This window comes from Trachypithecus francoisi, unplaced genomic scaffold, assembly GCF_009764315.1.
Source record: "Trachypithecus francoisi isolate TF-2019V2 unplaced genomic scaffold, Tfra_2.0 Lachesis_group2, whole genome shotgun sequence".
In the NCBI taxonomy this organism is placed as follows: domain Eukaryota; kingdom Metazoa; phylum Chordata; class Mammalia; order Primates; family Cercopithecidae; genus Trachypithecus; species Trachypithecus francoisi.
This window is the reverse complement of record NW_022681465.1, coordinates 38,813,369-38,885,457: the sequence shown is the minus strand read 5'-3', so window position 1 is coordinate 38,885,457 and position 72,089 is coordinate 38,813,369. Positions and strand designations below refer to the sequence as shown.

At 39.8% G+C, this 72,089-nt stretch overlaps 1 protein-coding gene, 1 long non-coding RNA gene and 1 other non-coding gene across 3 annotated transcripts; 1 reads left to right on the top strand and 2 right to left on the bottom strand.

Moving 5' to 3' along the window:
* Positions 1-15,443: 15,443 nt before the first annotated feature.
* RIOK2 (RIO kinase 2) lies at positions 15,444-37,593 on the bottom strand. Its single transcript, XM_033179043.1, has 10 exons — positions 37,423-37,593; positions 33,107-33,245; positions 31,499-31,615; positions 30,881-31,056; positions 26,331-26,419; positions 24,331-24,522; positions 21,870-21,962; positions 19,943-20,467; positions 17,531-17,627; positions 15,444-15,734 (listed from the first exon to the last, which is right to left on the bottom strand). Exons 1-10 carry the CDS (start codon positions 37,486-37,488, stop codon positions 15,570-15,572), a joined length of 1,659 nt encoding a protein of 552 aa, XP_033034934.1. The 5' UTR covers positions 37,489-37,593; the 3' UTR covers positions 15,444-15,569.
* Positions 29,412-29,573, bottom strand: LOC117066303. The gene has a single exon (XR_004430274.1). It is a non-coding gene; the product is annotated as a U1 spliceosomal RNA (small nuclear RNA).
* Positions 37,594-37,837: 244 nt separating the features above from the next.
* Positions 37,838-59,063, top strand: LOC117064876. The gene is made up of 3 exons (XR_004429721.1): positions 37,838-37,965; positions 57,359-57,422; positions 58,734-59,063. It is a non-coding gene; the product is annotated as an uncharacterized LOC117064876 (long non-coding RNA).
* Positions 59,064-72,089: the final 13,026 nt, after the last annotated feature.

The following is a 72,089-nucleotide window of genomic DNA, read 5'->3' as shown; positions in this document are numbered from 1 at the left end:
GGAACCTCCAAACTATTCTCCAATAGTGGTTGTATTAGTTTACATTCCCACCAACATCGTATGAGGGTTCCCTTTTCTCCATATCCTCGCCAGCAAAATTTTTTTTTTAATTTGAGACAGGGTCTCACTCTATCACTCTATCACCCAGGCTGGAGAGGCTGGAATGCAGCGACATGATCACAGCTCACTGCAGCCTTGAACTCTCAGGTTCAGGTGATCTTCCCACCTCAGTCTTCCCAGTAGCTAGGACCACAGGCACACATCACCATGCCTGGCTAATTTTTTTTTGGTAGACAGGGTTTTGCCATGTTGCCTAGGCTGGTCTTGAATGCCTGGGCTTAAGAAATCTTCCTGCTTCAGCTTCTCAAAGTGCTGAGATTATAGGCATGAGCCACTGTGCCCAGCCCAGCATTTGTTCTTGCCTGTCTTTTGGATAATGGCCATTTTAACTGGAGTGAGAAGATATCTCATTGTAGTTTTGATTTACATTTCTCTGATAATCCATGATGTTGAGCACTTTTCATACAACTGTTTGCCATTTTTATGTCTTCTTTTGAGTAATGTCTAATGTCTATTCAGATCTTTTGCCAGTTTTTAAATCAGATTGCTAAATTTCTTTTCCTATCGGGTTATTGGAGCACCTTATTTATTCTGGTTGTTAATCCCTAGTCAGATGGATAGTTTTCAAATATTTTCTACAATTCTGTGAGTTGTCTCTTCCTTTTGTTGATTGTTTCCTTCACTCTGCAGAGGCTTTTAAATTTGATGTGATCTCATCTGTCTATTTTTATTTTGGTTGCCTGTGCTTCTGGGGTATTACTCAAGAAATCTTTGCTTAGTTCAATGACTTAAGAGTTTTCCTGGGTGGGGCGCGGTGGCTCAAGCCTGTAATCCCAGCACTTTGGGAGGCCAAGACGGGCGGATCACGAGGTCAGGAGATGGAGACCATCCTGGCTAACCCGGTGAAACCCCATCTCTACTAAAAAAAAAAAAAAAAAAAAATACAAAAACACTAGCCGGGCGAGGTGGTGGCGCCTGTAGTCCCAGCTACTCGGGAGGCTGAGGCAGGAGAATGGCGGGAGCCCAGGAGGCGGAGCTTGCAGTGAGCCGAGATCCGGCCACTGCACTCCAGCCGCCGCGACAGAGCAAGACTCCGTCTCAAAAAAAAAAAAAGAGTTTTCCCAATGTTTTCTTGTAGTAATTTCAGTTTGAGGTCTTGGATTTAAGTCTTTAATCCATTTTGATTTGATTTTTGTACATGGTGAGAGGTAGGGGTCTAGTTTTTTTCTTCTGCATATGGAGATCCAGTTTTCTCAGCATTATTGAAGACACTGTTCTTTCTCCAATGTATACTCTTTGCACCTTTGTTGAAAATGAGTTCACTGTAGTTGCATAGATTTTTTCTGGGTTCTCTAGTCTGTTCCATTGGTGTATATGTCTGTTTTTATGCCAGTACCATGCTGTTTTGGTTACCATAGCTCTACTAGTTGTGAGTCTGTCATATACGGTTTTTATTATGTTGAGGTATGTTCCTTCTGTATCCAGTTTTTTGAGAGTTTTTTTTTGTAATCATGAAGGGATATTGAATTTCATCCACTTTATTTTTTTCAGCAATATGAAGTCAGATAATGTGACTCTAGTTTTGTTCTTTTTGCTCAGGACAGCTTTGGCTATTCTGGGCATTTTGTGTTTCCATATAAATTTTAGAATTGTTTTTTCTATTTCTGTGAAAAATGTCATTGGCATTTTGATAAAGGATTACATTGAATTCCTAGCTTGCTTGGGTACTATGGACATTTTAACAATATTGATTTTTCCAACCCATGAACATGGGCTCTCTTTCCATTTGTTTGGTGTCCAATTTCTTTCATTAATGTTTTATAGTTTTCAATTTCTTTCATTAATGTTTCATAGTTTTATTGTCATTAATGTTTTATAGTTTTCATTATAGAGTTCTTTCACTTCTTTGGCTAAGTTAATTCCTAGGTATTTTAATTTATTTATAGATATTGTAAATGAGATTACTTCCTTGATTTATTTTTCAGATTGTTTGATGTTGGCATATAGAAATGCTACTAAATTTTGTATGTTGACTTTGTATCCTGTGACTACTGAATTTTTAAAATCAGTTCTAAGAGTTTGTTTTTTGGTGGAGTCTTTAGATTTTTCCAAATAAAAGATTTTATTGTCTGAAAACAAGGATAATTTGACTTCTTCCTTTGGAATTTGGATGCCATTTATTTCCTTCTTTTTTCTGATTGTTCGAGCTAGGACTTCCAGAACCATGTTGAATAACAGTAGTGAAAGTGGACATCTTTGTTGTCTTCTAAATCTTAGGGGAAAGTCTTTAAGATTTTCCTCATTCAGGATGATACTAGTTGTGGGTCTGTCATATATAGCTTTTATTATGTTGAGATATGTTCCTTCTGTATACAGTTTTTTTGAGAGTTTTTTTTTTTTTTTTTTTTTACCATGAAGAGATACTGAATTTCATCCACTTTATTTTTTCAGCATCAATTGAAATGATCACATGGTTTTTGTCCTTCATTCTGTTGATAGGATATATCACACTGATTGGTTTGTGAATGTTTAAACATCATTGCATCCGTGGGGTAAATTCCACTTGGTCATGATAAATAATCTTTTTAATGTGTTGTTGAATTTGATTTGCTAGTATTTTCTTGAGGATTTTTGTGTCAATGTTCATCAGGGCTATTAGCCTGTAGTTTTCTTTTGATGTGTTTTTTTCTAGTTTTGGTATCAGGGTAATACTGGCCTTGCAGAATGAGTTTGGAAGTATTTCCCGCTACCTTTTTCAGAATAATTTGTGTAGGATTTGTGTTAGTACTTCTTTAAATGTTTCATAAAATTCAGCAGTGAAGTCATGGTTCCTGAGCTTTTCTTTGCTGGGAGACTTTATATTATGGCTTCAATCATGTTACTTGTTATTGGTTAATTCAGGATTTGGATTTCTTCATAATTCAATCCTGGGAGGTTGTATGTGTCTAGAAATGCGTCCATTTCTTCTAGATTTTCCAATTTATTGGCATACTATTGTTCATAGTGGTCTCTAATGATCCTTTGACTTTCTGTTGTGTCAATTGTAATGTCTCCCTTTTCATTTCTGATTTTACTTACTTTGGTCTTCTCTCTCTTTTCTTAAAATTTGGACTAAAGCTGTATCACTTTTGTTTATCTTTTCAAAAAATCAACTTTTTGTTTCATTGATCTTTTGTGTTGTTTTCTTCAATTTCATTTATTTCTGCTCTGATCTTTATTATTTCTTCTACTAATTTGGGTTTGCATTGCTTTTGCTTTCTAGTTCTTTAATTGTTAGGTTGTTTAAAGTTTTTTCTACTTTTTCATATAGTTGCCTATAGCTATAAAATTTTCTCTTAGTACCTGTTTTGCTGTATTGTATAGGTTTTGGTATGTTGTGTTTCCATTACCATTTGTTTTAAGACATTTTAATATTTCCTTCTTAATTTCTTCATTGACCCACTGGTTATTCAGGAACATATTGTTTAATTTCTATATGTTTGTATAGTTTCCAAAATTGCTTTTGTTATTGATTTCTAATTTTATTCCATTGTGATCAGAGAAGATACCTGATATAATTTCATTTTTTGAATGTTTTAAAGACTTGTGTGGTGGCCTAACACATGATTTATCCTTCAGAATGACTCATGTGCTGAGGAAAATAATGTGTATTCTGCAGCTGTTGGATGAAATGTTCTGTATCTATTAGATCCACTTGTTCTATAGTGCAGATTAAGTCTGATATTTCTTTGTTAGTTTTCTATGTGGAAAATCTGTCCAATGCTGAAAGTGGAGTGTTGAAGTCTCCAGAGTTTTGCATTGGGTTCTATCTCTCTTTAGCTCTAATAACATTTGCTTTATATATCTGGGTACTCTAGTGTTGGGTGTATATACACTTAAAATAGTTACATCCTCTTACCAAATTGACTCTCTTATCATATTGTGACCTTGTGACCACATGACCACCTTTTGTAGTTTTTATATTAAAATCTATTTTTTCTGAAGTTAAGTATAGCTACTCTTGCTCTTTTTTGGTTTCCATTTGCATGGGATATCTTTTTCCATCCCTATATTTTCAGTCTATCTGTATCTTTGTAGATGAAGTATGTTTCTGGTAGGCAACAGATCATTTGGTCTATAAAAAAAACAAAACAAAACTGCAGCTGAGGGTCCTGCAGGACCTGCAGCTGAGGACCTGTAGGACCTGCAGCTGAGGGTCCTGATTGTTAGAAGGAAAACTAACAAACAGAAAGGACATCCACACCAAAACCCCACCTGTACGTCACCATCACCAAAGACCAAAGGTAGATAAAACCACAAAGATGGGGAAAAAACAGAGCAGAAAAGCTGGAAATTCTAAAATCAGAGCACCTCTTCCCCTTCAAAGGAATGCAGCTCCTTGCCAGCAACGGAACAAAGCTGGATGGAGAATGACTTTGATGAGTTGAGAGAAGGCTTCAGATGATCAAACTTCTCCAAGCTAAAGGAGGAAGTTTGAACCCATTGCAAAGAAGCTAAAAACCTTGAAAAAAGATTAGATGAGTGGCTAACTAGAATAACCAATGTAGAGAAGTCCTTAGATGACCTGAAAGAGCTGAAAACCATGGCACGAGAACTACGTGACAAATGCAGAAGCTTCTGTAATGAATTCAATCAACTGGAATAAAGGGTATCAGTGATTAAAAATCAAATGAATGAAATGAAGTGAGAAGAGAAATTTAGAGAAAAAAGAGTAAAAATGAATGAACAAAGCCTCCAAGAAATATGGGACTACGTGAAAAGACCAAATCTACGTCTGATTGGTGTACCTGAAAGCGACAGGGAGAATGGAACCAAGTTGGAAAACACCCTGCAGGATATTATCCAGGAGAACTTCCCCAACCTAGCAAGGCAAGCCAACATTCAAATTCAGGAAACACAGAGAATGCCACAAAGATATTCCTTGAGAAGAGCAACTCCAAGACACGTAACTGTCAGATTCACTAAAGTTGAAATGAAGGAAAAAATGTTAAGGGCTGCCAGAGAGAAAGGTTGGGTTACCCACAAAGGGAAGTCCATCAGACTAACAGCGGATCTTTCAGCAGAAACTCTAGAAGCCAGAAGAGAGTAGGGGCCAATATTCAACATTCTTTTTTTTTTTTTTTTTTTGAGACGGAGTCTCCCTCTGTAGCCCAGGCTGGAGTGCAGTGGCGCGATCTCGGCTCACTGCAAGCTCCGCCTCCCGGGTTCCCGCCATTCTCCTGCCTCAGCCTCCCGAGTAGCTGGGACTACAGGCACCCGCCATCTCGCCCGGCTAGTTTTTTTTGTATTTTTTAGTAGAGACGGGGTTTCACCGCGTAGACCAGGATGGTCTCAATCTCCTGACCTCGTGATCCACCCGTCTTGGCCTCCCAAAGTGCTGGGATTACAGGCTTGAGCCACCGCGCCTGGCCTATTCAACATTCTTTTTTTTTTTTTTTTTTTTTTTGAGGTGGAGTCTTGCTCTGTCGCCCGGACTGGAGTGCAGTGGCCAGATCTCAGCTCACTGCAAGCTCCGCCTCCCGGGTTTACGCCATTCTCCTGCCTCAGCCTCCTGAGTAGCTGGGACTACAGGCGCCCGCCACCTCGCCTGGCTAGTTTTTGTATTTTTTAGTAGAGACGGGGTTTCACCATGTTAGCCAGGATGGTCTCGATCTCCTGACCTCGTGATCCGCCCGTCTCGGCCTCCCAAAGTGCTGGGATTACAGGCTTGAGCCACCGCGCCCGGCCCGTATTCAACATTCTTAAAGAAAAGTGTTTTCAACCCAGAATTTCATATCCAGTCAAACTAAGTTTCATAAGTGAAGGAGAAATAAAATCCTTTACAGACAAGGAAATGCTGAGAGATTTTGTCACCACCAGGCCTGCCCTATAAGAGCTCGTGAAGGAAGCACTAAACATGGAAAGGAAAAACTGGTACCAGCCACTGCAAAAACATGCTGAAATGTAAAGACCATCAATGCTAGGAAGAAACTGCATCAACTAACGAGCAAAATAACCAGCTAGCATCATAATGATAGGATCAAATTTACACATAATAATATTAACCTTAAATGTAAATGGGCTAAATGCTCCAATTAAAAGACACAGATTGGCAAACTGGATAAAGAGTCAAGACCTATCAGTGTGCTATATTCAGGAGACCCATCTCACGTGCAGAGACACACATAGGCTCAAAATAAAGGGATGGAGGAAGACCTACCAAGCAAACACAAAACAAAAAAAGGCAGGGGTTGCAATCCTAGTATCTGATAAAACAGACTTTAAACCAACAAAGATCAAGAGACAAAGAAGGCCATTACATAATGGTAAAGGGATCAATTCAACAAGAAGAGCTAACTATCCTAAATATATATGTACCCAATACAGGAGCACCCAGATTCATAAATCAAATCCTTAGAGACTTACAAAGAGACTTAGACTCCCACACAATAATAATGGGAGACTTTAACACCCCACTGTCAACATTAGACAGATCAATGAGACAGAAAGTTAACAAGGATATCCAGGATTGAACTCAGCTCTGCATCAAGCGGACCTAATAGACATCTACAGAACTCTCCACCCCAAATCAACAGAATATACATTCTTCTCAGCACCACATCACACTTATTCCAAAATTGACCACATAGTTGGAAGTAAAGGACTCCTCAGCAAATGTAAAAGAACAGAAATTATAACAAACTGTCTCTCAGACCACAGTGCAATCAAACTAGAACTCAGGATTAAGAAACTCAATCAAAACTGCTCAACTACGTGGAAACTGAACAACCTGCTCCTGAATGACTAATGGGTACATAACAAAATGAAAGGAGAAATAGAGATGTTCTTTGATATCAATGAGAATAAAGACATAACATACCAGAATCTCTAGGACACATTTAAAGCAGTGTGTAGAGGGAAATTTATAGCACTAAATGCCCACAAAAGAAAGCAGGAAAGATCTAAAATTGGCACCCTAACATCACAATTAAAAGAACTAGAGAAGCAAGAGTAAATACATTCAAAAGCTAGCAGAAGGCAAGAAATACCTAAGATAGGAGCAGAACTGAAGGAGATAGAGACACGAAAAACCCTTGAAAAAAATCAATGAATCCAGGAGCCGGTTTTTTGAAAAGATCAGCAAAATTGACAGACCGCTAGCAAGATTAATAAAGAAGAAAAGAGAGAAGAATCAAATAGATGCAATAAAAAATGATACAGGGGATATCACCTCTGACCTCACAGAAATACAAACTACCATCAGAGAATACTATAAACACCTCTACGCAAATAAACTAGAAAACCTAGAAGAAATGGATAAATTCCTGGACACATACACTCTCCCAAGACAAAACCAGGAAGAAGTTGAATCCCTGAATAGACCAATAACAGGCTCTGAAATTGAGGCAATAATTAATAGCCTACCAACCAAAAAAAGTCCAGGTCCAGATGGATTCACAGCCGAATTCTACCAGAGGTACAAGGAGGAGCTGGTACCATTCCTGCTGAAACTATTCCAATCAATAGAAAAAGAGGGAATCCTCCCTAACTCATTTTATGAGGCCAATATCATCCTGACACCAAAGCCTGGCAGAGACACTACAAAAAAAGAGAATTTTAGACCAATATCCCTGATGAACATCAATGCAGAAATCCTCAATAAAATACTGGCAAACCAAATCTAGTGGCACATCAAAAAGCTTATCCACCATGATCAAGTGGGCTTCATCCTTGGGATGCAAGGCTGGTTCAACATATGCAAATCAATAAACGTAATCCAGCATATAAACAGAATCAAAGACAAAAACCACATGATTATCTCAATAGATGCAGAAAAGGCCTTTGACAAAATTCAACAGCCCTTCATGCTAAAAACTCTCAATAAATTCAGTACTGATGGAACGTATCTCAAAATAATAAGAGCTATTTATGACAAACCCACAGCCAATATCATAACAAATGGGCAAACACTGGAAGCATTCCCCTTGAAAACTGGCACAAGACAGGGATGCCCTCTCTTACCACTCCTATTCAATATAGTGTTGGAAGTTCTGGCCAGGGCAATCAGGCAGGACAAAGAAATAAAGGGTATTCAGTTAGGAAAAGAGGACAAGGACTTCATGTCTAAAACACCAAAAGCAATGGCAACAAAAGCCAAAACTGACAAATGGGATCTAATTAAACTAAAGAGCTTCTGCACAGCAAAATAAACTACCATCAGAGTGAACAGGCAACCTACAGAATGGGAGAAAATTTTTGCAATCTACTCATCTGACAAAGGGCTAATATGGAGAACCTATAAATAACTCAAACAAATTTACAAGAAAAAAACAACCCCATCAAGAAGTGGACTAAGGATATTAACAGACACTTCTCAAAAGAAGACATTTATGCAACCAACAGACACATGAAAAAATGCTCATCATCACTAGTCATCAGAGAAATGCAAATCAAAATTACAATGAGATACCATCTCACACCAGTTAGAATGGCAATCATTAAAAAGTCAGGAAACAACAGGTGCTGGAGAGGATGTGGAGAAATAGGAACACTTTTACACTGTTGGTGGGACTGTAAACTAGTTCAACCATTGTGGAAGACAGTGTGGCGATTCCTCAAGAATCTAGAACTAGAAATACCATTTGACCCAGCCATCCCATTACTGGGTATATACCCAAAGGATTATAAATCATGCTGCTATAAAGACACATGCATGTGTATGTTTATTGTGGCACTATTCACAATAGCAAAGACTTGGGACCAACCCAAATGTCCATCAATGATAGACTGGATTAAGAAAATGTGGCACATATACACCATGGAATACTATGCAGCCATAAAAAAAATTGAGTTCATGTCCTTTGTAGGGACATGGAGATGCAGCTGGAAACTGTCATTCTCAGCAAACTATCGCAAGAACAGAGAGCCAAACACCGCATGTTCTCACTCATAGGTGGGAATTGAACAATGAGAACACTTGGAGACAGGAAGGGGAACATCACACACCGGGACCTGTTGTGAGGTGGGGGTAGTGGGGAGGGATAGCATTAGGAGATATACCTAATGTAAATGATGAGTTAAAGGGTGCTGCACAGCAACATGGCACATGTATACATATGTAACAAACCTCCATGTTGTGCACATGTACCCTAGAACTTAAAGTATAATAAAAAATAAATAAAAATGAATGCACTCAACTATTCTTTGTCTTTTGATTGGAGAGTGAAATCCATTTACATTCAATGTTATTATTGATAAGTAAGGACTTAACCTGCCATTTTGTTATTTGTTTTCTGGTTCCTTTGTGGTCCTCTCCTCTTTCCTTCCTTTTCGTCTTCCTTTTAGTGAAGGTGGTTTTCTCTGGCAATATGTATCAATTTCTTGCTTTTTATTTTTTTGTGTATCTGTTGTACATTTTTCTATTTGATGTTACCATGAGGCTTGGAAATAATATCTTATAACCCATTATTTTAAACTAATGACAACTTAACACTAACTGCATAAACAAACAAGCAAAAAAAAACAAAACTGATAAAAACTCTATACTTTACCTTCGTACCCCTACTTTTAAACTTTTTATTCTTTCTATTTATCTTATTATACTGTGTATGTCTTGAAAACTGGTTGTAGTTATTATTTATTGGTTCAGCTCTTAGTCTTTCTCTGCAAGATATGAACAGCACAATTACTATGTTATAATATTTTGTTTGCTTGTGTACTTATTACCAGTAAGTTTGGTACCTTCAGATTTCTTATTGATCATTAACGCTCTTTTCTTTCAGATAGAAGAACTCCCGTTAGCATTTCTTTTAGGTCTGATGTTTATGAAATCCCTCAGCTTTTGTTTGTCTGGGAAAGTCTTTATTTCTCCTTCATATTTGAATGATATTTTTGCTGTATATAGTATTCTAGGATAAAAGGGTTTTTGTTTTTTTCCTTCAGCGCTAATGTCATGCCACTCTCTCCTGGCCTATAAGGTATCCACAGAGAAGTCTGCTGCCAGATGTATTAGAGCTGCATTTTAAATTATTTGTTTCTCTTGCTGCTTTTAGGATTATTTCTTTATCCTTGACCTTTGAGAGTTTATTAAATGTCTTGAGGTAATCTTATTTGGGTTAAATCTGCTTGGTGTTCTATAACTTTCTTGTACTTGAATATTGACATCTTTCATTAGGTTTGGGAAGTTCTCTGTTATTATCCCTTTGAATAAACTTCCTACCCCTGTCTCCCTCTGTATTTCCTCTTTAAGGCCAATAACTCTTAGATTTGCTCCTTTGAAGCTGTTATCTAGATCTTGTAGGCTTGTTTGATTCCTTATTTCTTTTTCTTTTTTCTTCTCTGACTGTGTATTTTCAAATAGCCTGTTTTCAAGCTAATTCTTTCTTCTGTCTGATCATTTCTGCTGTTAAAGAACTCTGATGCATTCTTTCGTATGTCAATTACATTTTTCAGCTCCAGCATTTCTGCTTGATTATTTTTAAATATTGCAATCTCTGTGTTAAATTCATCTGATAGGATTCTGAATTCCTTCTCTGTGTTTTCTTGAATTTTGCTGATTTGCCTCAAAACAGCTGTTTTGAATTCTCTGTCTGAAAGGTCACATATCTCTAGCCCTCCAGGATTGGTCCTTGGTGCCTTATTCTGTTTGGTGGATTCTTGTTTTCCTGGTTTTGAATCTTGTGGATGTTCGTTGATGTCTAGGTATGAGATTTAGGTATTTACTATAATCTTCACTGTCTGGGCTTGTTTGTACCTGTGCTTCTTGTGAAGGCTTTCCAGGTATTTGAAGGGACTTAGTTGTTATAATTTAACTTTTTGGTCACTGTAGCTGTATCTGCATTGGGGGATACGTCAAGCCCAGTAATGCTATGGCTCTTGCAGATTCATAAAGGTACCACCTTGGTGGTCTTGTATAAGATCCAGAAGAATTCTCTAGATTACCAGGCAAGACTTTCTCTCTTCCCTTATTTTCTCCCAAATAAATGGAGTCTCTTTTTTTGTGCTGAGCTGCTTAGAACTGGAGAAAGGGTGACACAAGCACTTCCGTGGCCACCGCCACCACTGGGACAGTGCTATGTCAGATCGAAGCTAACACAGCACTGGGTTTTGCCCAAGGCTTACAGTAACCACTGCCTGGCTATTGCCTATGTTCACTCAAGGCCCTAGGACCCTACAATCAGTTTCTTTCCATTCAGAGTGGCAGAATACCTTTTGGCCCCAGGCAGGCCCACAGATACCATCTGGGAACCTGGGCCTGGAGTCAGAAACCTTAGTAATCTACCTGGTGCTCTATTCTACTGTGGCTGAGCTGGCACCCAAGCCACAGACAAAGCTCTTCCCACTCTTCCCTTCCTTTTCCACAAGCAGAGGAGTCTCTCCCCATGGTCACCACCACCCCAGGCCCATGGTGCGTACCACCTGGTTACTACCAGTGTTCACTCAAGGCCCAAGTGTTCTTCAGTCAGCTTGTGTTAAGTGCTGGCAGTCCTGGGACTCTTCCTTCAGGGCAGTGGGCTCCCCTATGGCCCAGGGAAGGCCCATAAATGCTGTCCAAGAGCCAAGGCCTGGAACCAGGGACCTCAAAAGCCTACTTGGTCCTCTATTCCACTGTGGCTGAGCTGGTACCTACAGTGCAAGACAAAGTCCCCTTTACTCTTCCCTCTCTTTTTTTATTCAAGCAGGAGTCTCTGTAGGCACCACAGCTGAGAATATGCAGGGTCACACCTGAAGCCAGCATATCTCTGAGTTGCACCCAAGGTCTATGGGGAGTACTGCCTGGCTATCACTGCTCACTAAGGGCCCCAAAGCTCTTTAGTCATCAGGTAATGAATCCTGCCTGGACTGGGTCCTTCCTTTTAAGGCAGTGGGTTCCCTTCTGGCCCAGGGTGTGTCTAGAAATGTTTTCCAGGAGGTAGGGCCTGAAATGGGGGTCTTAGGACTCTGCCTGTTGCCCTATGCAGTTGGCTGAGCTGATATCCAAGCTGCAAGACAAAGTCCTCTCTACTTTCCTCTCCTCTCCTCAAAAAGAAGTAGTCTCTCCTGGAGCTGCAAGCTGTGCTGTGTGGGATTGGGTGAGAGGTGGCATAAGTAGTCCTTTGGCCAGCCTGGTTGGTGTCTCACTAAGTCGTGTGTTTTCCAAGTCCACTGATTCCAAGCCCAGCATAGCACCAGGACTTGCCCAGAAATTGCAGTCCTTGTGGTCCAGACTGCCTTTCAAGCTTATTTAGGACCCCAGAGCACATCAGCCTGTGGTGGCAAGTCTTGCCGAAATTCCAGTTCTGACCACTGGGATAGGCAAATTCCCTTCTGGCTGGGGCTGGTCTAAATGCTCCCTCCATGGGCACTGAGTTCTGCCTGGTGTTGCTTTCTGCTGTGACAGGGCAGCACTGAGTTTTAATGCAAAGTCCCACAATCACTGTACTCTTCATCCCCCAAGTGCACATTCTCTTGCCACACCATGTGGCCGCTGTCAAGGGATGGGGGAGTGGTGGCATCATCAATTCAAGACTGTTTTTCCTACCCTCTAAGTGCCTCTTTCAGTGATATTAAGTTAAAAGTAGGTACTGTGATCTCTCATCTGATTTTTGGTTTTTATGAAAGTGTGTTTTTATATGGATTGTTGTTCAATTTGGTGTTCCTGTGGGGAGGATGATTGGTGGAGGTTTCTATTTGGTCATCTTGTTCAGCCTCTACTGCAAAATGTTAATATTTTTAATGTCATTATTTACAATATTAAGGTAAAAGAATACTTACAGTCTTTAAAATGTAACAACATAGTTTTTGTGAATGACAAAGTTTTCTATAAAAGTATTGTAGCTTTGGAGTTATCTCCATACTCCTGGTTATTACACAACTGTGTAATGGCTATTCTGAACTTTAATCTCCAGCCTCCTTACACAGTTGCATAAGATGGCTCCAGTACTTCATAAACTAGACCAAGGGCAAATTAAGATATGGCCTGATGCTTTCTAGGGAGATGTTCTAAGGAGGGATAAAGAAGATTGGGCATGGCGAACTGCAGCCCACTAAGAGTGCTGAATCTGTGACAGTGAAATAAACCTACACTTCAGAAAGTGCTTTGAGAACCTAACATAACTCATCCCTCTATCCTTTGTAAGTAGCAACCTGGGAGGCAGCACCAGGCAGAGTTTTTTAATTAGGCAGCTATGTATTTTCTCAGAAAATTTACTAAGCAGTTGGCTAAAAGAATGATTATCTTGAGCTGCACTAACTCTGATTAGTATCTATTAAACATCTATGGTTTTGGAAAAGGCTCAAAGATAGCCAGCTATGTGCCAAAGAACAGACCAATGGCTACCAATACCACAAGGTTAGCACAAATATAAACCGCATAGTTTGTAGGAAAGGTTTATTTAATGGGGACACTAAGACTATGCAAGATGGTTACTAGAAAAACATCTTTCAGTCTGGATAAATACACAACAAGGGATCATAGTTGAAATACCAGTGACCTTCAGAATAGGAAAGGTGGTCAGTTTGTGGAATTTTCCTTTTGGTAACCTAAAGAAGTCATTTTAGCAGTACTAACCATACAGTATATGTCAGGCACTGTAATAAACTCTTTACAAGTGGTACTTCATTTAGTCTTCACAACTCTGAGGTAGGTACTATTAAATGTCCCTATGTTACAAACAAAAAAATTGAGGTTAGAGAGGCTATAGAAGGTACCTGAGGTTTGGGAAGTGTAGAACCAGGATTTAAATCTGGAACTCCTAGGCAAAAAAAGTGTTTTAACAGTCACAATATACAGCTTTGCCACATTAGTAAAATTTAAAATTTTTGTTCATTGTTCACTATGTATGTTTTAAAATGTGAGGGTTATAGCTTATCTGTTAGGACAATCTCTAACTTCTAATTGACGGCTGGCCAAACATATCTTCAAAAAATAACTATTATACCTTAGTTTTCAACAACCAAAACAACATATTCAGAAAAAACTAAATTCCTTAACAGATCATTTATTAGTAAATCTTCAATAGCTAGCACTAATCTTTGCCCAAATGAGGTAAGGCCTCCATTTTTGACTGAAACAATTTATTCTTTGGCCCACATGGAATGTTAGGCTATTAGAGGTAAAAATCATGTTTGTCTTGAGTTTCTGAATAGCAATGGGCTTCTTATGTAGTAGATACTCAAAAATCAACTGAGTCAACTAGGTAAAGCTGAGCAGGCTAAGGCTTTATTCCCAATTTGCTTTCATCACTCTGAATATAAGAAAATGATTCCAAAATAAACATCCTGTGGTTCTATTAAGCTGTTTTCAACTTGACATTATAAAAATGCTTAAAAGTCGAGAGATTATACAAAATGAATACCTGAATTCAAAGATATATCTAAAATGCAAAGCAGGGGTATTTAAATATTTCAATGTCTAATTTTCAAGGGAACAGGAATTGGCATTTTCTAGCTTCTATATATTTAAACCAATTTATTAGATAATGACAGGTCTTGCAAATAGCTAGTAGAGTTAATCTGGCAAAGGTGAAAGGGAATCTGCTATCTTTATCAATCTTGGAAAAGTGTATACTATATTCCCTCTGGTAGAACATAATTAGGGATTCAAGTAATCCTGTTTGGTGACTATGGGGTGATATTGCCATCTAATGGCCATTTTTCGCTGCAAGTGATCCCCTTTTCCCGCTTATGCGGCAATGAAGAGACAATAATCAGGTGCATACACTTAAGCACTCATCTTTACATCTCACTGAATTATAAAGTACTTGAGGAAGGGACCATGGCTATGTATTTTCTTTCCTGAATTAGGTATTTGTTAACACTGAGGTGAGAACATGTTCCGGACCCACTTACATAAGCATATGAGAAAGAACATTTCATTCTTCATTCTACTCCACTTTCCCCCACCCCTAACTCTTCTGATACTCAGGCCTGCTTAGAAGCTGCCAACTGGAAAAATTGTGGTGGACTATCTCAAGTAAGTTTCCATTCTCATGACCACATTACCAATGTAAGTGGCACAAAACAGATTATTAATTAATCAATTAATTAAGCAAATTATACTTTACTGGCTTATCTTTACTTCCAAAGGCTTATCTTTACTTCTAAAGAAAAATAAGGCAGTGAAATTCCTCCAGTTGCCAAATAAAATGCAACCAAGTTGTCAGCAGAATTTCAGAATCATTATGATTCTAATAGCCATGTTTTATTGAATGCTTATAATGTGCTAAACATTGTTCTAATTGCTTTATGTGCATTGTATCATATAATCCTCAACAGAAAACAACAAAAATGTTTAGATTTTTTAAACTATGCAAATATCTCTAATAAAGTTATTTATTTAACTTTAGTTACCCAAATTACTTTGAAAAAATGGACTGCTGTGGCAGATAATTATTCTTTGCAAGACACATACTGAATGACCCAAATTTATGGATGAAAGAGGGTTTATTAATATATGATAACTTTGGCTCAAAAAAGACAAATGAGGGCTCAAAAAGGAATTACAGTAACTTTAAAAAATATATTAAAACATATCCAAGATCCTAAATACATTATTCTTCCCAAAAGCTAGCTGCTTCCATACTTGATTTGATATTTTGCATGTTTTCCCTACGTTGCTTGGTAAATATATTTGCTTCTCCTTTCTGCAATCGACGTCTGACAGCTGATTTTTGCTGTTTTGTCAACTGACGTTTCACCTTCTGTTTCACCAGTTCCTGGAAAGATTTCATAAATTAGTATTACTGATAATGAACCATTTCAAATAGTACACTGCTAATACCTTTTCTATTTATATATTGACAGCATGAATTTTTAAGATTCCAAACACTACACAGTACTTTCCAAAAGTACTATATAGAAACTGTTATATAGGAAAAATTAAATTCCAAACAGAAATACAGATTATATAGAAAAAATATAGTGTATAGGCAGAGTTTTAAAAAAATTACCATAGTGCCACCTAGTGGTCCATCATGAACACTGATGGAAAAAACAAGATGAAAACTGCTTGTTCCTCTGCTTTTTAGGTTAAAAGAAGGCTTTCAGAGTAGGTTTTGTAATAGAAAATTATTTTTGAAAGCATTCAGTATTGCTCAATATATCCAAGAATGCCTTCACAGCTGTAGAAATGACCTGATGGTAGCAATCACCCAAGGAAAAGTCTTCATATATCTTTTGATCATAAACTAAAATTATTAGTTAAGATATACTGTGCACGACATATAACTTACAAAATGAATAAGAAATGTGAAATAGGGTTCACAATGACCTTTTCTTTCTCTGAAACACTACAGTCTGCCATTTAATAACTGTATATAACCTTGTATCATCCAACTTGTCTCCTAAAAAAGAAGATAGTTGCAAAACGCTGCAAAGCCAGGAACAAGGGTCTTCTTTTTTTTGAGACAGGGTCTTGCTGTGCTGCCCAGGTTGGAGTGCAGTGGCAGGAACACAGTTCATGGTGGCTGCAACCTCCTGGGCTCAAGTGATCTTTCTGCCTCAGCCTCCTGAGTGGCTGGGAACATAGGTGTACACCACTACACCTGGCTCATTTTTAAGTTTTTTGTAGATGGGGTCTTGCTATGTTGCCCAGGTTGGCCTGAAACCCTTGGGCTCCCAAAGTGCTGGGATCACAGGTCTGAGCCACAGTGCCTGACCAAATTTGTACTTATAATTTTATACCATTGGCTTGGCATGGTGGCTCACGCCTGAAATCCCAGCACTTTGGGAGGTCAAGGTGGGTGGATCACCTGAGGTCAGAAGTTTGAGACCAGCTTGGCCAATATGGTGAAACGCTGTCTCTACTAAAAATACAAAAATTAGCCAGGTGTGGTGGTAGGCACCGGTAATCCTAGCTACTCAGGAGGCTGAGGCAGGAGAATTGCTTGAACCTGGGAGGCAGAGGTTGCAGTGGGCTGAGATCACGCCACTGCATTCTAGCCTGGATGACAAGAGCGAAACTCCATCTCAAAAAAAAACAAAAACAAAAACAAACAACAAAAAAATGTTATATCATTAACATGTAAGTCCAAGTGTCTGAGGCTGTCTTATACACCTTACAATCCTCACAGTGACCAAGCTCATTAATCTTCAGTTCATATGAAGAATGATTGATTCATCCATCTCAAACCTGATCAGTTTATCAAGTGACCTACGTTAATTTTTTGAAAGTCATCGGTTTGTAGTCTAAGAAAAAATTACTTGAAATGTAGTCATAGGCTGCCCAAAATCTGAAGGACAATTGAAAAAGAAGGTATTTTGAGTTTTACCAACAAAAAGTCATTTGGCCTTCATTTTACACATAACGGTGGCAGGATACAACTCTGCCACGTCCTTTGAGAAACACTCAGTTATTAAAATCAAAGAAAGTACTGGTTTCAAGACTTAATTCAAAAAGCAATCAACAGAAATCTGGACCTGAAAAGCATACATTATTTGTTTAATGAGACAAGGCAATCAGATCACAGTAGTGATCTAATAAACATTCAGTACATGTTGAATGACTGCTTACCGGAGGAATTGTTGAACAGCTTACAACACTGCCTGAAGAAGTGATACTCAGAGTCCTTGTTCTATACTGATTCATAGCTCCCATATTTTCTTCATCTCTAAAATTAAAAAATCCACAATGTATCTAGTTAATTTGTATAATGTAATGAATCCCATTTGATTATATTATTTTTTGCATGCAGCAAAATTGAAGACATAAAATACTTCAGAAAGATTATATTTTAAAATTTCTGTGAAGATAAAACTACCTACTGTTAAGTTCTATATAAACAATTTTGATTTTCCAGCATTTTATTAGTCACCATCAAAATTTAAAAACAGTAAATTTCAATGCTTTAGCGATTGAAATTTATCACCTCCCCACAATTCATCTTGCCTTTTCTAATAATCCTCTCCTCTTCTTTCACTGAACTATATACATCTGTTTCTCCCTATCTAAATTTTTGAGACTCTTTCCACCTTCACAAACAACAGAAGATATAATGGTAACAGACGGTACTCATGATAGTCAGCTCCACTAGGGTAGGAAAATCTGCAACCTAGAGATGAATGTTTTCACATGGCTCAAAGTTTCAATATATGGAATGTATAAAAACTCAGACAATATTAACTCCTAACAGTTAATATTTTTCAGCAACATCTGCTGTTTTGCTTTTACTTTGAATGAAAGTTTTGCCCAGCATGTATCCAGAAAGTGAGAACCAAATTATTGTTCCCACTCTGAGTTTAAAAGACCATTTAATCCTTTGTAGGTTTTCTTCTATTGCTGTGATGGTTAATTTTACATGTTAACTTGACTGGGCCTCAGGGTGCCAGATATTTGGTTAAACATTAACTTGGGTGTGTCTTTGAGGGTGTTTTTGAATCCATAAACTGAGTATAGCAGATTGCCCTCCCCAGTGGGGGTGGACCTCATCCAATCCATTGAAGGCCTGATCAGAACAAAAAGGCAGAGTAAGAGAGAACTGTCTTTGAACTGGGACATAGGTCCTCTCTTTTCTTTGGATGTGGACTAGAACTTATGCTATTGGCTCTTCTGGCTCTCAGCCCTTTGGATTTGGACTAGAACTGTACCATGGGCTCTCCTGCGTCTATAGCTTGTTGACTACAGATCCTGGGACTTCTCGGCCTCCTTAACCCCATGGGCTAATTCCTTATAATAAATCTCCTATTCATTTCTGTTTCTCTGAAGAATCCAGGCTAATACAATCACTCAAAATCCTGAGCCTCTGTCACCCCTGATTCTTTTCCTTTTAAGCTTCTGATTTAATTTTCCAAGTTTATTATTTAAATGGCAGTAGCCCTGTGACACAGATACACAGCTATATGAAAAAGGAACAAAATTCTTATGTTTGGCTTCATGAATAAAACTGTAAAGATAAAGGTAGGCTTAAGATATAAGCCCAAATATGTACTGAAAAATGTTTAATAAATGTATTGCTGAAGTAATTTTAATTGTCATATTACTGTTTTGAAATAAATAAAACCAGTAGTTCATTAAACTACAGTTTGATTCTGAATAAGCTATCCCAAATCCAAAAAATTAAGTTTTAGAACTTTTCCTAAACTAAGCTGAGTCTGATTAATATTTACAAAAAAAAAAAAAATTCTTAAAAGAAAACATAGTATCATTACATAATTTTAACTACACATGAACAAAGGACAGAAGGCTCAAGGTACTAGAGAAAATTCACTGCAGATGTTTCATATAGAAAGTACATTATTGCATGTTTTAATATTTACATGCCTTTACATAACTCAAACACACATCAGATGTGTAATTAGGAAAACAGGTGAGGAATAACTCATCCATCTAAAACCTGATCAATGTATCCAGAGACCTATAATAATTTGAAAGTCATCAGTTTGTATTTTTTTTTTTTTTGAGACAGTTTTTCGCTCTTGTCACCCAGGCTGGAGTGCAGTGGCGCGATCTTCAGCTTACTGCAACCTCCGCCTCCCGGGTTCAAGGGATTCTCCTACCTCAGTCTCCGAAGTAGCTGGGATTACAGGCACAGGCTACCATGCCGGCTAATTTTTGTATTTTTAGTAGAGACAGGGTTTTGCCATGTTGTCCAGGCTAGTCGCAAACTCCTGACCTCAGGTGATGTGCCTGCCTTGGCCTCCCAAAGTGCTGAGATTATAGACATGAGCCACTGTGCCCAGTCATTGGTTTCTATTTTAAGGAAGAATTACTTGAAATTTACTCAATAAGCTGCCTAGAATCAGGTCAACTGAAAAGGAAGCTATTTTGAGTTTTTAACAACAAAAAATTATTTGGCTTTCATTTTATATATCAAGGTGGCAGAATACAATTCTGCCACATCATTTGGAAAAAACGTTCATTTACTAGAATCTAAGAAAGTATCGGTCTCAAGACTAAAGTTAAAAAGCAATTGACAGAAGTCTGTACCTGAAAGGCCTGAATTCTCTATTTAATGATGACAAGGCAATTAGATGAGGGCATTCATCTTCATACTCCTCAGAGCCAGCAGGGACTCCTCCTTGAACTCTCTGACCATCTTGCCTATTGTAATTTTCAGTTCTGTTTTTCTCCTCGGAAAATTCAGTTACAGAGTTGTTTTCAACAACCTGCCCTTTTATTTCTTCTAAAGCTTGATTGAATTCAGTCATTTCAAAACTCCGTGCATCAGCACTCTCTTCTGATAAACTGTCTTCCTTTATTTGTTCAGGGTCTCCAGATGATCTGCAATAGCAGCCCTCTGATTCTTCTAGAGAATTCTGTTCATTTTGATTTTCTGACCTATAAACCTCTGCTTTTTCTGCCACTTCTCCATCTGAAAATGAGAATTCAGATCTCTCTTCTGTTTCAATATTTTTATCATCTGGACCTAATGGATAAAGCAGTTCATCATCTGCCTGCATTTCCTTCGTGTAGCCACTGGCAGAAACCTCCACATCAAGAGTGTCTTCCCTCCTAGAAAAAAAAAGGTGTCAAGCATTGAAAGAGAGAAAAAATGTTTATCTAAGAGGAGTAAATATCTACTACTCTGATAAATTATGATTCAAGTGAGTTCAATAGCTTATATGTTAAAAATAATTTTTTCCGCCGGGCGCGGTGGCTCAAGCCTGTAATCCCAGCACTTTGGGAGGCCGAGACGGGCGGATCGCGAGGTCAGGAGATCGAGACCATCCTGGCTAACACAGTGAAACCCCGTCTCTACTAAAAATACAAAAACTAGCCGGGCGAGGTGGCGGGCGCCTGTAGTCCCAGCTACTCGGGAGGCTGAGGCAGGAGAATGGCGTGAACCCGGGAGGCGGAGCTTGCAGTGAGCTGAGATCCGGCCACTGCACTCCAGCCTGGGTGACAGAGCGAGACTCCGCCTCAAAAAAAAAAAAAAAAAAAAAAAATAATAATAATAATTTTTTCCTTTCCTAAAATGTATTTAAATGACACAGGTATACAAATATGAAAGGTATATGCTGGCTGTAATTTTAAGAATAACATAACTGAAAAACAACAATATAAATAAAAAGGTTATAAAAACCTCAGCTTATGTTTATTAGCTTTGTAAATTAACTTTCAAAGGGGGCTAAGGATTTCCTTCAGATTATGTGCGTCATCCTAGATCAGAAAATATCTTAAGTGTATAAAATAAATATGAGAAAACTGAGTTTTGAGAATGCACATAATAGTTATGTCTTGAGAATCAATCAAAGATACCTCCTGGGGCCGGGCGCGGTGGCTCAAGCCTGTAATCCCAGCACTTTGGGAGGCCGAGACGGGAGGATCACGAGGTCAGGAGATCGAGACCATCCTGGCTAACATGGTGAAACCCCATCTCTACTAAAAAATACAAAAAAAACTAGCCGGGCGAGGTGGCGGGCGCCTGTAGTCCCAGCTACTCGGGAGGCTGAGGCAGGAAAATGGCGTGAACCCGGGAGGCGGAGCTTGCAGTGAGCTGAGATCCGACCACTGCACTCCAACCTGGGAGACAGAGAGAGACTCCCTCTCAAAACAAGACAAAACAAAACAAGATACCTCCTGGTCCCGATAAAGGAAAAACATAAATTTCAATGAACGTTTGGTGTGATTCCTTATGAATGAGTTACTCACATAGCATCCAAAATAGAATAAAAGTTCTTGAGTTTATAAGAAACTAGATATGTTCCCTTTCTAAAATTCAATAGCCGTGCCTTAATGGACCAAATGCAGGTATTTTCAAGTTTTTAAGTTTCAGTTATGTACTACAGAGCAATGACATCTAACAGTGACTATAGGTCAAAATTTGAAAAGTTTTTTAGATGAAAATGTTAATTTTTAGAAATACACAGTCCAGATATTTAAACTATTATGTAAAGCAATGGGGAGTACAAACCTGATATCCCTAAAGGTTGGAAAAAGCTCACTTTCGTAGCTGAAGCGTTTCATGAAGAAATCTCTAATGCATTTAACATCTCTGTCAAAATACCTGCAAAAGCAAGAATCATTTATGATGTAGCCTTTAATGCTCCTTTTTCCTTATTAGCCAATGACAATATCCTTATTGGTTAATGGTACTGCTGCTCCTTACACACGGAGATAAAAGATGTTACACAAAGGAAAAGAAGATACAAATGAGTTACCAGAGTGTTTGAAAAACTAAAATCCAAGGAAATCTCAAGGATATAAGCTGTCAATGCCATGCAGTTCCTACGGTTAGGAAAGTCAAGGTTTTCTCATAGTTACTGGTATATAGTTAGATACACTAGGGAAAGATGAGTGTGAACCCCAGGAAATAAGATTACGGGCCTATGGTTTAGGGATAGGTTTCCACTTATTCTCCTCGTCCTGAGTCTAGCTATGCTTCCCATCAGCAACACTCACTAGAACCTCTAGCCAACTGAAAGATCTGAAGATAAAAACATATTAATATTAAATAGTTAAGTTTGGAGACTACTGAGTTATGTTTATGGCTCTTTGTTATCCATTGGCCGATTTGCAATAATACCCAAAGGGATAAATAATGCTACAGCTTATAAAAATAATCTGACGACATGTTAATCTGGACCAAAAGTAGAATAATTTCTGAGTATCAGGCTGCCTTATGGGCCACCATAAAGCAGATTAATCACCATAAAGAGATTCAATTCTCTAGAAGATTTCCAGACAAGGGAGAATTAAGGACAGGATAACATGGAATTGACTATCTCTTTGAGAAAGATGAGTTTGGAAACAGGAAGATAATGCCTCTCCTCTTTGCTCACAAGGCGCTCTGGGAAAAATATTAATATATTTTAAAAAGACTATTTTATATACGTTTACATTTCCCTATGAGACAGTAACATCTTCTAAAGCATATATAGGGCTTCTTTATATCTCAGTCTCTAGCAATTAGCACAGCTCCTTGGCCTCAGTACTGGTTCATAAAAATTGAAATTAAATCACAACGTCTCCCATAGAACGATGCAGCCTAAACCTAGAATGTCATCATCTGTCACACTCTGGGGGCTCCTAGATGTTCCTTTATTGTGTGATTATGTTACTCCTTATTAATAAAAATGGTGATTAGTCATCATCCAAAGAGTACTGATCACCCAAGTGCCAGGCAGTAATCTTTTAGTATTATTTTGTTGAAAACATTTAAAAAATTTATTTTCAAATGACATTTCTTTCTGTAGCATAAGTACAGACATTTTCTACTGGAAACCAGGATGAAGACAAGCTTCACCTAACAAAACTACTTCAAGCTCAATCTCTGCAAGAATTAATATACTCTATTATATAAGTGATACTAGTTGTTAGTTTAGGAAAAAGAAGTTTCTCATAAAGCTTGGAACAGAAAGAAAAAACAATCCTTAGTTACACTCAATTGAATCATGAACCACAAGCAAATAAAGGATAAGGTCCTATTTCAGGACTTGGTTTGGTTTAAATAAGTAATGTGAAGAATATGATTATCGCAGTATATAGTGATTCTGCTCTGTGTCAGAGATAAAGTTTTATGTGAATTTTTTTTCTAATAATAAAAGCTAAAAGTGACAAGAGATAATTATCACTGGTTTGACAACTGAGTCCAGTCCAAAACCATAACTTTTATTCAGATCATCGAGATTACTGAGTTATGCTTGGTGAATCTCTCTTGGAGGCAATCATGGAAGAGCAAGAAAAAGGGAAAGGCAAAAGTGGTTCTAGAGTTCCCCACTTCACTCCCAAATTTTATCTGTTTTAACAATTGGGCTTCCATCTAAAAGTCTGTTTGAACAAAGGGTTCCATATCTAAGAAAATTTGACTTTTGAAGTCTGTCAATTTACAACAAAGAAATTCAAATTCTTATGGGGAAAACTCTAGTGGTTATACGTTAACACTAGCCACTTCAAACCAGTGACTGACCTAAATAGTATCACAATACATTTATTGTGATACCTAATAGTATCACAAAATTGAAAAATTACGAAAAAATGATTCTATTCTAAACAAACACATCCACATCCAGAATTAATAATAGCACGTACAGGCTGGACGCGGTGACTCACGCCTGTAATCCCAGCACTTTGGGAGGCCAAGGCAGGCGGATCACCTGAGGTCGGGAGTTCGAGACCAGCCTGACCAACGTGGAGAAAGCCCGTCTCTACTTAAAAAAAAAAAAAAAAATACAAAAAGTTAGACAGGTGTGGTGGCGCCTATCTGTAATCCCAGCTCCTCAGGAGGCTGAGGCAGGAGAATCGCTTGAACCCGGGAGGCGGAAGTTGCGGTGAGCCAAGATCGTGCCATTGTACTCCAGCTTGGGCAACAAGAGCAAAACTCCGTCTCCAGAAAAAAAAGTAATAATAAAAATAAAAAAATAGCATGTACGTACCACTCAGCATTGGGATGAGAAGTTGAAACCATCTGTGGAAAATCAATCATGGTGATATGGTCATTTTCATCCAAAATGAGATTAAATTCATTAAAATCTCCATGAATCAGCCCATGATTTGCAAGTTTGACAATTAGTTCCATAGCTTCATCATATACTGATGCAGGATCTTCAACATGGTGTATCTGACATCTGAAAGTATTTTAAGCATGAATATAGGTTATTTGTATTCGTTTATGATTTTAACGAAAGTATGTATGCATGTGAACATAAATATTATTTCCATGCCCTGGCTCCCCAGCAGCTTTCTTCTCATTCCCATCAGCACACAGATATAATATTCCCCATCTATTAAAAAAAATAGCCACACTCTGCTTCAATTCTGTATCTCTTTTCTACTACCACCTTTCTTTGATCTTTACAACCAAACTTGTCTATATGTGCTTTTCCAATTTGTTTCGTCCTACTCTCTAACACCATTTCAAACAGGCTTTCATCTACTTCATTTCAATAGCCCTTGTTGAGACTACCAATGACTTCAATGTTGCTAAATCCAAAGGTCCATTCTTAGTCCTCATCATACGTGGTCTGTCAGTTGACCTCTTTGAACATTTCTTCACTTAACTTTTAACGCTTAACATTGGGATGAGAAGTTGAAACCATCTGTGGAAAATCGATCGTGATGATATGGTCATTTTCATCAAAAATGAGATTCAATTCATTAAAATCTCCATGAATCAGCCCATGATTTGCAAGTTTGACCATTAGTTCCATAGCTTCATCATATACTGATGCAGGATCTTCAACATGGTGTATCTGATTTACAAGTCTGACAATTAGTTCCATTCTCTCCAGGTTTTCTTCCTTCCTCATAGATCATACCTTCTTAGTCTTTTCTATTTGTACTTCATCTTCTTCCTTGACCTCTAAATTCTGGCGTTCCTCAAAGGTCAATCCTATGAACTTTTATTTTCTCTTATTTAGTCTCACTCTTGGTGATCTCATCTAGATTAATGGTTTAAATACCACATATACACTGATTTTAATATAGACTTCTCTAACTCCCAGGCATCTCAAACTTAACCATGTCCAAAATGGAATCTCTGATTCTGTCCCACCCTCCAACTCCAAAATGCTCTTCCTGTAGCTTTCCTGTTTCTGTACAAGGTAGCTTTCTCCCTCCAGTTAATCTGCTACTCAGGTCAAAAACCTTGGTGTCACCATTGTCTCATTCCTTCCTTCACATCCATATCCAATCCCAAATCATGTTGGTTCAACCTGCAGAACACATTCACAATCTGACTGCTTTTCATTACCTTTGCCACTATCACTGTAATCAGAATTACAACCATTTCTTGCCTAGATTATTGTAATAGCCTCCTAACTTGTCTTCAAATTATGTCTTTGTCTCCCCAGAGTCTATTAATTCAGCAGGCAGAGTGACCCTCTGAAAACACTGAGATCACTGATTGATGAGATCACATCTCTGCTCAAAATACTCCCACTCCAATAGCTGCTAATCTGAATCAAAATTTAGTAAGGTTTCACCTTATTAGTGAGACTTTTCTTGACCACCTTACATAAAACAGTAGTCTCTTGTCCCGTAGTACTTCCTATCTCCCTTAAACTCTGCTTTTTTTAATCCATAGTACTTACTAACAATTGACAGACATTTCCTTTAGTTATTTATTGCACATCTCCTTCCATTAGAATGTAAATTCCCTGAGGGCACGGATTTTGTTTTGTTCACTATTGAGACTAAAAGGGCCTGGCACCTAACAGTCTCTTAATATGGAATGACTGAATGAATCACAGAGATTACAAAGCTCATATTGTCAGAATGAAACTGGGTTTTTAATTTGTCTTTCAGTCTATTCCTTTAAATCAAATTTTAACTTCCCAGAGGTAGTATTTCATTAACTAAAAAAAATTTTATTAAAAACCCTGAAACCTAAATTCATTTATCAGGATTCATGGCTTTAAGAATAATGAATACTTACAGTGGATAACCATTTATGAGTTCCATGACAACTGCATGACGATTGTAATCAATTGGCTTTGGAACTGGAAATTTCCTCTCATACAATGCCTAAAACATTGCAAAACAGGTGTAAGCTAATGAACAGGTCATTACTCTTTAAAGGACAATTAAATATATACCTTTCCACAGAAAAACACACAACCCTTTATAAAATTATACTTAACACATGGTTATTTATGCATAGCTTATTTATTCACTGCACAGAATAAGCCATACATAAAAAGCAAATTTTAAACAAAAGTTTGAATTCACTTTTCTGCCAAAAGTGAACATTTACAAAATGTTATGCACTGTGCTGGGGTTACAAAAATGAGTGTTAAAAAGTTTCTAAACAATCTAAAATCAGTGTTAAAAAGCCCCCAAGAAGCTTACAGTCTCTTGGGGTACATCCTTTCGTATTTTGTAAGTCTCTGACATTTGTTGAAATGTGCTCAAAATATTCAAATTGGAAACAAATTGTAATTTAGGAGATAAAATGAGGCATTCTAAGAGATCAGCCATTTTGGTTTATAGGGCACCGACCTTTTTCTCCACCACAATATGCAATATAAATCTATTATGTGAAAAACATATACACTGTTGTTGTCTGATTCAAATGTTAAGGCTCTCCATACATGTCTTCCCCTGTGCTTATTGTCTTCAATCTTATTGTTTACAAAGCCCTGCTATTACTTTCTTTAAAATACCTCAGATTTATGCCCTTTGACATTTAGAATGCTAGTATTAGGAATGGCAAAAACTGCAATTACTTTTGCACCAACATATACTTGTAAGGAGGCATTTGTTATTTATACCTCATTACTCCACAGGTGTTCTAGCTTTTGCCATCATACCTAACCTATTCTATGTACCAATACCAGACTGACCTGCTGATGTTAGTACTACATTTAAAAATATATACATTGGACCGGGCACAGTGTCTCAATGTCTATAATCCCAGCACTTTGGGAGGCTGAGGCAGGTGGATCAGTTGAGGTCAGGAGTTCGACACCAGCCTGCCAGCATGGTGAAACCCCATCTCTACTAAAAATACACAAAAAAATTAGCCAGGTATGGTGGCACATGCCTGTAGTCCCAGCTACCTGGGAGGCTGAGGCAGGAGAATCGCTTGAACCCGGGAGGCGGAGGTTGCAGTGAGTTGAGATCATGCCACTGCACTCCAGTCTGGGCGACAGAGCAAGACTCCGTCTCAACAACAACAAAAAATAATTTTACATTGGCTGTAAATATTCTTTTCAATTTGAACAACTTTTCCTGGTTTTCAAAACTCTTTAATCCACCTGTACAGTCCTAGTTCTCCCAATATTCTCTCCAGTACACACCAACAAATGTAGTCAGGACAGTCACCTCAGTGTCACCTAAACACACAGGGCTCACACACATTCATGTCATTGTCCATACCACTTCTCTGCCAAAATGCACTGTTTTAGGGTCAAATAACACCCAAGTTTCATGGCTCCACTCAGCTCCACTCACTACCTGAAACCTCCTCCATCAACTATTCTATCATTTACTGAAGTTTCTCTAAACTCAGTATGTAATTAAAAAAAAAAATTGTTCTTAGGCTTGCAGTGGTGGCTCATGCTTATAACCCCAGTACTTTGGGAGGCCAAGGTGGGTGGATCTCTTGAGGCCAAGAGTTTGAGAGCAGCCCGGGCAATGCAGCAAGATCCTGTCTCTAAAAGCAGGCATGGTAGCACATGCCTGTGGTCCCAGATACTTGGGGGGCTGAGGTGGCAGGACAGCTTGAGCCTAGGAGGTCAGGGGTGCAGTGAGCTGTGATCATGCCACTGCACTCCAGCCTGGGAGACAGAGTGAGACCTTGTCTCAAAAATAGATAAATAAAAGGTTCTGTTTCATATGTGTTTGTGTTATCTTCTCAACTTTAAGACACAGATTGTACTGGTTATTTCTTTGGCATCTACTCCTTCACCCTACAGTAAATCCCAGCAATTAATTTCAAAACGTTGCCTATCACTTACCTTCTGTGAACAAAAACCAAAGAACTTTCCACTTCCCAGATATTTTTCTTTGCTTTGTTTTTACATACTTTTTTTCAATGTAGACCATTTTGAGCATACCTTGGCAAATCAATAGCATGTGATAAACTCAAAGATTGTGAATATTTGTCTAGAACTTGTGCTATCACCTAGAACTCATGCTATAGCCCAATCTTTATCTTATTGTTCCTCTCTTATGAAAAATCAACATATTTAAGGTGTACATTTATGTGCAACCAGATTCCATTCCTATACCTTCAATATAAATATCCTGAAAAACACCTACTACAGTTTTGGGAAAATGTGTAAATGATCCCTACCAAGCTGCTCATTTACTGACTGAATATTACAAGACACAAACTATTAGTATAAAACAAGAAATACATTAACAGGTATGGTATCAGTAATACTAATTTATACTGCCTTAAGAAATCTCCAATGATGGGTCGGGCGCGGTGGCTCACGCCTGTAATCCCAGCACTTTGGGAAGCCGAGACACGTGGATCACGAGGTCAGGAGATCGAGACCATCCTGGCTAACACGGTGAAACCCCATCTCTACTAAAAAAATACAAAAAAAAAAACTAGCCGGGCGAGGTGGCGGGCGCCTGTAGTCCCAGCTACTCGGGAGGCTGAGGCAGGAGAATGGTGTGAATCTGGGAGGCGGAGCTTGCAGTGAGCTGAGATCTGGCCACTGCACTCCAGCCTGGGCGACAGAGCGAGACTCCATCTCAAAAAAAAAAAAAGCAATCTCCCATGATTAGTGAAAATTTAAGTATACAACCCACTCAAAGAACAAGCTGAATCCTCAAGGAACAGTGTGTTCACATACTGTAGCAATCTTCAAATTTTTTAGAAAAATGAAGATAAACTATGACAAATCATACTGGCAGAATAATAAAAACACAATATTACCTTTTGTTTAACTTAGTTATTGCTGAATATATTTAATTTGGATATTATTATATTTAACAAACCTATGCTGAACTTAATTTTGAAGGCAAAAAGTAAAAAATAAAGGTCTTTTTTTTTTAAATGTCAGGGGAGAGTACAAATGTAGTCCACCAGTACCCCAAAATATGCAGTCAGGTTCCAATATTTGGGGTAACTGCAGGGGTCAGCACACCTGAAGTGCAATGAATAGGCCTAACCCTGAGAAAACCATCTTTGAGAGTTTGGCATTTCATCTGCCAGGTTAAGTATTTTTTTTTTTTCTTTTTTTTTTTTTTTTTAGACGGAGTCTTGCTCTGTCACCCAGGCTGGAGTGCAGTGGTCAGATCTCAGCTCACTGCAAGCTCCGCCTCCCAGGTTCACGCCATTCTCCTGCCTCAGCCTCCCGAGTAGCTGGGACTACAGGCGCCCGCCACCTCACCTGGCTAGTTTTTTTTTGTATTTTTTAGTAGAGACGGGGTTTCCCCAGGTTAGCCAGGATGGTCTCGATCTCCTGACCTTGTGATCCGCCCGTCTCGGCCTCCCAAAGTGCTGGGATTACAGGCTTGAGCCACCGCGCCCGGCAAGTATTTTTTTTTCTATTTGTATAAATGTATGAGGTACATACAACATTTTGTTAAGTATATATGAGCAGTGATCAAGTCAGGGTATTTAGTGTGTTCATCTCCTGAGTACAATACATTTTGTTTACTATGGTCACCCTACTCTGCTATCAAACATTGAATGTATTCCTTCTAATTGTATGTTTGTACCCTTTAACTCACTTCTCTTCATCCTTACCTCTTAAAAACGAAAGATTTTTACCTTTTTTGTTTTTTGAGACAGTCTTGCTCTGTCAGCCAGGCTTGAGTGCAGTGGCACGATCTTCACTCACTGCAACCTCTGCCTCCTGGGTTCAGTGATTTTCCTGCCTCAGTCTCCCAAGTAGCTGGGATTACAGGTGCCCACCACCATGCCTGGCTAATTCTTGTATTTTTAGTAGGGATGGGATTTCACCTTGTTGGCCAGGCTGGGCTCCTTACCTCAAGTAATCCGCCTACCTCGGCTTCCCAAAGTGCTGGTATTATAGGCATGAACCACTGTGCCCAGCCAATTTTTACCATTTTTAATATACATATAAATCTATAAATGATGTTTGTTCCTTTATGTGAAACAAAAAACTAGCCAACTTATCTGAGACACTGAGGTTTCTACAGATGATAATTACCTGGTGTTTTCAATTAGAAACAGACATATGTATAGCTGTATACATTGAACAGATATATATACATCCAAACATACATATTTGTGAGGTAACAGCATCATTAATTATTTTTGGCTCTTCCATCTTGTCAGCATTATAGAATGTGTTGACCTTATGCATTCGTAACTATTTAAAATACCTTAACATAGAATGGAAAAGAGCCCGAATAATCAACAGTTATTTAGGACTGAGTCTGCCTGTAGGAATTGAATCTAAGTTTAGAGAGATGTGGGGACAACAGAATCACACTTGTCATTAAGGCCTTTGAGACACATGTATTATTTGGCTAAAAAATGCATGACTATAAAATAAATACCTTCATATAGGCAAATTCCTTCATGGCAGAGAGACGAGACAAATAAAGCCAAGACACATTATGCCTATGTTTATGATAATCACGTTTGTTTTTCAGATTTCGAAACGAGGTTCTTCCTAGTCTGTGAAGCTTTAATGCAAATTGTTGTCCTTCTTCATTTGCAACAATGTAAATATCTAGAGGCAAAATTTCAAAAACAACCATTATTAAAAGTGTATTCCAATCAGTTAAAACAATTCTAACTTTCTCTGATGTTATTTGTTTCAAAAATGTCATTTTTCCTAATAAAGGTTGAATATCCCTCCTTATCCAAAACCTTCAGACCAGAAGTGTTTTGAATTTTGGATTCTGGTATATTTGCACATAAATCATGAGATACCTTGGGAGTTATTAGAATAAAATTAATTCCTGGTATAAATGAACTTTCAATGACAGACTTTCAGAGAGAAAATAGTAACCTACTAATTAAGGGCACCTTCTGATTTGTATTGCTTCCAATCAACTTTCCGATTTACTGTTTAGTTAGAGAAAAGGGAAAATTAAAAGAGGAATGCTTTCTGAAGGGAAAACATAAACTAAAGCAAAGAAAATACTTTGCACAGTACTATTAGCACTTACCTGATTCTTTGCCAACACCCATCTGGTTTCCAACAGACTCAACTACTTGCCTAGAAGAAAGTGTTTTCAAAGCTAGGTAATCATATCCTGCATTTGTCAACCGATAGCCCTGGACAGCTAGACAAAATCAAAGGAGAAAGACCATATTTCAGTTACACTGTACAACCAAGTCACATAAGTTCAAGTCATAAGAAATATTTAACAATGGAAAGTCTTGTTGGAAAAAGATAAACTACCCAGGCTCACAAGTTTCCAATTTCTTCCTATAATTTGCATTTCTTCTCCAATGTAATGATAATCAAAATGTGACCTAAAGACAGGTCTATAAGTATTTGTGATGAGATAAAAGGAGGAATTTAAGTTCAATTTTTTTCATCAATTTGATCTAGAATTTACATCTGTTTTTGTATATCCATTATCCATTTCATTTTTCTAGTAATTTTTCTTTTGTAATTTATAAAAGGAAGGATATGTGATAGGTTGGAAAAAACTAATCCCTCACCACAGATGGTTTCAGAAGTAATGATCCAGGGTATGACTGCTGATTGTATTTTCCAAAGATGGTAGCCACAATATCTCTATCCTACATGCTCTTCTGCAGTACCTACACGTTCTTCTGCAGTACCTACCTGCTCTTCTGCAGTACCTACATGCTCTTCTGCAGTACCTACATGCTCTTCTGCAGTAGTCTATACACCCCTCTGCAGTATCTACCTGCTCTTCTGCAGTACCTACGTGTTCTTCTGCAGCACCTACATGCTCTTCTGCAGTAGTCTATACACCCCTCTGCAGTATCTACCTGCTCTTCTGCAGTACCTACATGCTCTTCTGCAGTAGTCTATACACCCCTCTGCAGTATCTACCTGCTCTTCTGCAGTACCTACATGCTCTTCTGCAGTACCTACATGCTCTTCTGCAGTAGTCTATACACCCCTCTGCAGTATCTACCTGCTCTTCTGCAGTACCTACGTGTTCTTCTGCAGCACCTACATGCTCTTCTGCAGTAGTCTATACACCCCTCTGCAGTATCTACCTGCTCTTCTGCAGTACCTACATGCTCTTCTGCAGTAGTCTATACACCCCTCTGCAGTATCTACCTGCTCTTCTGCAGTACCTACGTGTTCTTCTGCAGCACCTACATGCTCTTCTGCAGTAGTCTATACACCCCTCTGCAGTATCTACCTGCTCTTCTGCAGTACCTACATGCTCTTCTGCAGTAGTCTATACACCCCTCTGCAGTATCTACCTGCTCTTCTGCAGTACCTACGTGTTCTTCTGCAGTGCTCTACATGCTCTTCTGCAGTACCTACAAGCTCTTCTGCAGTGCTCTACATGCTCTTCTGCAGTACTCTACATGCTCTTCTGCAGCACCTACATGCTTTTCTGCAGTATCCTACATGTTCTTACTACTATTCTTTCTCTACCTCCTTTGATCTGGGTGTGCCCTGTGATTGTTTTGACTAATAGGATATGGCCAAAGTATGTTTTGTCAGTTCTTTGTTTAATGCTTTACTGGTCTGGCAACTTCTACTTCTTGACTTTTGGAACACTTGCCCTAGTGGAAACCGATTACCTGAAAAATCACAAACGGTGCCTCAAAATACTTACTTTTGGTACGCTCCCAAGCTATGAGTTTATGTTTCACTAATTCTCTTAAAATTTTATTACAGCCACCATGTTTAAGGCTGGCTATAGAAGCAATCAAACTGCCGGGAACAATTTCATGGTTCTTCATGCCCATTTCAACCTGAAATTAAAGGAATCATTACATAATCATAATCAACACAAAGCCTTGTCTATCAAAACCCTGTGAAGAAATTAACTTCTCCTTGAAACTTTCCTGACTATGCAGTTCTCCAACTAATTCTGAGACATAATCACTTCTGTCTCTGAAAATATTTTTAAATTGCAATTTGTAATCTAATCACTGATATATATATATAGTCTTTCCATTTCAAGAGTAGGAACTGTGAATGCTAGACATACTGATGACATTTGGTAAATGCTAAAATACTTGATGACACTGAAACATTTGTCTTTAAAAACTACAGATGTGCCAGATATTTATTAAGCAGGTATTTAATGAGAAAGTACTAAATGTAGGTATTGTAGAGGATATATATAGATAGATAGATAGATAGATATGAATGATAGACTGGATAAAGAAAATGTGGCACATATACACCATGGAATGCTATGCAGCCATAAAAAAGGATGAGTTCATGTCCTTTGCGGGGACATGAAGCCGGAAACCATCATTCTCAGCAAACTAACACAAGAACAGAAAACCAAACACCGCATGTTCTCACTCATAAGTAGGAGCTGAACAATAAGAAGAACACATGGACACAGGAAGGGGAACATCACACACTGGGGCCTGTCAGGGGGTTGGGGACTAGGGGAGGGATAGCATTAGGAGAAATACCTAATGTAGATGATGGGTTGATGGGTGCAGCAAACCACTATGGCATGTGTATACCTATGTAACAAACCTGCATATTCTGCACATTTACCCCAGAGCTTAAAGTATTTTATATATATATATGTGCTTTTTATCTCTGAGGAATTTTTATCTCATGATGAAGATTTTTAAACATGGTATACATCTAAGTTTATTAGAAGGTAAGAAGTGATAAGTGCTTTTAAAAAGGTAGCTCAGGGCAGAATAATACTTCTAGTTGAGGGATCAGTTCCAAGGAAGATGCAAAACTAGAGACTGACTTTTAAAAGATGTGGGCATACAGAGAAAACAGACAAGGAGATATTAGTGAAAGAAAAAGATGTGAAAATGGCACATATGCAAGAAAGTACTGCCCACAGAGAATAGCTGAGTACAGTGGCAGCTCAGATGGGATAGCATATAGAGTTCATGCAAACACGGCTGGAAGATACTTCTAGGATAGAGAAGGCATAAAAATGTAGACCAAAGAATTTTATACTTTATCCTGACGAAAGCAGGAAACTCTTGAAGATGTTTAGGCATGGGAGACACATGAACAGGGTTATTTTAAGGACATTAATCTACTAGGAATATGCAAATTAGCTTACAGATGGCAAAATCTGAGGGAGTACTCTGGAGAACTAAGACAGAAGTCCAGCTCAGAGGAAAGAGCACCCAGAACAGGGTAAGTGGTAGTGGTAGTGGTACTGGAAGGAAGGAATTAAAGATCTTTAGGAAGTATTATGGGAGAGCTTGGCAATTAAATGTGGAAGGGTAAAGGGAATGGAAAGCCACAACTGGAACTGAAGAGGAAAAGCAAGTTTTGAGATTATATATATATATATATATATAATAGAGCTTGGTAAAAGAGAAAGGGGGTAGAAAAAAATTGAATTTGGTTTGAGCACTAAGAGTCAAATAAAAATGTTTAAAGGAAAATCGGAGGCCAGGTGCAGTGACTCATGCTTGTAATCTCAGCACTTTGGGAGGTCAAGGTGGGTGGATCATGAGGTCAAGAGACCGAGACCATCCTGGCCAACATGGTGAAACCCCATCTCTACTAAAAATACAAAAATTAGCTGGGCGTGGTGGTGTGTGCCTGTAGACCCAGCTTCTCGGGAGGCTGAGGCAGGACAATCGCTTGAATCTGGAAGGCGAAGGTTGCAGTGAGCTGAGATTGCGTGGTGGTGTGTGCCTGTAGACCCAGCTACTCGGGAGGCTGAGGCAGGACAATCACTTGAATCTGGAAGGCGAAGGTTGCAGTGAGCTGAGATTGCGCCAGTGCACTCCAGCCTGGTGACAGAGTGAGAAGGAAGGAAGGAAGGGAGGGAGGGAGGGAGGGAGGAAGGAAGGAAGGGAGGGAGGGAGGGAGGAAGGGAGGAAAGAAAGAAAAAAAAAGAAAGAAAATTGGAAAGGGGCCTATATTTAGGAATGAAGTTATAATTAAAGGAAAAATTGTCAATTATTTTATAGAAGTGAGAGTTGAAGATATGAAGTGGATGCAATCACTGAGCAAGAGATAGTGGAAGAAAAGGAATGTTTGGGAGCAGAACTGTGGGGCAAGTTCATATTGAAAGCTAAGGGCCGTCAGTCAAACAATGATTATTGATATAGGAGGAGTCAAAGAAGTAAAAGGGAAGAGAGGCCCAAGAAAGGGTACCAACACTGGTAAGATTCAACTGAGACTAGAATGTCATATTTAATGACTAAGTCATTTCTTGGTGAGCTTTACAAATAATTTAAATATTGCAGCGCCAACGTTTTGGAAGATAAATCTGGCATCATTTTGATGTCTCACCAAAACCTTAACTTTTAAATTAACTTATTCCATGCTTTGTCTCTGCCTCCCCATCCTCTAACACTCTTATTTTTGACCCCTACTTCTGTCAGAGGCATTAAGGAATGAGTGTGCTGAGGACGCAGGAAAGGAAGGTATCTTTCAGAAGTGATAGGTTTTCATAGAGAAAGTCCAGCTGATTAGAAGAATCTACATGAGAGACAAAGTAAATATTGTCTTCCAAATTTCACACAGATTTTGCATTTGATAGTTTAATCCTTAAGCGCTATTTAATTTTAAAAATCCAACACTTGAAGCCTTAACATAATACAAGAACCGGTGTGACTCATATCGCATATCCTGTTACATAATTACACAATATAGGTAGTCCTTATCATGGGGTTCACTCCTTACCAAAAGATAATGGCTCCTAAATAAATGTACTGCTTCACTGTACAAATGTCTCGATCTATGTATTACTTTCTGTGCCATAAGACCAAGGCCATAGGTCGGGTGCAGTGGCTGAAGCCTGTAATTCCAGCACTTCGGGAGGCCGAAACGGGAGGATCACGAGGTCAGGAGATCGAGACCATCCTGGCTAACACGGTGAAACCCCGTCTCTACTAAAAAAATACAAAAATCTAGCCGGGCGAGGTGGCGGGCGCCTGTAGTCCCAGCTACTCCGGAGGCTGAGGCAGGAGAATGGCGTAAACCCGGGAGGCGGAGCTTGCACTGAGCTGAGATCTGGCCACTGCACTCCAGCCCGGGCGACAGAGCGAGACTCCGTCTCCAAAAAAAAAAAAGACTAAGGCCATAAAATCAGATTTTGTTACTCCCCTGATCAAAAACATTCAGTGGTTTCCCCCACACTCTTTAGGCTCTGTAGTACATAATCTCTCACCTTTTCCAGCTACATCTCCAACCATTTGTGTCTGTCTCACTTTGCTCCAGCCACACTGACCTTTCCTCTCTTCAAAGACTTTTCTGTCTCAAGGCCTTTGCACTTATTACTCCTGTTTCCTCTGCCTCCAACTCTTTCCAAGAACTTCACTGGGCTGTCTCCCTCTCACACAGCTCCTATTTTCCCCCATTCATTCTTTCATTTAGCGAATATTTATTCATTATCTACCAAGGACGTGCCCTTCCTCTCCACCGGATACATATACTTTCTATGTTATTATCCTTTATCATTTTCATAGCATTTATCCGTTATCCTACTTACTCGTTTACTTGATGATCTCCACTTGTCTGTTTGAATAAGTGAACCTCCTAAAAACCCGACAAATATGTGTTGACTGAATGAATCAGAAAGACTGCTATGCGACTGAGTCTGTTAGTAAGGAAGTCAATATTATCAAATCTCAGGAGGGGGCCTTAAATCTTTCACAGCTGGTCGGAAGCTCAGGATCAGAGAAGTTTCCAGGCCACAGAGATGCGAGCGTTTCTTTTCCGCGCAAGGCGAACAGCAGCAGAAAAGAAGAAAATTATTAGAACACGGGACCTTTGCTCTATCTGGGGGAAGGTAAGGTCCCAAACAAAACCTTTTTAAAAATTCAACTCTCTGATGCTCTCTTCTCCATTCCCCCAGCTTCTGCCACGTCCTGGGTCCCAGAGCGTGCCTGCTCAGATCCCAGAAAACTTGCAGGAACAGGAAGAGGTCACACAGTGGTAAGGGGCAAGGGAGAATAGGAACGGCGGATTTCTTACCGCGGTCAAGACCCTGAAGTCATCTCGGCTCATGTAACGCAACTTGGCCACATTCACCTTCCCCATGGCGGCCCCTGTCCGAGCCCAGATGCCTCTCCCACGACAGCCGGAAAGCGCAAGGCAGTTGGTTATGCCGGCCTCTAAGCGCTTTACAGCCGCTGGATGGCTCGCGCACGCGCTGCGTCTTACTATAGGTCCTTGTTAATAGATAGAAGTGCTGTTCTCATTCGTAAAGGAAAATAAAACTACTTGTATGTTTTATGAAGCACATAGTATGTAACAAGTGAACGTTTTATTTTTGTGTAATTTTTGCCTTGTGACTGAGTTGGCGGAGCGTAGATGTTCTCTACAATATGCCATTTTTTCCCCCGTATCTGTCAGGACTTGCTGCCTCAATGACGCGTTCCGCCTCTGAGAGCAAAATGGTTACTTAATGGGAGGAGCAAATTTTTCCTGCAAACAACTACTCTAGGCAAAGTGACTTCCAACAAGAGAGGGGTAAAATAACCTGAGCTAGAGTCCAGACAACCAAATCTGTTAAAGGTAAAGTGGACTGTAACGCCCTCTGCTCCTAATTGCGCCTGCTCGGGACACCTCCGGAGGCCATGGTTAATGGAACTCCTGCGCTTGCTCAGTATTTCTCTTAAGTTGTTCCGGGAGGCTTCGGAGTGCGCCTGCGCTGGTTGGGGTAGGTGTTTAAGGTGACACGTGGAGAGCGCGGCGGTCATCCTTACCTGTCAGGGCGCGTTTACAGAGGAAGTGGGGATTTTGATAGTTTGGCCTGACCTACGCGGGTAGGACTTCGAGGGCCCAGGAGCGATTTAAGGATTTTAGAATAGTTACCCATACTGGCTCTGCAACTCCAGAGTGCAACTGTAAGCTAGTTGTACCCCAACAAAGAGGATGACTATGATCTACTCTGTCTTTCCAGCTAGGATAGTTAGTGCTCTCAACTCAGAATGGAAAAGGAAAAACAGCCCTCTATTCCCTCTATATTCAAGCCTTTGTCTGCTTTTTACTTGAATGCAGCATATCTTGGATTAACCATATTCAACCAGTGGACATCTCCATTTAAACGAAATTTTTCTTTCTGTACTTAAGAAGTCATAGAAATGATTTTTTTTTATTTTTTCATTTTTGAAACAGAGCCCTGCTCTGTCACCCAGGCTGAAGTACAGTGGCGCGATCTTGGCTCACTGCAACCTCCGTCCCCCAGGTTCAAGGGATTCTTCTCCCTCAGCCTCCAGAGCCTGGGGCGTACACCACCACGTCCTGCTAATTTTTTTTTTTTTTTTTTTTTTTTAGTAGAGATGGGGTTTCGCTCTGTTGGCCAGGCTGGTTTCAAACTCCTGGCCTCAGGTGATCTGCCTGCATCAGTCTCCCAAAGTGCTGGGATTACAGGCATGAGCCACTGTGCCTGGCCAAAAAGTTTTTAAAGAAACCAAGTGATTAACTTTATTTGTACAAATTTATAGGGTAATGAGAAATTTTGTTACAAGTATTTAGGGTGTCTGTCATCCAAATACAATATATTTTTGTTTAACTCTAGTTACCCTACTCTGCTGTCAAACATTGAATATATTCCTTTTATCTGATTCCATGTTTGTAATCTTTAACCCACTGTGTTCATCTTGCTAACTCATCCTTCTCAGTCTGTTATCTATCTTTCCTCTCTCTTCCTCCATGTGGGAGCTCTAAAATTTTTTAGCTCCCACATATAAGTGAGAACATGTGATATTTGTCTTTCTGTGCCTGGCTTATTTTCCTTAAGGTAATGACCTCCAGCTCCATCCATGTTACTGCAAATGGCAAGATTTCATTTTTTATTGCTGAATAGTACTCAACTGTGTATATATACATTTTCTTTATCCATTTATCTGTTGATGGACGCTTAGGTTGATTCCGTATCTTTGCTATTGTGAATAGTGCTACAATAAACATGCAAGTGTAGGTATCCCATTGATATACTGATGTCTTTTCCTCTGAGTAGATAGATACCCAATAGTGGGATTGCTGAATTGAATAATTCTATTTTTAATTTTTTGAGAAATCTCCATATTCTTTTCCACAGTGGCTGTACTAATTTACATTCTCATCAACAGTGTATAAGAGTTCTCTTTTCTCTGCATCCTCACCAACATCCATTTTTTTTTTTTTTTTTTTTTTTTTTTGAGACGGAGTCTTGCTCTGTCACCCAGGCTGGAGTGCAGTGGCCGGATCTCAGCTCACTGCAAGCTCCGCCTCCCGGGTTCACGCCATTCTCCCGCCTCAGCCTCCGGAGTAGCTGGGACTACAGGCGCCCGCCACCTCGCCCGGCTAGTTTTTTTTTTGTATTTTTAGTAGAGACGGGGTTTCACCGTGTTAGCCAGGATGGTCTTGATCTCCTGACCTCGTGATCCACCCGTCTTGGCCTCCCAAAGTGCTGGGATTACAGGCTTGAGCCACCGCGCCCGGCCATTTCCTTAACCTGATAAAGGGCAACTGTGAAAAAACAGACTAACATTTTACTTAATGGTGAAAGACTGATAGCTTTATCCGTAACACTAGGAATAAAAGACAATGATGTCCACTCTAATCACTGCTATTTAACATTGTACTGAAGGAGCAAGCCAGGGAAATTAAGAAAGAGATATATAAGGCATCCAGATCAGAAGGGAAGAAGTGAAACTAGATTTATAGATGACATGATCTTGTGTATAGAAAATTCTAAGGAATACATATACACACAAATTATCAGAACTAATAATTTTAGCAATGTTGTAGGATACATAATCAATATGCAAGATTCAATTATATACTTCTATTTTTTAGCAATAGATAAACCAAAAATGGATTTAAGAAGTTAATTTCATTTATGAGAGTATTGAAAAGAATAAAATAGGAATGAATTTTACAAAAAATTGTGAGAATTGCACAGTGAAAACTTAAAAGCACCATATAAAAAATACCAAGATAAGAAAGACATGGATTGGAAGACTTAGACTTGTTTAGAGGACAATACTCTTCAAATTGATCTATAGATTCAGTGCAATCCTATCAAAATCCCAGATGCCCCTTTTTGCTGGAATTGACAAGGTAATCTTAAAATTCATATGAAAATGCAAGGAACCAATAATAGCCAAAATATTCTTGAAAAAGAAAAAGTTCAGCACACGACACTTCTCAATTTCAAAACTTACTAGAAAACAACAGTAGTCAAAGCAGTGTGGTACTGGTTTAAGGACATACATTGATCAGTGGAATAGAATTGAGAATCCAGAAATAAACCTTACATTTATAATTAATTGATTTTCAACAAGGATTCCAAGAAAATTCAATTGGGAAAGAATAGTCTTTTTTTAAAAGTGGTGCTGGGACAACTGGATATCTATATGCAGGTAAATAAAGTTGAGTTGAACCCCTACCTAAATGCAAAACTTAAAATGGATCAAAGATGTAAATGTAAGAGCTCAAGCTATACAATTCTTAGAAAAAAAAAAAACAGGCATACATCTTCATGATCTTTGATTAGGCAACTGTTTCTTAGATAGGACACTAAAAGCATAAGCATGAAAGGAAAAAGTACATACATTGGATTTCATAAAGTGTTAGATTCTCCCCCCTTCAGGAGGCAGTGCTTAATTTTGCCTTCTTTAGTGTGGTCTGGGTTTAGTAATTTCTAATGAAAATAATACGGAAAGGGAAAATTAGTAACTTTATAGTCAGAAACCTGGCTGACATTATCTTAATCAAGTGATCAAGGTTACTGTTTAGTCTGTTCTCACATTGCTATAAAGAAATACATGAGACTGGGTAACTTTTTTTTCTCTTTCTTTCTTTTTGTTTTTTTTTTGAGACGGAGTCTCACTCTTTCGGCCCATTCTGGAGTGCAGTGGCATGATCTCGGCTCACTGCAACACTCTGCCTCCCGGGTTCAAGCAATTCTGTCTCAGCCTGTAGACTGGGAATTTTTAAGAAAAGAGGTTTAGTTGGCTAATGGTTCTGCAGGGTATACAGGAAGCATGGCAACATCTTCTGGGGAGGTCTCAGGGAGCTTTTACTCATGGCGAAAGGCAAAGCTGGAGCGGGCATCTTCACATGGCTGGAGCAGGAGGAAGGGAGAGAAGGGAGAGGTGCTACACATTTTTAAACAACCAGATCTCATGATAACTCACTCACTCTCACAAGAACAGGACAGAAGGGACGGTGCTAAATCATTCATGAGAAACCGCCTCCATGATCCAGTCACCTACTACCAGGCCCCAGCTCCAACATGGGGAATACAGTTAAACATGAGATTTGGATGGGACACAGATCCAAACCATATCATTTACCATCACCAGTAATAAGTCATACTGATATGTACTTCCAAGTGTGATGTGATGAGAGGGGCACTTCATCTGTATAGAATTCTTGTCAAGGATTCCTAACCCTGGTATAATCATGAGAAAACATCAAACAAGCCCAAATTGTGAAACAGTCTACAAAATATACACCACGGCAGTGCTCTTCAAAAGTTATAAAGTCATGAAAAAACAAGGAAAGGCGGAGGGACTCTTAGAGACTGGAGGAAACTAAGGCGATATCAAGTCTAAGTACAACATAGTAACCTGCTATGGATCCTGGAACAGAAAAAGGGCGTTATTGGAAAAACTGATGAAATCTGAACTTTGGTTAATAGTATACCCTTTTCAATAACTTAAGTATTGATAAATGTACCATGATTATGTAAAATATTAAGATTGGAATATAAAAGGAAGCGGTACCTTCTCTGTAACACTTCTGTAAATCTAAAATTATTTCAAAATACAAAGCTTAAAAAATTACTGTAATTTACATGCTCTGTCATTTCCTCTTCTGCTTCTTTTGGAGAATTATGATTTTCCTCCCTCATAAAGAATCCACTTAAAATCGATACTGATTGGCTCTGAAATCTGTGGGCTATTTATTTTTCTTATGTAAAAGAAGGTCTTTACAATCCTCATCAATCTAATCATCATATTTTAAAACCTGTGATAATATACTTTTGGTTCCATGATTTCAGAATACCATATTATTTGGTTGAAAAATCTGAATGTGGCCGGGCGCGGTGGCTCAAGCCTGTAATCCCAGCACTTTGGGAGGCCGAGACGGGCAGATCACAAGGTCAGGAGATCGAGACCATCCCGGCTAACACGGTGAAACCCCGTCTCTACTAAAAATACAAAAACTAGCCGGGCGAGGTGGCCGGCGCCTGTAGTCCCAGCTACTCGGGAGGCTGAGGCAGGAGAATGGCGTAAACCCGGGAGGCGGAGCTTGCAGTGAGCTGAGATCTGGCCACTGCACTCCAGTCCGGTGACAGAGCGAGACTCTGCCTCAAAAAAAAAAAAAAAAGAAAAATCTGAATGTTACAGAGTTCTTGATCCATTAAATAATTTGAATATGTAATTAAATTCAAGTCTCATATTTCAAATTATTCTAATTTACAATAGAAGGTAAGTTGTTTTGCCTTTTAATAATGATAAAAATCAGATTAAACTCATATTATGCTAGGAGGTTTAATATTTATATTTTATATTCCACAATGTTCAAAAAAGTATTGAGTTAGGTTACAATAAAAATACACACATAGCTATTTAAAAGCCTTGTTGCAGAAAAATAGTTAAGAACACGGAAAGGTAAGTGTTCTGTTTTCAAAAATTATACAAAAATTTTTACAATATTTTCATAGTTTTATAAAAGGGAATATATACTCTCTCTATATATGTATATAATCTGGAAGAATATATATCAGAGTTTTTAGCAGAATAGTCATCTTTGGGTTCTGGTCTTTAAAATTTTTCTCTGCCCTTTTCTGCATTTTCAAAAGTATGTACAAGGAATTTTCAGTACTTTTGCAATTAGAAAAGCAATAAATATTAAAAACATACATGCATGTATATAATATGATTGTTAAAATTGGAAATAGCACAGAGAAAAGAAGTCAACATATATTGTTTTCCTCAATAAATGAATCTAAAATTTATAAGATTTGTTCACTTCCTGAGATTTATAAAATGGTTCTAAATTATTCATGCTTTGTGTTTTAACTTATACACACACTTTCCAACACGGATGCAGACTTCATATATGTCTCCATTAACAGAAAAGACTTATGTCCCATACTTAGGACAATGAATTCTCAAAGAAATTGTGCTTTTACGTTTTGTAGATGACTAGCCATTATACTGCAGAATAACACTCCATTTAACCAGTATCATAGAGATAATGTGGAATTTTAATAACCTAAGCTTAAACCTGTAAGTATAAAAACTTACATTTTAATTATTTAGAATGAAAACATTTGCACAATACTTTCCCAACTTAAGTCCTATTTGATTCAGGGTTAGATTTATGAATCTCAAATATTGAATTAAGCTATGATGCATTGACACATTGTTAAGTGCATTATATTATCACTTATTAAAATCAAATACTTTCAGATCGTACAGAAGAAATATAAAGAAGACAAAATCTGGCCTACTCTCTAAATTGTCTAGCAGCTCTTACTCTCATTGGCCATTGTGTCCACATGTAATTTACCATGATACGGTTCACCTAATTGTTGGAGCCTACATGCAACTCTGCTTGTCCTATCATATAACATTCATGGATTTCACTATAGACCTTTTAGCCTTTTTATTTCTTTTTTTAAGCCAACTTCTAGTTCAAGGCTATAGATGATCAGAGGTCTTACCTGGGTTAAGTGGGGGCATTACTATATTTTTATAGTTAACTTAATAAAAAAAAAAAACCCCAGTGATTTGAGTCTATGCTTACTTGTGATCTAAAATCAAATTTCTTACACTTTTGACAAATCTCTATTGCAGAAGGCTATAGTTGAAGCATGTGTAGTGAAGCTTTTATTAGACACTGTATGTGGCTCTTTCATGGCAAGGCACTTGCCTCTCTTGTTGAGACAATAATTATACTTATGCCATAAGATTTTGAGGGGATTAAATGGAATGTATGTAAAGTGCTTAACACAGTGCCGGAGCATAACAAGAGCATAATTCTTATTTGAGAAACGAAGATAAGGCCAATGTGGATGGAGAGTAAGGCAGAGTGCTGTGCCATTAGAGGAAGGAAAGTGGGTAAAGGCCAAGTCAGGCTGTGCTAGGATTTGGGACTTCATTTGGGAGAAAAGTGGGAATTACTGAAGGGTTTTAAGCAAGGAATGGTATGATCAAATTTGAATTTTGAAAAGAATATTCAGGCTGCTCTTTGGAGATTGAATACCAGAAGAGCAGGTGTACATGTCTTTTCTCTGGTCTGTATGTTTATGAGTTGAGCATTTTTGATTTAAACCAGTGGTTTAAAATCCTTCCCATAAGTACATATGTGGAATCTTAGCTTCCGACTTTTATTCTGACATAGTAATAGCACACTTGAAACGTATGTAGCTCCTAGGTTCTAAGTATTTTTTGACCAAACTTGTGAATGCAGGGAAACCTACATAGGGAATAGGCAGAATGCCAAGGAGCAGACTAGACTTCAACGTGGCCTCCTGGATTTCCAGGTATCACTTGCCTTTTACGTGGAAGCTTTGCTCCCTCTTCAGGTTTTATTACTTTAGTCCCAGATAATATAGGACAACTCTGTGGCATAGTTGCTACTATTTGCCTATTCCCCCACTCATCCTGGATTTTTCCCACTCCTTGGAGTGTCAGAATCCTTGCTATAGCACTACATGTAGCTATCAAATTGTTAGAGTTGGCAGTAGCATTGGGACTTACTAACATTCTTGATCCAGACACTTGGCTTATCATTGTCATCTGTGTGATTTCATCTCACTCTGCCTTAGTTTCTGTATGGGTCTTAGCTATTGGATCTTTATCTGATTGCAGCTACCATAAATGCTTTGGCCTTTACCATATTTTGGTGTGCATCCCTTGGCTCACTTCTTGTAGACATGAAGGGCTTACTTTTCTTCCTGTCTGGATCTGGGATCTTCCTTTGGTCTTTCCTCTCGCCTCCTTGCTTGATCTGATTCATTTCTTTGTATCATTGCCCACTACTAAGTTGATCATACCCAGTTCATCCTGAGCATCTTTCTTCAGCAGTAAATATATAGGGGAGAAACTGAAATATTAATGAACGAAACAATATGTTGTCTGAGATTTGCTTTTAGAGACCCTAGGAAAACTAATAAAAAAGTAGTAGAAGCCTAGGTGAATGAAAAATGACCCAATGTTGATGTTTTGTAAAGCTGGGCGATGTCTACATTATTCTATTCTATTCTGTGTGTATATGAATATAATCCATAAGAAAAAAAAAGAGAAACTTGTAGAGATTAGAACATACTAACTTTCAATCAAGTAGAGGTCCTAAGGATGGAGGTATGGGAAACAACAATATGTGATAGCCAAAAAAAGGGTGCTCTGTGTTATCTGGACATATTAGGCCAATCATTTTCTATTCTCATACATTGTCCCCTTCGGAGCGATTCCTTACAGACGTCACTCCTTCATTGTCCTTGATCTTGCTATTCTGATCATAGTTGTTTGACCCAGGGAGGGATTTTTAAACAAAGGCTTCTATCTGTGTGGCAATGTCTCAGTATTGGTGCTATTGACAGTTTGGACTGGATAATTCTCGGTGCTGTTGACATTGCATCGTAGGATGTTTAGCAGCATTCCTGGCTACCCACTAGATGCTAGTAGCACTACCTCTGCCCCCAAGTTGTGATCACCAAAAATATCTCCAAACATTGCCTCATGTCCCCTGGGGTCATTTAGTAGTTCCCCAGTTGTGAACTACTAAAGTATAGAGATATGAAACTTTAGCTAGGCTCTATCCTTGTGGATGCTTGTTACTTGTGGGTATTTAGATGACATTTTTTTTTGTTTGTTATTATATATTTGTTTGCTTTTAAATTGTTTAAATTTCCATAGATTATTGGGGAACAGGTGGTGTTTGGTTACATAAGTAAGTTCTTTAGTGATGATTTGTGAGATTTTGGTGCACCCATCACCCAAGCAATGTGCATTGCACCCTATTTGTAGTGTTTTATCCCTCACACCTTCCCACCCTTTCCCCTTGAATCCCCAAAGTGCATTGTGTCATTTTTATGCCTTTGCATTCTCATAGCTTAGCTGCCACTTATAAGTGTGAACATACGATGTTTGGTTTTCCATTCCTGAATTACTTCACTTAGAATAATAGTCTCCAGTCTCATCCAGGTTGGTGCAAATGTCATTAATTCATTCATTTTTATGGCTGAGTAGTATTCCATTGTATATATACAGTTTCTCTATCCACTCTTCGATTGATGGACATTTGGGTTGGTTTCATGTTTTTGCAGTTGCAAATTGTGCTGCTATAAACAGGCATGTGCAAGTATCTTTTTCATTTAATGACTTCTTTTTCTCTGAGTAGATACCCAGTAGTGAGATTGCTGGATCAGATGGTAGTTCTACTTCTAGTTTTTTAAGAAATCTCCACACTGTTTTCCATAGTGATTATACTAGTTTACATTCCCATCAGCAGTGTAGAAGTGTTCCCTGTTCACCGCATCCATGCCAACATCTACTATTTTTTGATTTTTTTGATTATGGCTATTCTTACAGGAGTAATGTGATATTGCATTATGATTTTGATTTTGATTTCCCTGATCATTGGTGATGTTGAGCATTTTTTCATTTGTTTTGGGCATTTGTATATCTTCTTTTGAGAATTGTCTGTTCATGTCCTTAGCCCACTTTTTGATGAGTTTTTTTTTGTTGCTGATTTGTTTGAGTTCATTGTAGATTCTGGATGTTAGTCCTTTGTCAGGTGTATAGATTGTGAAGATTTTCTCCCACTCTGTGGGTTTTCTGTTTACTCTGCTGACTGTTCCTTTTGCTATGAAAAAGCTCTTTAGTTTAATTAAGTACCACCTATTTGTCTTTGTTTTTATTGTATTTGCTTTTGGGTTCTTGGTCATGAACTCTTTGCCTAAGCCAATGTCTAGAAGGGTTTTTCCAATGTTATCTTCTAGGATTTTTATGGTTTCAGGTCTTAGGTTTAAGTTCTTAATCTATCTTGAGTTGATTTCTATAAGGTGGGAAATGAGGATCCAATTTCATTCTCCTACATGCTCCAGTTTGCATTGACTATAAATCTTTCTATTTCCATTATAATGGTTCCACTAATCATTTGTCTAAGAGAGACTTGGTCTATAAATTAGTGAAGAAATGTAATTCTGTGATACTAAATTTTACATATTCATAAATCTTTGGACTATAGCCACTTCCTTGGTCTGCCTATATTATCATTTAGGCAACAATGTCAGTAATCCAACTCTAGCCTTCAGAAAATAAAGGATAGACTATAAGTTTATATTCATTCTGATATATTATCTCTAGAAAATAGATTACTAAGAATAAGGAATTCCATATAATTCCATAAAACCAGTGATGATAAGAAATAATAAAAGCATAATGAACAGTTATGTACCCACAAGAGCTGAAACAGGACTAATTACCTGCATCTCCAAAACTGCTGACAGCCATGTTTATTCTGCTGTGTGGCATTAGCCATTTTGAAGGCCAAAGGGGTGTTTTATTTTTTATTTATTTTTTTCAGACAGGGTCTCACTCTGTCATCCAGCCTGAAGTGCAATGGTGTAATGAGAGTTCACTGCAGCCTCAAAGTCCGGGACTCAGGTGATCTTCCACCTCAGCATCCCATGTAGCTGAGACCACAGACACGTGCCACTATGCCCAATAAAATTTTTTTAAATTTTTTTTGTAGAGACAGTGTCTCGCCATACTGCCCAGGCTGGTCTCAAACTCCTGAGCTCAAATGATCTCCTCTCCTTGGCCTCCCAAAGTGCTGGGATTAGAGATGTGAGCCGCAGTGCCCAGACAGAGAATTTTTTAGCTTGTGGTGATTCTAGTTTCCTGCTGTGATGACTGATTTCATCGAGATCTGGTCCAAAGAGTTACCCCACACCGAGACACTCCTCCTTCTGGTACTGTAGTAGTGTTCTACTGAGGAGGCCCATGATATGCCCTTGTAGCTGGTACTCCAAGAGGGTGATAACTTGCCTTTATCCAGTGGCAATTTCAGAGCTGTTGTAAATTTCCACAGTGGCTACCTCCACTCTGCTTTTCTTGGGTATATTTACTTACCAAGGGATCTTTTTAGGCCGTCCAGAGAAAGGAATTCCTCCATTGAGTTGACTGTTTTCCCCCTCTGTGGTTTTCAGTTCTGATACAGCTTCTTCATTGTCTTGAGAGAATTGAATGAACTCTTCTGCAGATTAAAGGAGTTGAGATTCTGTTGTTCTATAGCAACTTTATAGCCAACCCTTTCTTTTTAGGAGAGTTATATCAGGTCCTACAAGGCTATATTGCAGTGCTAATATTTGTTTTAAAAAAGCATATCTTGAATTCTCCTTAGCTCTTGATGCCATGTGAGTGGACTACATTCCATTTCCTACCACTTTTCATTGTTCTCTAGATCTTTCTGTGGCTCAATTTTTCTTCCATGACCTTTTCCCTGATCACACGTGAGCAAAGACACACACATAAACACACAGCCCAGCCACATTAAAAGGCAGCATTCTTCTGATAGTCATTGTGGCTTAAATTATAATTTATACTGGAGGCTTATTGCCCGCTGGTTTGTTTAAAGGTATAACAATGTTCTGAACCCCTTCTTCTTGACCAGAAGCAATATTTTGAGTTTCCACCACTTTAAAGCCGAAGCTCCTTTAGGACAGTGATGCCGGATTGGCTTGAATTGCCTTATTGTCCTATAGCACTTGATGGGGAATGAGGCGTCCTACAGGAGGTGCTCAGTACATTGCTGAAGAGTTTCTTCCCCGCTTGGGTAAACTGGGCTATTTGGCAAATTGGGTTATAGGCACTCAACAAATACATTTGTTTATTTTTCTTATAAATTTCCTGTTCCCCATCTATATTTCCTTGGTCAAGAGAGAGCATGATTTTTTGGACAGAGATGCCATTGAGGATCTATGCAGATAAATGGACACGTTTTGAGTGTTTTCCTTTTTTATTTTTTAAGAACACAGTACTTATAACTAAGATAGGCTTTGTTTGCTTTTGTTCTTGCTAATTGTGTTAGGTCTTTATTGGCAAACCATATAGCGATTGTAGACCTTTTAATTAAAAATTAAGTAAAATATTGTTATTTAGTATTGCCATTAAAATAGCATCCACACTGTCCTAGGAAGTACTGAAATAATAGCATTCCATATTTGATATGATATAATTGGTGTAAAAAGTAACAACTCTAAAGTGGTTAGGAAACTTGTATTAAGGTTTCCTAAAAGGATACGATGGAAATGTAGCATGTTCAGAGGAATAAATGGGGGGGTGGCGTATAGAGACAGGAGCATCGCTTGCATTCCAGGAAAGCTCCTCTCAACCTCTTCAGTTTTCCCTTGTATAAAATAATGATAGGATGAAATAAGGCTATAAAATAACTCAGCACGGTCTTTAACATATAGGCAACAGGCAGTTAAATGATGTGAAATTGAATAAAACTGTCAGAAATTCTTGATGGTTGCGCTTTTGGGTCTTCAAGCTAAGAGGCAGCTTATAGGTTTTAGTGAGGTGGAGGTAATAAAACTTGTAGCAGACAATGATGGGACGCTGATAATCCTTTCAAGCTCTTCATGACATTTTTCATCCTTTCTAATTTTTCTCAAAAACTAAAATCCCTTAAAAGCTGAATTCTGGGGGGAAAAATTATACACAGACAAAATTCACATAGTTTGATTTGATTATGAAACTAAATAAGTATTATTTTAATTTCAGGGTTTTTCTGTTTTTGTTTTTGTTTCTGTTTTTGTTTGTTTTGTTTTGTTTTTGTTTTTGTTTTTTGAGAAGGAGTTTCGTTCTTGTTGCCCAGGCTGGAGTGCAACGGCAAGGTCTCGGCTCACTGCAACTTCCACCTCCCGGGTTCAAGTAAATCTCCTGCCTCAGCCTCCTGAATAGCTGGGATTATAGGCACCCACCATCACGCCCAGCTAATTTTTTATATTTTTAGTAGAGGCTGGGTTTCACCATGTTGGCCAGGATGGTCTCAAACTCCTAACCTCAGGTGATCCACCTGCCTTGGCCTCCCAAAGTCCAGGGATTATAGGCGTGAGCCACCACGCCCAGCCTGTTTTGTGTGTGTGTGTGTGTGTGTGTTTTGTTTTGTTTTGTTTTGTTTAAGACAAGGTCTCCCTCTGTCGCCCAGGCTGGAGTACGGTGGCACAATCATGGTTCATGGCAGTCTTGACCTCCCAGCTACAGGTGATCCTCCCACTTCAGCCTCTGGAATAGCTGGGACTACAGGTACACACCACCATACCCAGCTAATTTTTGTATTTTTTGTAGAGATGCGGTCTTGCCATGTTGCTCAAGCTGGTCTTGAACTCCTGGGCTCAAGCAATCACCCATCTCGGCCTCCCAAAGTGCTGGGATTAAAGGAGTGAGCTACCACACCCCGTCTCAGTATTTTTTTTTAATTTGGAAAAACATCATGAAGGTAGAATGACGTCCAGTATTTCTTCCCTCTTTGTAGGCAAAGAAAGCAGTGGTAGTTCTGTTTTCTGCCTTTCTTGTATAATACAGTGTTATTTGAAGCAGCCAAAGTAAGCAGTGGTTTGGGGCAGATAGATGGAATATTTAGAATAGTATATGGACTATTCCTCTCATGGTTTAAGAGAGGAAAACACAAAGAGTCCTCTTAAAAAGTGAGAGAAATACTGTCACTTTTCTAGTCCAATTAAATGACTGATAGAAATGTACAGGGCACGTACCCATTTTCTGAAAGAAAGCTAATTCTAAGAACTTCAGTATGGAGTATAATATCATAACTATGTCATCGGGAATGAAAAAAATGTCACAGATGCAGTTTCGGGAGGGGAAGGAGTCCGCATCTGGAATATGAACTACAGACATTTTTTTAATGTTTTCATGCTTAGCTGTGGAGCAGAATTAATCTGTTTTCAATCCATCACTGGTGATCATGCATATGCATGAGGTCACTTCTGAGATGCATCTTAGGAAATATTTAAGCATTATGTCATTTCACACATTTTAAGCCAGTTAGAGAGTGGGTGCTCTGGACAGCAGCAATAGTTTAGGAATTCTTGGGTCGTAAAAATATCACTGCAGCATTTCAGGCCAAAGGGTCATGATTAAATTCTTGAATGCTCTTTCAGAATACCAGTTTGTGAAATGTTGTTTTCCATTTCTGGGAGAAAAAGCGTCCTCTGCACTTTGCAATTTACACTGGCTCTGAGTACCTTTTGGGGAGCCACCTTTCTTTGGAGCAAATACATCTGTGCTGCTAGATCTTTGGCAAAAAGAAAAGCCTAGAAGAAGCAGACTCTGCCAAATATGCTAGTTGGACTTCAGTTTTCTCTCCTGCGTAGAATAACACCTCATAGGAAATGCAGTGATGGATGTCAGAGCGCTTTAAAACTTAAATTATCAGGCCCAAATTTGAGTAAGTGCAGAAAGGCCTAGGGTTGGATTTTCTTTTTTAAAAAAGGAAATTCTTCAGAACACAGTAATAGTCATCAACTGGTTTGTAATGGAAAACCCCAAGGCTCTTGTCCACAAGTTCACATAAATGGACTTTTCATGAAAATGATGCCCCTTTTGAGAGGCCTAAACAAATGTTCAGAAGAAAAGGGACTTCTATTGGGTGTATTTCAAGCATCTTCCTTTATTTTATTTATTTATTTATTTTTTTGAGATGGAGTCTCGCTCTGTCGCCCAGGCTGGAGTACAGTGGTGCAATCTCGACTCACTGCAACCTCCGCCTCCCAGGTTCAAGCAATTCTCTGCCTCAGCCCCCCGAGGAGCTGGGATTACAGGCACCCGCCACCACGCCCAGCTAATTTTTTGTATTTTTTTTAGTAGAGATGAGATTTTACCATATTGGCCAGGCTGGTCTTGAACTCCTGATCCACCCGCCTTGGCCTCCCAAAGTGCTGGGATTACAGGCGTGAGCCACTGCGCCCAGCCAGCACCTTTCTTTAAAACGCATTACAAGTTCTGAGCTGTCAGCTGCATAGTATAGTTGAGACACTTCTTACACTGATCATGTGACAGTCACTTCATTTGCTAGACCTGTGTCTTCCAAATACCTCTGGCCTATGGAATTCAAGGGCCAGCAAATAACGAAGTTACAGCATTATTTGAAATTTGGCCTATGATTTGGAAGTTCTCTCTAGACTGACAGACTTTTTATAGACTTTTGTCTTTGCCTTGTTGATATTTTCTGAAGAGTTGATTTTAAATACATGTGGTAATATGGTTGCAGAAAATCAGCTTAAACAGTTTATAAAATCTTTCCCCCTACCTCCTCCTCTTGTACTGGACCGTATTTTATGCAGGGATCTTATAAGTGATCTCATATATACCCTAGCATTATTCTTAGTTTAGAGTGTTCATGTACCTGTGACATTTATCTTACGGCTCCTTTGGTCAAGAAGTAAGTAGGGGCTTCTTTTTCTACTCAGGGTAAGAAGACTTGTAGACTTAATGGGTTTTATGAGAACAATGACGTTGTCTTAAATATAAAGTTTGGCAATAACCAAAAGTTATAAGTGTGGGACTATAGGTTTTTTGGATTTAGATTGCTAAGCAGCATTTTTACATTCACACTGCAAGGGGTTCATGTATCTGCCCTTGGAGATACATGAGACAAGTGGCTTAGAGAAGTGGCTTTGGCCTGATCTTGCTAGCTTTTCTATATAATGCAATTCCAGTGGTAAGGCCAAGATTATGAGAGCTATACTCAATAGTAATCCTGGAGGAGTGATTGACTTTGTCTTGAAGCATGTGCAGGTAGTATTGTGAACTGTGATTCACTACCAGGATACCTCTTGTGAAATGTTCTTTCTATTGCTTGCCTTTCTAAAGCTTCTGAAAACTATTCCAAATAGCTATTTTCCTTGGGAATTAAAATCGACTCCTTCTATAAACACAGCAAAGAATTATGTGTACTTAAAGTGACAGTTGTATAATGAAAAATAGATTTCCACACTGTCATCTGCAGTGTGCACTTTGTTGTAGAGCAGCCCGTCAGATGCCTTAGCCATGCACAGCAGCCCACCTTAGAGCAGATTTTAACTTTGTCACAATTTCTGGTCTGTTAAAAGGGAAGCATGTAGCCGGGCACAGTGGCTCACGCCTGTAATCCCAGCAATTTGGGAGGCCAAGATGGGAGAATCACTTGAGCCTCTAGGAGTTGGAGACCATCCTGGGCAACGTGGCAAGACCCCATTTCTATAAAAAATTAAAAAAATTAAGCAGGCATGATGGCGCGTACCTGTAGTCCCAGCTACTTGGGAGGCTGAGGTGGGAGGATCCTGTGAGCCCAGGAGGTCCAGGCTCCAGTGAGCCATGACAGCACCAATGCATTCCAACCTGAGTGACTCTGTAAAAAAAAAAAAAAAAGAAAGAAAGAAAAGGAAAGGCTGGGAGTAGTGTGTAATTGTTTTTAAAGCAATTGCACAGATTCCAAGAAAATATCTTTAAGAATTGTAACCATTTTTGTGAGAGTCTTACTTGGAAATTTGTTTCTTTCCCCCTTCTCCCTCTTCTCTTCTTTGTTTTTGGCCTGTTTTTACTTAGAATACAATGGGGCCCAGGTCCCCACCTGCTGTGCTTTTATCTGGGTTCCTGCAGCTCCATGCAGAGAAGCTCTTGAACCTTTGATAGGCCAGCCTTGTGCTCCTCCCTCTTCAGAGCAGGGTATAAGTTGCCCAGGAGATAAGAGGGACACATTTCTGTGGAGCCCAGCCTGGGAGGGTTCTTAGAGGGATGGGAAAGGCCCAGGCTTCTGGACAGATGGATTATGAAACCAGCATTTCAGCCACTGTGTGAGGAATCCCTTAGGATATAAGTTGCTTTCATTTATTACTACCATTAATGTTTATGTTAGAAAGGAACACAGATGGCTGGGGGCGGTGCCTCATGCCTGTCATCCTAGCACTTTGGGAGGCCGAGGTGAGCGGATTGCCTGAACTCAGGAGATCGAGACCAGCCAGGCAACATGGCAAACCCCCACTTCTACTACAAATACAAAAATTAGCTGGGCGTGATGGTGGGCGCCTGTAGTCCTAGCTGCTCGGGAGGCTGAGGCACGAGAATTGCTTAAACCTGGGAGGCAGAGGTTGCAGTGAGCCAAGATAGTGCCACTGCACTCCATCCTAGGCAATAGAGCAAGACTGTCTCAAAACAAAAAAAAAAAAAGAAAGAAAAAGAAAGGAACACAGAAGTTACTGGGTTTGAGAGTCACCATGTTTTAATCATGTGGACTTCAGCAAGATCTGTGACCTCCCCAAGCCCCATTTCCTCATTTGTAAAATGAAGGTTAATCATAATATCTGTACCATAGGTATGTTGGGAAGTTGACGTCATACATAGGAAGTGCCTAGCATAGTGCCTGACCCGTAGTAGGCCTCGTTTGTGTAGCTGGAACTATGATTTGATATCAGTACTGTTCCTGTAAGGAAATAAGGTCCCAGCACAGTACATTCTTTGGGGGTCCTCCGGGACAAATGAAAACCACAGAAACCCTAGGGTATAACTCTAGGCTTTAGGTCTGTAATTCCATTAGATTGGTGCTACCAACATAAAAAGATAATGTTGACCTTTATAGAACTGGCCTCCTGGGTCTTTTTCGTTCGACTAAAATCTAGAGTTTGTGAAGCTAAACCTCTCCCCAGCCCTATAGGCCTCTGTGACTAGTAAATTCGGTTATAAACACCATTCAAATATTAAAGCCCAAATGAAGTCAAGTGACTATTTGATTACAGGTTTGATTAAGGGAACCCAGACGTAAGACTAACTGTAACCATTCCGGATTCTTTAAATCTTGAAAACATTTGAGAACTGAAACATTGTGGGTGTAAGTCATTTAAGTAATTGGTACCCCCAATAGAGGGACCTCATATCCACTCATTTTAAAGTATGCAGACTTTTTCTTAGTTATTTGTTTTCTTTCCCTCCCCATCAACACAGAATTCTTCTGAACATAGGCACTCTGTGCTATCTTTGTTTATTCTATAAACAGGCTACCACATAAGCCATGAAGTCAAAATTGGGCTTATCAGGCAGGGAAAAATACTTTCTATTCTGTTGCATCAACATTGTTAGGCAAACTGCAAGAACAGGATCAGGAAGATAAAGCCCTGAGGTGGTCTCACGTTTCCCAGGAATTTGTGTGAATTAAATGATCTTATCTTATGAAAATGTAAGGATTGCAATTTGTAGGAAAAACTGGAAAACTGGTGATAGCAGATAACAAACAGACACATTACAGGTTCATTTCAGGAAGACTAAGTGATGACCATCTGGGAGATGGCAGGAAAATTGGGGCCTGAAGGGCTGTCATTCATATTTGTACATACCATTTAGTTCAGCATATTTAAAGAGTTTCTTTTCTCAACTATTGCATTATTTCTCCATGAAGCTTTGGATTTTTTTTGTAAGTATTTTATTTTCAATGGAACTAAATTTCCCTACTTTTAAATTGATATTAAATTGTTTGGCAGAGGTCAAAGTATTGGTATCATAATTACAATAGGATGCCTGTTGCAAAAAAGAATCTGACCTGAGTGCTTAATTTTGAACTCAGTAAGATTTGGATCCTTGAAGTTACAGTATGCAAATTCTTTAAATGATCATTTGTCCTATTGTGACTATAGCATACATTATATTGTCCTCTAACAGGAAGCTGTTCTAAATATTGGATATTAAAGAGGGCTTCAATTTCCATTCTGTGCAAGGACTCAAAAATTTTAAACAGGCTGTCCAAGATTATGATTCATCAGAGACAACTAAAACTAATTGTTTAAATTTGAGTTTAAATTTGAAATACAAGACACTGTTCATTTTGCCAAAAAGTCTACTTGGTTCTTTGTTGCTGTTTCGCTGTTTCTATTTCTGTGAAAGGAGACATCACAAACTTTTCTTTTTTTTTCTTTCTTTCTTTTTTTTTTTTTTTTTTTTTTGAAATGGAGTCTGGCTCTATTGCCCAGACTGGAGTGCAGTAGCACAATTTCGGCTCACTGCAACCTCCACCTCCCAGGTTCAAGCGATTCTCCCTGCCACGGCCTCCCGAGCAGCTGGCATTATAGGCACCTACCACCATGCCCAGCTACTTTTTGTATTTTTAGTAGAGGTGGGTTTTCGCCATGTTGGACAGGCTGGTCTCAATCTCCTGACTTCAGGTGATCTGCTTGCCTCGACCTACCAAAGTTCTGGGATTACAGGCGTGAGCCACTGTGCCCAGTCAGAAACTTTTCTTTCTTGGCACCACGTGTGGCAGTCCATAATGACTCAACCTAAGAGTTACTAGAAGAATGATTTTTCTCAGTAAGAGCAACTCATTGAGAGTTAAAGAATCAGAGACTTGACAGTATCATAGCTGTGTGCCATTTCACACTAAAATATAAAAATTAAAGTGAAAAACTTAAGAAACATAAAAGTAGTTTTATTTTTATTTATTTATTTATTTTGAAATGGAGTCTTGCTCTGTCGCCCAGGCTGGAGTGCAGTGGTGCAATCTTGGCTCACTGCAAGCTCCGCCTCCCGGGTTTTATGCCATTCTCCTGCCTCAGCCTCCCGAGTAGCTGGGACTACAGGTGCCCACCACCATGCTCGGCTTGTTTTTTTTGTATTTTTAGTAGAGACGGGGTTTCACCATGTTAGTCAGGATGGTCTCCATCTCCTGACCTCGTGATCCGCGCACCGCAGCCTCCCAAAGTGCTGGGATTACAGGCGTGAGCCACCACGCCCGGCCAAGGTATTTTTAAACGACTCACTTTTTAAAGAAGTTTCTAATACTCCTGTAGGTATTAGATATTACTGCGTTCCAAGAAACTCCTTAGATATACGAATTGTTTAAAAACAGGTGTTTATCCCCTCATTAGAGAGTGGTTGCCTATTTTTGCTAACGTTATTTCTTTGCTCTATAGGCATCTAAATACTTTAAACAAATGTGCGGTGATGAAGCTGGAAATTAGTCCTCATCGGAAATGAGTGAGTATACAAATTGCATAATAGAATGAGGGGGAAAGGGGCAAACAAAAAAGTGGATGATGTGTTTTGTAATAGCTTTTGTTTCTCAAAGTCTTAGTTTCTTGTTCCGTAAGCATCTACATCTTGAATGATATCACCTAGACTCGATAGCCTTATGTAGTTGAAGCCAATAGTTGCAACTAGCCCATTAAACATTATTTTATCTATTATTTTTGACCTGATCATATCAGCTATGATTTTGCCTAATTATTAACTCAATGCCTATTACATAATAAAGGGATCATGCTTAAGGAATCTCAGTGGATTTTTGCCTTGCTTATAGAGGAAATAAAGCTTATTTCCAACTCTTCTGTCTTCCCAAATATAACAGTAACTGTGCTTCAAAGCCATAGAGATGAAAGCAAAGGCCGATTTGTGCAATATTGAAGAATAATAAGAGATTTGGAGGGAGGAAAGGAATTGGAGGAGGAAGAGAAGAAGGCAGGAAATCCCACACAGTTTAGTCAAATGGTGGTACAGAACCAAGTTGGATGGTATTTTCTTCTGTGTGTGAGTTATGAAGACTTTTTATGAGATCTTAGAAGAAGAAGTGGGTGTAGTACTGGGAGTAAGTGTCACAAATTAGAGTACACAGGAATGAGTCTGGTCAAAGAACATATTTCTGACTTCCGGGTACAAATTTGAATTATGCCAGAGTCCCTGAGCTGCAAAAAGCTGCCTTCTTGGGGAGTCAAAGCTTTTAAACAAATGAACTGGAACCTTGGCACCCATTGAACTGTGCAGAAGAGCCCTAGAAGCCAGCGCTCCATGCTTTCCACTCATTGTCCTGTGAAACTTGAGCCATAGGATATTTTCCACACCAGTGGAAAAGACATGTATCATACTGAATTGTGCCCTTTGATATCCTGCCAAAAAGGCCAAGATGCAATAGTCCATGTGACAGCATATCCCTGAGTCCTGTACATAAATCAGGCATAATCAGCAAAGACGTTCCTTAGTGTTTCTGAATACTGCGAGCTATCAGGGCTGGGTATTTCTGAAGCCTTGTTCAATTGGCTGGAGCATGACTGAGGTTGAAACTTCACAGGTCAGCTGTGGCCTGAGTGCTAGCCCTCATGTGTTGTAGGGGAGGGGAAGAAAAGGTACTGGTAAGAGTCTCCAAAGCCCTGTTAGTGGACTGAAGCTGCATGATGACCCACCTTGATCCAGGGCCCCTTTATTCCAGTGGGAGACCTTATAAATTGTTAGTGTCTAGAGATTTGAGTTGCTACTCTTCTTAGCGTTTGAAAACTACCTTTTTAATTGCAACAGGGAATATTAACATATACCAACAAAAGATAGCACAACGGAAGGCAGCCCAGAGGCAGTCCTGCTCATTGCTGACTTCAGTTCAGAATATTTTGCATGCCTGGAATTTTCACCATCTCGGAAGTTTCCTCTGTGAGCAATTAAAGAACAGTCTGCAGATTCCAGAGTTTCCATAAAATAGATCTTATTTAAACTTGCAGCATTTGGTCAGGCACTCTCCTGTTAAATTCTTTAAATACATCTTTGTTATTTAAAAAACAAAACAAAACACTGGGCACTGTGGCTCCTGCCTGTAATCCCAACACTTTGGGAGGCCCATGTGGGAGGATCGTTTGAGGCCCGGAGTTTGAGACCAACCTAGGCAACATAGTAAGACTACTGCTCTTTACAAAAAAATTTAAAAAAGGAAAAGAATATGTAAATGGGGCCGGGTGTGGTGTCTCAAGCCTGTAATCCCAGCACTTTGGGAGGCCGAGAGGAGCTGATCACGAGGTCAGGAGATCGAGACCATCCTGGCTAACACAGTGAAATCCCATCTCTACTAAAAAATACAGAAACTAGCCGGGTGAGGTGGTGGGCGTGGTGGGCACCTGTAGTCCCAGCTACTCGGGAGGCTGAGGCAGGAGAATGGTGTAAACCCAGGAGGCGGAGCTTGCAGTGAGCTGAGATCCGGCCACTGCACTCCAGCCTGGGCAACAGAGCGAGACTCCGTCTCAAAAAAAGCACATATAAAATATAATTACATATTGATCAGTAGACAAAAATGTGATCGGAGGCCTACAGGAAACTAACCCTATGTTTCCCCTAGGAGAAATAGTTTAGTATTCATTAATTCAGTATTAACGGTGACTTTATGGAACATAAATGCTGTGAGTAACAAGAATAGATTGTATTCAATTCCCCAGATGCCGTGTGAAAGCAGCCACAGACAATAGTTAAACAATGAGCCTATGTTCCAATAAAATGTTATTTACAGACACCGAAACTTGAAATTCATATAACTTGTATATGTAACAAAAGACTGTGCTTCTTTTGAGCTTTCCCCCAACCATTTAAAAATATAAAACTAGTTTAAACCCACTGGCCATACACAAACTGGTGGTGGGCTGGATTTGACCCATGGGCTTCTGTTTGTCATCTCCTGCTATAAAACCTTGTTTTCAATGAATCTCACTGTCTCACTGCTTTGGAGCCAGATCATGGTCAATTTGGGAGACTCATGATCTTATTCCCCTGTGATACGGTTTGGCTCTGCGTCCCCACCTAAATCTCATCACAAAGTGTAATCCCCATGTGTTGAGGGAGGTGATTGGATCATGAGTGCCGCTTTACTCATGCTGTTCTCATGACAGTGAGTGAATTCTCATGAGATCTGATGGTTTTATAAGGGGCTCTTCCCTTTCTCTCGCCTGCCACCATGTAAGATGTGCCTGCTTCGCCTTCTGCCATGATTGTAAGTTTCCTGAGGCCTATCTAGTCATGTGGAACTGTGAGTTAATTAAATCTCTTTTTCTTATAAATTACCCAGTCTTGAGTATTTCTTTAAAGCAGTGTGAAAACAGACTAATACACTCTGAAAGTCTCTGCCACTTCAGTGTCATCACGCTGATGGGGCCTAAGAACATTCACGATGTTTGGGTCTGTGTAACAGAAGGAAAGACTACTGAAGTTGGACTCCAGATAGCTGGTTTTGAAAGCCAGGGGTCTCATTCTGTCACCCAGGCTGGAGTGCAGTGGCACCATCATAGCTCACTACGGCCTCAGACTCCTGGGGTCAAGGGATCGATCCTCCCACCTCAGCTTTCTGAGTAGCTGGGACTACATGCACAGCTAATTTAAGTTTAAACAAACTGATCACACCTGGCTAATCTGTTTAAACTTTTTTTTTTTGGTAGAGACAGGATCTCCCTATGTTGCCTAGGTTAGTCTTGAACCGGCCACAAGTGATCCTCCCACCTCAGCGTTCCAAAGTGCTGGGATTACAGGTGTGAGGCACCTTGCAGGGCCAGGTATCACTTCTTAAATGTTTGACTTGAGGTAACTTTACTGAGCCTCCTACAGAAGACAGAGAAAGAAACCTGTGAATCTCCCAGGACTATAATGCAGGTTAAACCTCACAGCAAGAGTAGGCTTTGCAGATGGGACTCCTGATTGCGCCTTCGCCAGTCCCACCCCTTTCCAGTTAAGAAATTTAACCCCTGAGGTTCCTTGGAAATCATCCAACTCTTGTGGAAAGCAAGTAGATACTGAAAAATCTCATCCTTTTCTACCCTTCCCAACATTTTCAGGGGTCAGGGATACCATGCAATGTCATCAGAAAAATGAGCAGGAAGACTTTTCCCTAAAAACTGTAGCCTTCATTTCCATCTACTCACAACATGCTGTTTAGAGCACCAGGGAGGCGTCCTCAGATTGTCCCCACCCTTGTTTAGGCTCATGTCAGTCAGACAATTTTCAGGCTTGGGCAGAAACCTGCTGCTGAGAAACTTCTCAAGTGTCACTGCTTACAAAAGAGGGAAGAAAACAGAAAAGTCTGTTTATTTTTCTGACCTAAAAGATAACACTGCTTTGCCCTTTCCTTTTGTTTAAGGATAGATTAGGAGCATTCCTTGAAAGTTGCCCAAGAAGAGATTATCTGAGCCATTTTTTCCCTAGCAGTTTGTGTTTTGATTCAAAATGGATTATTTTCAGTAATAAGGAGGATCCATAATATAAGAAACAATGCTAATTTCCTCATCTGTGAAATTGAAGCAATGACTCAGATCCCTGCCTATCCGATCACTTAAAGTGATCTGTAAACTATGTAGGAAGTTTTAAAATTAATTAATTAATTAATGTATTTATTTTTAGACAGAGTCTTGTCCTGTGGGCCAGGCTGCAATTTAGTGGTGCAATATCAGGGCTTACTGCAGCCTCAATGTCCCAGGCTCAAGCAAGCCTCCTGCGTCAGCCTCCTGAATAACTGGGACGACCTGCCTCAGCCCCCTGAATAGCTGGGACTACAGACGTGTACCATTATGCCCAGCTCAGTTTTTAAATTTTTGCAGAGACGGGGTCTCACTATGTTGCCCAGGCTAGAATACAGTGGTGCAGTCATAGCTCACTGCAGCCTCAAACTCCTGAGCTCAAGAAGTCTGCCTGCCTCCGTCTCCCAAAATACTGGGAGTACAGGCATGAGCCACCAAGCCCAGCCTGAGTATCGCCATTTTATTGGATTACAGAAACCGTGGGCAACAAAATTAACCCATCACTTCTATCCCAAGTAATTCATGGCACTTTTCAGACATGGTATCATTAATTTTTTTTTTTTTTTTGCAGAGTAGAAATGCAATATTCATAAAGCCATAGCCTCAGACCTGAGAGCTGGAGGGGACCTCAGAGGGTTCATCCAAGTCCTTTGTCTATGATGGGGAACCTGAGGCTCTTAGGTGCTTGAGGGGCACTGGAGGCGGGGGAGTCGCGCTGCCCGGTAGCTGGGCCAATCCAGCCCAGCAGGGGCACATCCCAGGGCAGCAAGGGGCATCACAAGCGGGCAGTTACATAGCCGCAAGTCTCCACAAGCCAGGCCAGGTCATTCTGCTCCACCTAAGGACTGCATGACTCCTGAGGTCAGCATTTTACTACCCAGGTATGACCCAGGTTTCTCATAACCTTTCTAGAAATTGATAGAAAATGGGAATCTGGCACACTTGTATGCGTTACACTTTTCAAAGATAAAGAAATGTCACCGTGAGAGGTAACAGGGCACCCAGAGAGCATGAGTTTCTCTCTTGTTTTGCAGATAAGAAAATAGATTTGGCCAAAATCCAGTGGTCTAGGAGTTCTCCATGACCTTCCCTGCCTCATGGCCCGCCCTGCCCTCTCCTCTTCCCTCTACCCAGGTTCCGGGTTCTCTACCCTTGCTTCTGCAGTTCCACATTTTCTGTTTGTTTGTGTTGAGACAGCTTCTCATTCTGTTGCCCAGGTTGGAGTGCAGTGGCATGATCATGACTCACTGCAATGTCGAACTCCTGAGCTCAAATGATCCTCCCACCTCAGCCTCACTTCCACTATTTTCATCTTAGTGGGTGTTTTAGGACTTTAAACAACTCATCAAAAACGTCAGAGTTGGAAAGCTGACGTCACCTGTTCTGCTAACGGAGTGTATGTTTTCAGTGAATTGCTTTACCTCTTGGGACACAGGGATTTCAGCGGAGTTGATCTCAGGTGTGCTGCCGGAATGGTGACTTGCTAACATGTGGAAGGCAGCACTGTTTTCTCTTGCTGAGCCTTGACAAGGTTTGAGCCCTCCCCAAAGCCCAAGGTTGGTTTCTATACCCATTGCAATTCAATCTTTTCCAGAAAACCTACACACTTTTACAGGTTGTAAAAGGGTCCTGCCCTCCTGCGAGAAGAAAGGAGATTCCATTGCTCTTTTTTTTTTTTTTTTTTTTGAGACAGGTTCTCACTCTGTTACCCAGGCTGGAGTGTAGGGTGCAATCATGGTTCACTGCAACCTTGACCTCCTGGCATCAAGTGACCCTCCCACTTCAGCCTCCCTAGCTGGGATTGTAGGCACTAACCGCTATATCAAGCTAATTCTGTTTATTTTATAGAGGCAAGGTCTTGCTATGTTGCCCAGGCTGGTCTCAAACTCCTGGCTTCAAATGATCCTCCCACCTCAGCCTCCCAAAGTGCTGGCCTTGGTCATTCTATAAGGCAGCAGCTTTCATTGCCAGCAGAGATGGTTTTCAAAATTCCAGCCATGGAGCACGGCCTTGCAAGGAAGGACCCATCAGAAGCACAGTGTGTAAGCCAGCTCGTGCTGGACTGCCCTGTCTCAAACAGGGGTGTGCTGGAGTGGAGATTAGAGTCCAATTTAATCTTCTTCTACACTTTGTCATCATCAGGTGGCCTGGCAGTGGTGAAGCCCTAGGGGACAGTTTGATTGTGACAGGTTGAAATTTAACCTGAATGTTACAGGTTCAAATTAAGACTCTTCCAGGAATTTGAGGCTGCAGTGAGCTATGATCACACCACTGCATTCCAGCCTGTATGACAGAGACAGACCCTGTCTCCAAAAAAAAAAAAAAAAAATGCTAAAGCTCTTTCATGTGCCCCTCAACACTCAACACTTTACAATCTGGCCTCAACCATTCCCCACCCTCCACGCCAGCCCATGGTCCACACACATCAGTATGTGCCCCTGCAGGGTTACTGCCTCTCTCCTGTTCCCAGATTCGCCCATCAGGGCTCTGCTTAGATGTCACCTCCTCTGTCATTGCTTCCTCGATGCTTTCTCCAGCGTGTTGTGAATATCTGGGAATATAGCATCATTCACTCTGTTGTCTGAGGTCGGTTTCCCCCAGCGGATCATGAATTCCTTCAAAACAGAAACTGGGTCTTACTGTTGGAATGTTTAAGGGATACTTGAAGAACACTTGAGTGCTGGGGGATGGGGATGGAGTTGAAAGAGGAAGCCTGACCCTCATGGAGCTGACATCCTGGAGAGGAGGAAGACAGACAATAAACACGATGAACAAGAATGGGGGGTAGCTTATTATAGAATGATCAGTGCTGTGGAGAACAAGCAGAGATGGGGACAGCAAGTGTGTGTTGGGTGGGAGGAGGGCATTTCAGTTGCAGCGGGTGGTCAGGGAAGGCCACCCATGGTGACCACGGGTATCAGCCTGAAGGTAGCAAGGGGGAGAGCAGTGTAGCTATTTGGGGCAGGGGGCATAGCAAGGTAGACCATAAAGAGTGGTCAGATTCTGGACGTATTTGACCTAGCATTTCCGTTCTAGGAATTTATTCTAAGGAAATAGTTGCACAATTGGCAAAGCTGCAGCTCGCAGCAATGTTCGTCGCAGCTTGTTTGTGATATTAGCTTTATAGAAAATATAAATTTACAAAAATGGCAATCTCATTGAATAAGTTATGCAATGATGAAATAGAACATTATGTATCCACCAAAATAATAATGTAGAAATATATTCATTGGTGTGAAAACATGTTCACTTGATATTAAAAATGAAAATATAAAATATTCTTAATTTTTATTTTTAATTGTGGTAAAATACACATAATATCAAATTTACTATCTTAATCATTTTTAAGTGCAAAGTTCAGTAGCATCAGGTACATTCAGACTTTTTTTTTTTTTTTTTTTTTTTTTTTGAGACGGAGTCTTGCTCTGCCGCCCAGGCTGGAGTGCAGTGGCCGGCTCTCAGCTCACTGCAAGCTCCGCCTCCCGGGTTCACGCCATTCTCCTGTCTCAGCCTCCCGAGTAGCTGGGACTACAGGCGCCCGCCTCGTCGCCCGGCTAGTTTTTGTATTTTTTAGTAGAGACGGGGTTTCACCATATTAGCCAGGATGGTCTCGATCTCCTGACCTCGTGATCCGCCCGTCTCGGCCTCCCAAAGTGCTGGGATTACAGGCTTGAGCCACCGCGCCCGGCCTTTTTTTTTTTTTTTTTTTTTTGAGACAGAGTCTTGCTCTTTCGCCCGGGCTGGAGTGCAGTGGCCGGATCTCAGCTCACTGCAAGCTCCGCCTCCCGGGTTGACGCCATTCTCCTGCCTCAGCCTCCGGAGTAGCTGGGACTACAGGCGCCCGCCACCTCGCCCGGCTAGTTTTTGTATTTTTTAGTAGAGACGGGGTTTCACCGTGTTAGCCAGGATGGTCTCGATCTCCTGACCTCGTGATCCACCCGTCTCGGCCTCCCAAAGTGCTGGGATTACAGGCTTGAGCCACCGCGCCCGGCCACATTCAGACTTTTGAGCAACAAGTCTCTAGAACTCTTTTCGTCTTGCAAAACTAACAGTCTGTACCTTTTAAAAACTCCCCATTTCTCCCTCCCCAATTCTCTGGGGACCACTATTCTGCTTTTGTCTCTATAAGTTACTCTACACTAGATATCTCATGTAAAGAGGATTATGCCATATTTACCTTTTTGTGACTAGCACTTTTTACTTAGCATAATGTCCTCAAGGTTCATTCATGTTGTATCATGTGTCTGAAGCTCCTTCCTTTTTAAGACTGAATTGTATTCCATTGTGTGGATATACCACATTGTGTTTATCCATTCATCCATTAATAGACATTTAGGTTGTTTCTTCCTTCTAGCTATTGTGAATAATATTTCTATGAACAGGGGTGTACAAATACACCCCTTTGCGACTGTTGTTTCAATTCCTTTGGATACATACCCAAAGGTGGAATTGCTAGATGGTATGGTAATTCTATTTTTAATTTTTTTTTTTAAGACAGAGTCTTGCTCTGTCACCAGGCTGGAGTGCAATGGTGTAATCTCGGCTCACTGCATCCTCTGCCTTCCCAGGTTCAAGTGATTCTCCTGCCTCAGCCTCCTGAGTAGCTGGGACTACAGGTGCACATCACCACACCCAGCTAATTTTTGTATTTTTAGTAAAGACGGGGTTTCACCATGTTGGCGAGGATGGTCTCGATCTCTTGACCTCATGATCCACCCACCTCAGCCTCCCAAAGTGCTGGGATTACAGATGTGAGCCACCATGCCCGGCCTATCTGTAATTTTTTGAGTAACCATCAACCTGTTTTCTAGAAAAGCTGCATTGTTTTACATTGCTATCAGTAGTGCACAAGTGTCCCTGTTTCTCCTCATCATCACCAACACTTGTTATTTTCTGGTTTTTGATAGTAGCCATCCTAATGGGTGTGAGGTGGTATTCCACTGTAGGTTTGATTTGGTAGAAATGCATTTTTATTGTAGAAATTGTTGGCATTCAGTATATGTGGACTGGCTAAAATATTTTATAGAGACATTCCCGAAGATTAATATTCAACGATTCCATTAAAAGTAAGTGAAGGACACAGAGACATTCCTCCAAAGAAGATATTCAAATAGGTGATAAACACAAGAAAAGATGCTTAACATCACTAATTATTAGGTAATGCAAATCAAAACCACAACGAGATACCACTTCATACTCATTAGGATGGCCATTATAAAAAGTTTTAAAAAAACAAAACAACAAGTGTTTGTGAGGATGTGGAGAAATCAGAACACTTGTGTACTGCTGATGGTAATGTAAAGTGTTGCAGTCGTGGAAAACAGTATGCTGGTTTCTCAAAACATTAAACATAGAATTACCATATGATCCGGCCATTGTACTTCTGGGCATCTAGTCCAAAGAAGTGAAAGCAGAGACTCCAACAGATATTTGTGTACTCAATTTATAACCTCTTTATTCTCAATAACCAAACAACCCAATTGAATTGAACTGAATTACTCTAAATATGAAACAACGTAAATGTCCACTGACAGATGAATGAACAAAAAAAGTGGTATGTACATACAATGGTATATTATTCAGGCTTAGAAATGAATGAAATTCAGACACATGTAACAACATAGATGAATTTTGAAGGCATTATGTTAAATGAAATATGAAGGATGTAAAATGACAGATACTGTATGATTCTGCTTATATGAGCTACCTAGTAGTCAAATTCATAGAGTCAGAAAGTAGAATGGTCGTTGCCAAGGCTAAGGAAAAGGGAGGATGGAGAGTTACTGTTTAATGATTTCAGAGTCGGTTTGGCTTGGGACGTTGAAAAAGTTCTGGAGATAGATCGTGGTGATGGTTGCACAACAATGTAAATGTACTTAATGTCACTGAACTGTATGGTTAAAATGTTACATTATATGTTATGCATATTTTACCACTATTTTAAGAAAATCTGTTTATAAAAGGAACCTCTTCAACTCACCTGAGGAGACCAGAAGTTGCAGCTTCTCTCATATTCTCAAGACAAATTTTGCCCTTGGACTATCAGAGTTAGAATAATAAAGTCTAATATCTACTTTGTTCAGCTGAAGACATAATGACTCAGAAATATATCTGTCTTGGGATATCAAATCACGTCAATTTCTTGAGCACTTACTATGTGTGATGGTTAATTTTATGTGTCAATGTGGCCAGGTTATAGTACACAGTTGTTTGGTCAAACATCAGTCTAGATGTTGCTGTAAAGATATTTTCAAAAAGATATGGTTGGCCGGGCGTGGTGGCTCACGCCTATAATCCCAGCACTTTGGGAGGCCAAGGTAGGTGGATCACAAGGTCAGGAGATTGGGACCATCCTGGGTAAGGCAGTGAAACCCCGTCTCTACTAAAATAACAAAAAAGTAGCCGGGCGTGGTGGCAGGCGCCTGTAGTCCCAGCTACTTGGGAGGATGGGGCAGGAGAATGGCGTGAACCCAGGAGGCAGAGTTTGCAGTGAGCCAAAGCCGAGATTGTGATACTGCATTCCAGTCTGGGCGACAGAGTGAGACTCCATCTCAAAAATAATAATAATAATAAAAAGATATGGTTAACATATAAACCAGTAGGCTTTGAATAAAGCAGACTACGCTTTGTAATGTTTGTGGGCCTTGTTCAATCAGTTGAGGGCTTTAAGAAAAATAACTGAGCTCCCCTAAAGAGAAAGGGATTCTGCCTACAGGCTGCATTCAGACTCAAGACTGCAATAGCAGCTTCTTCTGAAATTTCCATTCTGCTGGCCTGCCTTGCAGATTTTGGACTTGCCAACCCCCACAATCGCATGAGCAGATTCTTCAAAATAAATCTCTTTCATTGACTCTATTTATCTGGAGAGTCTTGACTAATCACCATAGAAAGGGCTGCGTGGGATGTACAAGTGGTTCAGACCTGGCTTTCAGGCTTTTTGACTGGTTTGGCATCCACTTACCAGACTTTAACCAGAGCAATTGTTTGGTTCATAGCCATGTAATTCATAACATTGCTTGGGATTAAGTGGTTTTCTTGACACATTCAGCTTTTGGAGTGACGATTTTAAAGCACCATAAGCCAAAACCAAAATTAAATGCTTTGAATTTACTATTCTTCCCACTATGCCACACTGTTCCTCTTAGGAAATAGCCTCACGAAACGTAGGCAGTTTATTGCTGATACGTCCCATCTGTTGTCCTCACAGTATGAATGTCATGTGTTTGTCAAGTTCACTGGGATTTCTCCCACACACTCACACTCTGTATTCTGGGAATTAGGCTGAGGAAAGTATCCTCTTCCTCATCAGCAACTGCTAGAGTCAGCTTCCTTTAGTAAACAATGTCAATGCAGTGAATGTTCTCAGTAAAGCCCTCTGGATGCGTTCTTTGCCTGTGTAGAGCCAAAGAAAAATAGCTGAAATATGCAATCTCAGGATTTTTTCTGTCTTATATTATCAGTGCTTAGTCTCTTCCATGGAGATCCTGTGTGGATGGCTACAAAACAGGATAAATTTTTTGTCTTAAAAAACAAACTGATATTACATAATGGAAATTATATATTGGTTAGGATTTCAGCTCCTTTCCCCTTCTCCATGAGCTCTATGTATACCAAATCAAACAAAATAAAAAGGAAGCATTGAAGGAAAATATTTGAACAATTAAGGTCTGAGACACACACACAACTGTCATTGAATTCACTTAATGTTGCTTTTAAATAACAACAGCTTTTTGATTACATCTTTCTGATTGCAGTCTTCTTTCCCTCTTCCATGATGACCATGGGTGATGGAGCCAGTGGCTTAACAGTGTTCTCAAAGGATGAAAACACTCAAACCACGGGGTTGAGAAGACTTGGTGAGACAAAAAGCGAGCTCTGTTTCAAGTAGCTAAGAGGTGAATCACATTTGCAGAAAGCAAAGAGAGCTGGAAGTAGGAATTGAAAAGCTGGGACACAAAGCTAGAATTTAGGATGAATCGGATAAAGTGACCAGCTAGAATGCACTCTCATTTTCCTAGCTTTACTTTGCAGTATGTGCATTTACTGTAGAGTAGAGGGCTTTTTGAAGAGTGAACAAAGGAAAACTATTCTGCTTTCCTTATCTTCTCTGTAATTTCCTACTAGTGCCCCCACCCTTAGCTACCACCTGCCCCCATACTAATCCAATCAGTAGACTGCAAGGTTCATTCCTCATGCATTATTTAGAGCGCATGCTGGTGGTGTTAGAACTAGGTTAGGCAGCTGTGAAAACCTAGAGGCTCCCTTGTAATTCTGATTTGCCTTTTTCTGATTCAACCGTGTTGTTCCCTTATGATATTCCCCAGAGTTCAAAGTGAAGGCTTGGGATGATTCCTGTAATTTTTTTTTTTTTTTTAAGGTGAAAAATGTCCCTGTGATAGAGATGCAGGACCAACTGTTAAAGTTTTTGTGACAGTCTGTTTTAGGAGACAAAATGTATCCAAGATACATGTAAAAGTTGAAGAGAGAAGACAAAACAACAATGATGAAGGTGTGGAAGACAGGACAAAAGGATATTGAAGCCAGGAAAAATACGATGAAGCCCTTCAGGCTTTTATTCCCAGATACTTGTGATAAGATCCCGTAGAGCTGCTATATGGGTATTATAAATTTGGCTTTAAACACTTTAGGAGCTAGGCTAAAATGGGACCATATAATAAGTTACGTGACTGGGGCAGAGGTGGTTAGAACAGAAGTACTATTGCTCTTGAAATAGAGAGCAGAGAAAAATCCATTCTCCCACCACCCTTATCACCCACTCACAACTCTCTCTGGGGACAACATGAAGACCACTGAGGCTGACTGCGGTGGCTTATGCCTACAATCCCAGCACTTTGGGAGGCTGAGGCAGGAGGATTGCTTGAATCCCATTCTGGACAACAGAGGCAAATTATCCAGGGGTGGTGGTGCATGCCTGTAGTCCCAGCTACTTGGGAGGCTGAGGCAGGAGGATCACTTGAGCCCAGGAGGTTGAGGCCACAGTGAGCTGTGGTCATGCCACTGCACTCTAACCTGGGTAACAGAGCGAGCCTGTCTCTAAAAATAAAAATAAACAAAAAACAAAAAAAAGCAATACTGCGCAGTAGTCTTTCTAATCAAATTTTCTAATGTTCTTATAATGTAAGCATCAACCTTCTCCAAAGGCTGGGACTGTAGGGATCCAAGAAAAAACAACAGGCTTACCTTCTAGAATTTTCTGATTTAATGAGAAAGGGGAGTATGTTATTATCTAATTGATAGAGGAGATTGAATGGATGGCTTTGGGTGCACATTTCTGTAGCAGGGAGATTTTTCCACATCTGAAGTAGGGTGCACGTGATCTGTCTACAGTGTAGTTCTGCAGAGACCTACAGCCACTCCAGGATGTGTCTTCCGGAAAACATGAAGTGGCTAAGAGAGAAATGACCTGTGAAAGGGATCAAATGTGCCTCTGTTGGGGTTACAATAATTCATACTTATGAGAAAAGTGTGAAACCCATGAAACCAGATCGTGGCTCCTCAGTGAAGCATGGAGAAGAGCATTAACTCCCAGGGAACAGATCACAGGGAAAGGCGGAGTGAAAGGCTGATAGCCCATGTCCCAGGACTGGGGAGAGCAGCTGCATCACAGAGAAACACCAGAAGCTTACCCGGGAGATGCTGCCCTACTGCAGAAGACACATTCCTTCAGCATGAACAACAGCAGCATCTTGCTGGGGTAAAGGAGAGAGGCAAACCAAAATAAAGGAATTAATTCCACGGCAACTTTCTCGAGTGAGTAGCATCATATTTGTTTCTTCCATGGCAAAGTGCTTTTCAAATTAGCCACCACACACCTGGCTAATTTTTATTTATTTTATTTTATTTTTTTGAGACAGAGTCTCGCTCTGTCACCCAGGCTGGAGTGCAGTGGCCCGCTCTCCTCACTGCAACCTCCACTTCCTAGATTCAAGCAATTCTCCTGCGTCAGCCTCCTGAGTAGCTGAGATTACAGGTATGTGCCACCAGGCTTAGCTATTTTTTTTTTTTTTTAAGAGACATAGTTTCATTCACCATATTGGCCAAGCTGGTCTTGAACTCCTGACCTCACGTAATCTGCCCACCTTGGCCTCTCAAAATGCTGGGATTACAGGCATGAGCCACTGCGCCTGGCCTTACCTGGCTAATTTTTAAAATGTTTTTAATAGAGACAAGGTCTCACTATATTTCCCAGGCTGGTCTCGAACTCCTGGCGTTAAGCGATCTTCCTGCCTTGGTCTCCTAAAGTGCTGGGATTACAGGCGTGAGCCACCATGCCCAGACTATTTTTTATTGTCATGTGTCTGGTTTTGCCCTAGATACCTGGGTTAGGTGAATACTGGTACAGATGAAAAGTATTAGTATGTTCTAGAAGCAGCTCTAGAATGCCCCAAAGTGGAAATAGTAGCCAGTTTCTGAGTATCAGTGTAAGTTGGGTATTTCCATCAGGGTAATGGAAACTTCACATTACAGACAGCCCCAGTTCCATCCTTGCCCCCTTCTGCCACCATCCTCAGACAGAACAAGTGGCAGCTAGGGACATCAGCATCCCATGTTGGCCCCCAGCAGGACAGAGTGGCTTCTTGTCCTGGCCTCA

What these genes read in the sequence shown, in the direction of transcription:
- RIOK2 (XM_033179043.1), bottom strand. Translation starts at nt 37,488, where the DNA reads ATGGGGAAGGTGAATGTGGCCAAGTTGCGTTACATGAGCCGAGATGAC. An exon ending in GGGTGTTGGCAAAGAATCAG is followed by an intron (nt 31,057 to 31,498) that starts GTAAGTGCTAAT and finishes TTTTGCCTCTAG; the next exon opens with ATATTTACATTGTTGCAAAT. An exon ending in AGGAATTTGCCTATATGAAG is followed by an intron (nt 26,420 to 30,880) that starts GTATTTATTTTA and finishes GCAATGTTTTAG; the next exon opens with GCATTGTATGAGAGGAAATT.